Source organism: Lithobates pipiens, unplaced genomic scaffold, assembly GCF_037356315.1.
Source record: "Lithobates pipiens isolate NorthernLeopardFrog02 unplaced genomic scaffold, aLitPip1_a1.2 Scaffold_27, whole genome shotgun sequence".
Classification (NCBI taxonomy): domain Eukaryota; kingdom Metazoa; phylum Chordata; class Amphibia; order Anura; family Ranidae; genus Lithobates; species Lithobates pipiens.
Window position 1 is genome coordinate 56,547,189 of NW_027507788.1, and position 72,089 is coordinate 56,619,277.

Sequence of the window (72,089 nt, forward strand, 5' to 3'; positions counted from 1 at the left end):
TAGACTTAGATGCAGGATGACAAATGTGCTTGTCAGAGGGTTATAGCAACAAACATAGACTAGAGTTCAGATACAAGGCAAAATAATCTTTATTTGTATGAAACAATAGGAAAGCAATGCACCCTGAACCTGCAGATACGGACCTGAGGCTACTGGACTAACTTGGGTTCCACCTGACTATTCTTTGCAGCTGGAGCTTCAATAAGACATATGTGCTGATCAAATATTCCTTCTTTACATTTAAATAAACAGTTCACATTATTAACAGTTGCAACAGAACAAAATCAATGTAATATTTTTTTTTTTTATAAAACACTTACTGCTGAACACAGCCTTACAGAAAGGAAATTCTAAAATGAGCGTGCATTTTTGCAATCCGTGGATCTTAAGCTATTTTGAAAATTGAATTGATCTGCGAAGTGGTGTTCTGATCTTTGTTGGGGGCACATTTCAATCTTGGTCTAGTGTTGTTGTATTGTAATTCTACTGCCTGCCCTTATGTTGTAAAGCACTGCGTAGACTGTTGGCACTATATTAATCCTGTATAAAAATAAAAATAAATAAAATTGAGGTAAAAAACGTTCTGGGTGCAGCTCCGCCTCACTCCCCCCCCTTTATACTTACCTAAGCCCCATCTCGATCCAGCGATGTGCATGAGAGCAGCGACTCTCCCAGGTTTCTCTCTCCTTATTGGCTCACACAGCAGTGGTAGCCATTGGCTCACTGGCTATAACTGGCAGAGGCAGGAGCCAATGGCGGGGCTAATCCACACTCTGTGTGTGAATGTACACACAGAGCGTGGCTCAGAAGCCCCCAAAGCAAGAGGCTTGCTATGAGGGCACTCAGCTGGGGGGGGGGGAGTTGCAGGACCATCGGCGGGGGACCGAAAAGTACGTGGATCGAGGCTGTTCTGTACAAAATTATTGCTCAAAGCGGGTAACTATAGCTAGTTTGTTTATTCGGGGTTTATTTTGTAATTATTTCCTTTAGAAACACTTTAAACATAGCCTAGCACCTGAGGATCTTACTTACTGTAAAGATATAGTAGCTAGCTGCACCTACCTACCCATAGCTTGGGTCAGTTATTATTTATTATAAGTACTTGCAGTATATAGGGCCACCAATATATCCAGGGCTGTACATATATTATACATCACATCAGTCCATTCCTTCAAGGAGCTTTTAATCTAAGGTCCCTAACTTACATTCATACATACACATATTAGGGCCAATTTAGACAGGAGCCAATTAACCTACCAGCATGTCTTTGGAGTGCGAGAGGAAACTGGAGTACCCGAAGGAAACCCATGCAGGCACAGAGAGAACATGCAAATTCCAGGCAGGTAGTGCCATGGTTGAGATTTGAACTGACGACGCTAGTGCTGCTAGGTGGAAATGTCAACCACTTAGCCACTGTGTTGCCCAGTTGAAATTGTTTCCCCGTTCAGGAAGATCCAAACTGGCAGTTAGTACAGAGACCTATATTTCCACAATAGCTACCAGTTTCCCCAAAAATGTGTTAAACCATTAACCATTTTGGAGTAGTAAAGCTACTGATGGCAGACAGCTTAATTGAAAGGTTAAAGGGGTTGTAAAGGTTTGTTTTTTATTTTCTTAATAGGTTCCTTTATGCTAGTGCATTGTTGGTTCACTTACATTTTCCTTTGATTTCCCTTCTAAATGTTTTTTCTTTGTCTGAATTTCTCACTTCCTGTTCCTCCTCAGTAAGCTGTTCAGTAAGCTGTTCTGGCTGACTAAACACCGCACAGATGATGGTGTGAAGTTTGCTGGGGAGAAACAGGAAGTAAGAAATTCAGACAAAGAAAACAAAGAAAAAAAACATTTAGAAGGGAAATTGAAGGAAAAGGTAAGCGAGTAAGTGAACCAACAATGCACTAGCTTAAAAGAACCTATTTAGAAAATAAAAAAACAAAGCTTTACAACCCCTTTAAGACTCTTGAAAAATGTAGGATTGCTCTAAAAAAGCAAAGGATGCCTTGCTTGGGAGTGTGCAATGGGCAAGTGGACTAGTAACCCCCCAAACAATAATGGCAGCCTCTGTAATTTAGAATTGTTAGCATGGACCATTCTTATTTTGGGTAAATAAAGTAATTAGAAGGAAGTTCAGACCCACCATGTAAAGACTGTATAATATAAATTCTCTCTAAAAAAGAACTTACGGGATCACTAATTTTTTTGGAGGTGAATGTACCCAGTTAAGGCCTAAGTGTAGCCAAAATAAAAAACATAAAATTCATCACAAGGGACATAACATACAGTTAGTAGGATGCATCTCTTGTGCTGAAGGCTCTTCTGTAAGGAAAATAAACTCCTTGGTCCATGCTCCCCCTCACCCCACAGCTGTAAACGAATGAATCAAGGATTAGACCTTTCAATCATCTGGTCATCGCTCATTCATAGATCCTGTTTAATTTATAGAAGCTGTAGTGCAGTTTCTATGAATGGAGTAGCTGAGTAGAAAAGACAGACACCTTTGATGTTAGCCTGTGACAGCCCCTTAGTTCTATATTAACCCTCACAATCAAACTTATGGCGAAGGGGTGGGAGAAGGATATCAAATAGGAGAAGAGGCATCAGCACAAGAGACCCATCCTAGTGACTGCAGGCTATGTTCCTTGTGCTGATTTTTTTTTCTGTTTTATATTTTGGTTGAAAATAGGCTTTAAGTGTGATGATAAAAGAGAAGTTACACACAAAAGGTAAGCACTTTCAGCTGCTGGTTTAATCACTTATAGAGTATGCATCTTCTTTTAATCCTTACAGTATCTATGTTCCAGTATGAGTAGGTGCTATGACCACTGCCCTAGGTTTCCTGTTTTAAAGTGGCTCCTTTCTCCTGCAGTATCCTACAGAGTCACATTTGCATGCAGGGACTACAGTTGTGTCTCCCCCACTTTGTTCCTCCATAAAAACACACAGTCCCGTAGCCTAGAATGGCAAGGCACTCCAATGCTATTCCTTCCTTCCCCTCCCCTCCCTTCTATAAGCTAACAGAGTGGCTGGAGACTGAACTGTCCACTGTTAGCTCTTTCCTGTCAAGACCAGAAGTTCTGAGAAGCAGCAATGAGAGAACCGTAGCCAACAAAATTTTAAGTTTTAAGCTGCAAGTGTCAGGCTAAGAATTTTACCAAATACCGTACTTTTTTGGGAAAGGTTTATTTAAAAAAATTTAAATAAAACAGAGGGTTTATTTCTAATTTAAATTCAAAGAGAATTTAGATTTAAGCAATGCAATCCACTTTATTGTCATTTTTTTGCATTGCTCCCTGACACAAACCACCCTATACTACACTCATACTATATACAGGTAAATATTTTTTCTCTTTGCAATGGAATTACCTTTCAAGTTAAGGTTCAGGAAACTAAGATTAGTGTGGGCAGTTTTATCTTCCTCAAGCTGGAAAAATGAGTTGATCTGTCTACAAAGCAATCACCAACATTCACCTAGTAACGCAGAAGGACTCAAGAATTATACCCTTTAGCTGTTCCTCATTTTAGATTTATATAAAGTTACTAAACGCTGTAATCAGCAACCTTCTTTTATGTGCAAAGGGAACAAATGTACTTCTTTCAAATGTTTCTAATCAGCCTGATCTTAGATTTCTAGCATTTCTGAGCTAGAACAGCTTAAGTATTTATCCTTAACCATTCTATCTTTGACCTGGCAACACAAGTCAATGCAGGAGAGAAGATTACATATATTTTAGGACACCAACAAACACCCGAGAGCAGTCAGATTGCTTATGTGTCACTTTTCCCCATAAGGAGGGCGCACAGACATAATGGCTCGGCTTGGTTAAAGAATGTCTATATCCACAGAAATGGGTAAGAGAGGAGATAATCAGCCCTAGGCTCACAGAAAGCTGGCTCCTCCTTTCAGTGCATCCTATCCCTAGCCTGGCACAGCAGTGAGCACTGGAAGAGCAGGGCAGAGAGCAGTGACTGAGAGTCACTGCTCTCCACTTTGAGTAGAATGAGAGCTGAGTGATCAGCAGTCATTTGATTGCTCAGTATGCCGTCTTAGGGCCAATGTGGGACAGCTGCAGCATAGAAATAAGTATGTAGGCGTATTATTATTATTATTGTTATTATTATTATTTTTTTTAAACCCATACTTCTTGATTAATTGCCCTGTAATCTATTTTTCATTAAATTGTTTCTTACTGTGATTTTTGCCTCCTTGTAATGTCATTCATGAGCTCCAGAACATCCCCCCCACTTAATTTGCTTGGAATAAACAGTGCAGGTTAGTTACTATAATGTGCACTACTCTATGCACACTACATCGCCTGTAGTCCATAGTTCATGTCAGGAGCGAGTAAGAGATGGTAGTTACATTCCTATATATTGTGGGATCATGTAGAATGAACACAGCCGCCCTCTAACAGGAAGTCAGATCATAGTAGCAAAAACTGAGCCACGTTTTACCACCCCCAACCCATGCTGCAGCTGTGATGCTTTGCTTCATCCTCCCTGTTGCGTATGTATTATATACAACACCTAATACTAAATTAAAGCATTTTTATCATGTGAGCAGATGTAAAGTAAAGTTATGACGAGGAGTTAGGCTGGATTCACACCTATGCACTACGTCCATTTAACATGGTTTCCTATGGAACACGTTCTGAAGTACGAAGCAGATTTGCACTACGGAACGTGTTCCTTAGGAAACAATGTTAAATGGACTGTAGTGCAAATCTGCAAAATGCAAAAAGCACTAAAACTGAATAGGTGTGAATCCAGCCTGAGATTTGATCTTGAATTGAACAGTCAGAGTGACTTGCTTTAGGCTCCATTCACACCAATGTGTTTTTTTCATGCTTTTTGCAGAAACACAGGGCACAATTCTTAACTTGGGTTCCTATGGAACTCGTTCACATCAATGCATTTTTATGCCTCCACATTTTTAGAAAGGGTCAGGGACTTTTTTAAATGCAGAAAAATGCTTTTTTTGGTTTAATAGACTTCAAAGGAGAAGCTGCAGAAAAAACACAAATTTTGATACGATTTGCTTTTTTTAACCACTTACAAAATACAAATTTTGCCCCTTAACCACTTGCCGACCAGCCGCCATCATTATACGGCAGCAGGTCGACACGATCTTGTGAGCTGTCGTAGCTGTATGTATGTGCTGCCAGCGGTCGCAATGACCGCCGGCCAGGCGTGATTGCGGGCATGAGAGCCAGAACAGGGATGTGTGTGTGTAAACAAATAAATCCCTGTTCTATGAGGAGAGGAGAGACAGATTGTGAGTTCCTACTAGCTAGGAACAGCGATCTGTCATCTCCTATACTCAGTACCATCCCCCCCCCCCAGTTAGAACACACACTAGGGGACACAGTTAACCCCTTGATCGCTCCCTTTTGTTAACCCCTTCCCTACCAGTGACATTGACACAGTAATCAGTGCAATTTTATAGCACTGATCGCTGTATAATTGTCAATGGCTCCAAAAATATGTCAAAAGTGTCCGCCATAATGTCGCAGTCACAATAAAAATTGCATTGCCGCCATTACTAGTAAAAAAATAATAACAATAAAAATACAATAAATCTATCCCTTATTTTGTAGATGCTATAACTTTTGCGAAAAACAGTCAATATACGCTTATTGCCATTTTTATTACCAAAAAATATGTAGAAGAATACATATCGGCCCAAACTGAGGAACAAATGCGCTTTTAAAAAAAAAATGGGGATATTTATTATAGCAAAATATTGTGATTTTTTTCTAAATTGTCACTCTTTTTTTGTTTATGGCGCAAAAAATAAAAACCGCAGAGATGATAAAATACCACCAAAAGAAAGCTATATTTGTGGGGAAAAAAGGATGTCAATTCTGTTTGGGTAAAGTGTCTCATGCCCACGCAATTGTCAGTTAAAGCAACGCAGTGCCGTATCACAAAAAATGGCCTGGTCATTGAGCAGTCAAATCTTCAGGGGCTGAAGTGGTTAATGACCAGGCCATTTTTTGCTATACGGCACTGTGTCACTTTATGAAGGAGGAGGGATCTCACCGCTCCAGGAGCACATATGCAGGCTGTAAACTGTCTCTTCGGCTGGGAAGCCATAGGTGCTGGCTATTACCACTAGCAACAGTCAAAAAACAAGCTCTGGACTGCCGCACTCTTCAGAAGACCACTTTCTTTTATTGGAAAATGACATCACAGCTCAACAAACAGAGCGAACAAGGAAAAATTGCTGACGTTTTGCACTTGCTATAGTGCGAAATGTCAGCAATTTTTCCTTGTTCGCTGTGTTTGTTGAGCTGTGATGTCATTTTCCAATAAAAGAAAGTGGTCTTCTGAAGAGTGCGGCAGTCCAGAGCTTGTTTTTTGACTGTGTTGCTTTAACTGTTTAACTGATAATTGCACGTCATTCTGATGTCTTCCCCCCCCCCCCCCCACCCCCCACACAAATAGAGCTTTCTTTTGGTGGTATTTGATCGTTATTTTTTGAGCTTTGAAAAACTATATTTTTTACTTTTTCCTATAATAAATATCCCCAAAAAAATAAATAAATAAAACATTTCTTCATCAGTATAGGGCAATATGTATTCTTCTACATATTTTTGGTATAAAGAATCACAATAAGCATATATTGACTGGTTTTTGCAAAAGTTATAGCCTCTACAAAATAGGTGGGTGGCCGGCGGACATCGCAGCCTCCGGCTACACACATCGGGTCCTCCACCGTGCAGCATCTGTTATGGCTCTTAAAGGAGCCGATGTGCACCTACGGCGATTTGCGGGAACGAGACGACCTGTATAGTACAATGATGGCAGCTGGTCAGCAAGTGGTTACTCTGCCCAACAACAAATTTTTCCGAAAAAAAAAAATACATAAAAAAGCAAACCGTAAATCATGGCAAAACACAACAAAATTGTAGTAAATACGCAAAAAACACTGCAGAATTCCTCAAAAGCAAACATAGATGTGAATGGAAACTTAAAGTTGTTTGCTTGACTTGCTCCCCCTCTTCAACTATGACTCTGCCGACGTTGCATCTCATTCTGTTTGTAATCATGTGTAATCTTCATGACAGGCTTTGGAAATGTTATTATTATTATTTTCCTTTTAGCACTCATGTTCTTATTTTTGTTCAACGCTCATGTTACATAGTAGGTGAAGTTGAAAAAAGACAAAGAAGTTCATCAAGTCCAACCTATGTTCTCTTTTTTATGTAATTATTTTGACACTCTCAATACTATTGACTGTTTGGTTGATATAAGCTTCTTATGATCTTTCTAGCCCTGATGAAGAGGGCACGTAGACCCCCGAAACGCACTGGTTATTTATTGATCTGTACTCCTGACCTTTAGTGAAACAATGTTGTATTTGGACCTCTTATCAGTGGTGTGGTGCTTAAATTTCAAACCTTCTTATATTTCCTTGGAAAGCACTTGGCTCTTTATAAATTCTACACTTTGAACAGATGTAGAAAAGAGAAGACTGCTGATTGACAGATATAACTTACTTAGGGGGATTTGTTTCCCCTCTGTGTATTACCTGAGGATAGTCCCCTCACTGGGTATATGAAAGGGTTAAAGTGATTGGAAGTTTAAAAAAATTAATAAATAAAAAAATAACAAACATGTCATACTTACCTCCATTGTGCAGCTTGTTTTACACAGAGTGGCCCCGAACCTGCTCTTCTGGGGTCCATCGGCAGCTCTCACGGCTCCTCTTCACATCAGATAACCCCCTAGGAGAAGCTCTCTCCCAGGGGGCCATCTTGCGGGCGCACGCCCAAGTCCAGCACTCAGCGTCCATAGAGGCCGAATGCAGGACTCGGCCATGCCCCCCCCCCCCCCCCCCCCGGCGCCCGTTATTGGATTTGACTGACAGCAGCGGGAGCCAATGGCTGCGCTGCTATCAATCTATCCAATCAAAATCCGAGAACCCTGGGCAGAGAGACAGCATCAAGTTCTAGGGCTCAGATAAGTAAAACGGTGGGGCTGGGGGGCTGGGATGCCAATCACTGCCAGGTGTTTTTTTCACCTTAATGCATAGGATGCATTAAGGTGAAAAAACACATAGGTTTACAACCCCTTTAATTATGCATTTCTTCCTCTCCCAGAATGATCCAAAATGGAGGTGTACACAGCACCTGTGCAGAATACTAGACTAAACACAAATACAAGACTTTGAGTACAGTTTATGTACAATCATTACCACTAGAGCAGAGATTAATGTTTCTGTGGTCTTCTAGACATTAATTTGCTTTAAAGTCAATTAGGTTTAACGCTGAATATTGAAATACAAAGGTGTAACGCCTTGCAAGTCTCAGAATGTATATTTTTTGCTATCTATAGACGAATGGACATCTAAAGCAAAATATACTTAATTTCTTTGTTTATTTCCTAATGTTTAACAACAGAATCCCCCATGGCGTTCTCTCTCATACAAGTAGTAAATCAGTTTTACTGTTCCATGACTTACTTTTATTGCTTTAGAACATCTCATGCTGATGGGCTGAGGACTTCATAAGATAATAATAATAATAGACTGCCACTTTATGTGCCGTTCATCTTTTTTTTTTCTCCCCACAGCAATTTATTTAAGATCATATATAAAACATATAGTATATTACATTTCGGTAGTATGATACTGTTGTGTTGTTTAAAAATAGGATTTGTAAAGATGAATACACTAGTCTTATTTCTAAAGCACTTGTGCTGATACAACCCCAGAGAAGCAAACCTTTTAAATAACTTAGGAATTTATCTTGTTACTGAATGCAGTTTTTACGTGTCAAATTTTTTGCCTGTCTGAAGGTTGGCAGGCATTTACATGGCAGCAGGTCCAGTGACTTATAGTGATGTCAGATCGGTGTTTCATGAGGTCCATGAGAACCTCTCTACTTAGTAAACTTGGCAGACTGAAACGTATTAAGTTATTTTCAGCACAGAGTGAGAACCGTATATAGCTTTCAATGTATAAATACCTGTCTGGTATTTGCCTGTTATTTAGTACCCTCTGCTGGTAAAACCAGGTATCACAGCATTTACAATATGACGTAATGATGTCCTTTAAATACATAATTTAAGATGATGACAGTTTTAAACCGCCTATATAATTGCAGATTAATAATGACAGCCCCTGGTGATTTTAAATCCTTAGTGATTTTATGTACTTAACTGTTATTCACAGAGCCTCTCCAGAAGCAGCTATTCACTGATATGTTGCTTTGTAATCTAACAGATGTCCTTTGCATGATCTCTCTAGAGTTAAGAGATACCCAATCCGATAATGCAAACTACAGGCCCCTACACCTTGTATACATCAGTGTTTTTTCTTCTCAGCTACCCAGATGAGAAATACAAAAAGTTGATAACTACGTATTTAAAGAAACCCCTTTTGCAAGACTATTCATTTCAAAAACATCTTTCCCATAACCTTATATGGTCATTTAACAAATGTTATGTTTCCTGTAAAAGCCTCTCCAGACTGCAGCTGGGCACCTCCATCCTGGGTGTAATATCAAAAGCCCCAGTAGCCTCATAGCTGTCATTTAATTGATAAACTGTAGCATTCCCATTTGCTATTCCCCCAGAAGAAAATGTATGTAGGAAGACGGGGGGAGGGGTAGAGTAGCTTAGCCAGCCAGTATTTAGATACTTTAAAAAGAGGATAGTCAAATTTTCTAGCAAATTCAAAGGCAAATTGCAAGTGCTTATTAGAAATAAAAAACGCTGCAAGTGAGCATTTAAAATACTTAGAATTTTTGAAATATCGAAAAAAGTGAATATTGCTTAAACAGTACACTATAATATATACTTTTGATCTGGAATTCCTTTGGAAAAGTAGTGATGTACTTCCTGGCATGTGTGCCATAGCATTATAGCAGTGTTAGTTCTAGGGCACTGCCACCCCTGAAGGCTAGTCTCAGGATATTTGGAGTGGAATTTGGTAATGTCACTATTGTGCTGCTCACTGTTTTCTTTGCTGGAATCTCTGACACAAGGAAGCAAAACCCTGCCTTTACTGAGATGACCACCTACACACAGAGACACAGTGCAGAACAAGATATGGTCTGTAGAGTCTGTAATAGGGGAAAGATCAGCTACAGGAGACCACAGTCACTACTGTTAACTAATTCTTTGCCATCTGCTTGACTTTTTGGGCTCAGATTTTATTGTTCATTTTTTTTTTTTAAGGAAATTCAAAGATGTGCTTTATAAACATATTATATATTTTTGTTTTACATGTTTGATGGTTAACTCCCAGACAAAGCTCTTGACTCCTTTTCATATGTTTACCTGTCTATCCTTTTCTGCTTTGCTGAAGAGGCTTGTAGTTTATAGAGCTCAAAAGCTCAAGCTGAAGTTTGCACTTGGATACACTCCCCTTCTCTTCAGACCACTTATAATGGGATTTTAGGCAGATACACAGTGCCTGAAAGAGAAAAATTTTCACCTTAATGCATTCTAAGCATTAAGCAAAAAAACCTTCTGTAGTGCAGCTGCCCCCAAGAGCCCCCCTCTTACTTACCTGAACACGGTCTTTACTGCAACGAGAACAAGCACAGCAGCTCCAGCCACTGTCTTGGGTTATCATTGGATAGATTGATAGCAGCGGGAGCAATTTGTGCTCGCTGCTGTCAATCAAATCCAGTGACACGGGAGCTGGGGGGCAGGGCCGAGTCCTGCTGTCTGTGTCAATGGACGCAGCAACAGGACTTGGCAGCACACCCGCACTAGTGCCCCCATGGAATGTGGCTCTCCGTGGGGGCACTCTGGAAGAAGAGGATCCAGGAACGCTGCTGGGGTAACCCAGAAAAGGAGGATCAGGGCCACTCTATGCAAAACCCTTGCACAGAGGAGGTAAGTATGACATGTTTGTTATTTAAAAAAAAAAAAAAAACCTTTACAACCCCTTTAAATCTCTTTTCCTCCAGAGGTAAAGAGTGCCCCCTTGTCCTCTGTCACAACTTTAAGGTGAATAACTCTACACAGAGTTCACTATATGGACCCCTTATGTATTTACACATGTTGATCATATCCCCCTTAATCTCCTCTTCTCAACAGAGAATACATTACGTTCCTCTAATATTTCCTCATAGCTGAGTTCCTCCATGCCTCTTATCAGCTTGGTGGCTCTTCTCTGCACTTTCTCCAGTTCTCTGATAATCTTTTTGTTAAGTGGACTCTCTGCAGTCCATACCTCTCTTAATATAAGAGAGGATTTTGCTTGGTCTGGAAAGCAGCTTGGCATTACATGCTATTATTAAATTTGTATACATTATATAAGTTCAACAAAACATTGTTTAACTGGATAGACTTTTAGCGTATTCTGAAGCTTATAGTGATTTTTTCTATGTTATATACTTACTTTTCTTCCAATAGTCCTGCAGGTAACCATTCTGGGACCCCATGTAAACATTTAGTTGTCAATATTTCGACACTCCTAAATCAACAGTATACATATAAAGGAAAGAGACATCTATGTACAGCAGGGGTGTCCAAATTGTTTTCAAAGAGGGCAAAATTTGACGAAGTGAACATGCGCGATGGCTGACCATTTTGCCTGACATTCTTTGAATCATTAAAATGTAGTCAGTTCGAGCACTAATACACTGCCCAACAAGAATTCTCTTGCCTTTGTGGCTGTGTGTGGTGAAGAGATGAATTTAGGTGTATTATATGGATATACCGTATTTATTGGCTTATAGCACGCCGCTTCACTTTAAGAGGGAAGTTTCAGGAAAAAAAAACTTAAAATGTCTGCATCTGCGGACCCACAATTGCCAGGAATGCAGCGCCCACCATTGCTAGGAATGCAGCGCCCACCATTGCCAGGAATGCACTCACCATTGCCAGGAATGCAGCCCCACCATTGCCAGGAATGCAGCCCCACCATTGCCAGAAATGCACACACCATTGCCAGGAATGCACCCACCATTGCCAGGAATGCACCCACCAGTGCCAGGAATACACCCACCAGTGCCAGGAATACACCCACCATTGTCAGGAATGCACTCACCATTGCCAGGAATGCAGCCCCACCATTGCCAGGAATGCAGCCCCACCATTGGCAGGAATGCACCCACCATTGCCAGAAATGCACACACCATTGCCAGGAATGCACACACCATTGCCAGGAATGCACCCACCATTGCCAGGAATGCACCCACCAGTGCCAGGAATACACCCACCAGTGCCAGGAATACACCCACCAGTGCCAGGAATACACCCACCATTGTCAGGAATGCACTCACCATTGCCAGGAATACACCCACCATTGCCAGGAATGCACCCACCATTGCCAGGAATACACCCACCATTGCCAGGAATGCACCCACCATTGCTAGGAATAAGCTCACCATTGCCAGGAATGCAGCCCCACGATTGCCAGGAATAAGCTCACCATTTGCCATCAGTGCAGCCATGGAGGGGCAGGACGAGCACCAAAGAGATCCTACAGGAGAATCTTCTGTTTACACAGCGGCCTCTTTAAGAGAAAGTCCCACCTCGTTTGATGGACAGAACAGTCGTCCAATGGCAGCGCCAGAGACGGGACTTCCTATTACAGAGACTGCCGAGTGAACATGAAATACTAATCCTGTGTGCATGGCACTCATCCCGCCTCCTCGCTCTGAGGCAGCCAGCATATATATCTTCTGTGGCCCCGTTGCTGGGAGATCGTCGGGGGTCACAAAAGATGTATACGTTTAAATAACCAGGCGGGGCGTTCAAAACCGGACCGTGGGCTGCGATTGGCCCGCAGGCCGGACTTTGGACATGCCTGATGTACAGGGTATGATTTAAAAATATTTTCCATTGTTTATGGTGGGTCGCTCTTTAGATCAAGAAGTAACATATACATTACTTGTAAACAAGTAATGTACATGCAATGTAAGCATAAAAGCAAAGTATGCCAATCAATAGAGATTTGTTTTTCATAATGTTGATACGTAATATAATCAAACATTAGTACATGCAACACCATTCAAACATCCTGACCAGTCCAACCATTTCCACCATGGAACCATGCACATTTAGGGCTATAAGAGCAGCCTCTAGGTTGGAGGGGTAGGGTTATTGCATCTTTTAGATATTAAAATATAATACTGTATGCAGACTATGCATGGACTATCTATATTTTGGCATTAGGAATTAAATAATTGATTCCAATATGGATCAGAGATAATCATTTGATGGAGATACTGTTGTCTCAGGAAATTTTTGAGATTACCATGAAGATTTGGTTCCAAAGGGAACAGTGCCACAGTATGTGAATATTCAGCCTGTAATTGGTCTCTAATATGGCAAAGAATTAGTAGGAGAAAATTTAGAAATTTTGAATGGTGTAGTATATGATATTGTAGAAAAGTAAAAGCCCCTTGATTCCAGACTCAGATAAGGGTGGATTTATAAGGACTCAGTCAAGGGGAAGTTGCACTCAGTGAGGAGGAAGTTAATAGGTTTCAGGGAAGAATTACCTTGTGATTGTAGCAATATGCCAGATTTCATGTAAGGATTTCGATTAAGGGTCTTTTCACAAGGGCTTCTCCACTTGGTGGACTCCACTTGCTCAGCGGGGGGATTAATCCTCTGATCCCCGCTAAGCAGGCACATGACAGGTCCGTCTCCACTCACTGTGCTGAGACAGACCTGTCAGAGTCCCGCACTCCTCTATAGGCAGATCGGATGAAAAGGACCACCTGACCATTTTCCTCTGATCCGCCAGAAGGATGAAAAACAGGGTCACCATCCATCTGGATTAAACAAACAGGATCATATCAGATAGCAGAGGTTGTTAGCAGACATTTCACCGCTGACATCCGCCGCTCCATAGGAGTGAATAGAGGCACTAATCAGGTGCGCCTTAAAAACTGACAGGCGGACCTGATCAAAAAGCCCACGTGAAAGGGGCTTAAGGTTGGGAACGAGACTTTTGAGGGTTATTTGTGAGGCACTAAAGTATGAGGAATAGTATAAGTTGATGCAAAGCTGTGAGGGTGACCTGTTAAGTAGGATCATTTGAGGGGGGATAGAGGAAGGTAGTTTAGCAGCTAAAAGAAAAACTTGTGGATGTTTGGTTTGTACTCGGAATTTCCCATCTATGCCCACAATTTGTCTGGATCTGATCTCACTAATTTTTCAATTTAATCAAGGAAAGTGGCTTGATAATAATGGCATAGATTATGAAGTGTCATTCAACCTCAAGAGATGGATTTGGTAAGAATTATACATTCGCATATTGTTTTCATTTGCTTTTTGTTTTGCTCAAACTAATTATTTATCACTAGACACCACACTATCCACTGTAGACATCTCAAGTTAGCTAAGTTTTAGGCTCCATCAGGAGGTTTGTGGAGCATTCAGCTCAAAAAAGGGGATGTAAGCAGGTGAGGTAATTCCCAAGGTATTTTTTTGGTGTTGGTGGTCCATGCATATAAAAATCATGATTTAAGAGATTTCTTTAGCCTAGGTGTGGAGGCAATATTTGAGACTTTGTCCCATTAACTTTATAAAAATATACTTCTCCAAACAGGTTTAGAGAGTATTATATTGTAGGGAGGGAAATAGAAGGGAGGAAAAGTGAAAATTAACATAACATCATTAGCGTATAGATTGCTTTTATGTTGTGTGTTGTCTATAGTCAGGCCTGAAATGTAGGACATGTATCCGATCAACTGAGCAAACAGTTCCAAGAAAAAGACAACTATGATGATGGACAGGAAGAAACCTTGATGAGTGATTAGGAATTAAGTGGCGAGCATACACAAAGCATAATGCCTTGCAGATTGGTTTGAATGCAGAGTTAAAAGAAACTTTAATATGTCATCCATGAAACCAAAAACACAAGAACCTTGTTCCAGGAACCCCCCCCAATTTAGCCAATCGAACATGTTCTCTGCATTCAAGGCAAGCAGCAAAGAAGGTATTCTGTGCAAGTTTATAGTATTAAATAATGTGCACTTGCCATCTTTTAATGATGTGGTCCAGAAATATTTAGACAGAATAAAGGTGGATAAAGATGTCATACACCCACAGATCCTAAAAGAATTCAGCTCTGTCATTCCAAAGCCATTGTTTCTAATTTGTTTCTAATTTTTACTCTTTAATGACTTGAATATAACCACTGGATTGGTGTAAGGTAAAATTATTGCCTATATTTAAAAAGGAATCAAAGTCTTTATCAAGTAATTAGAGACTTGTTAGTTTAACTTCTATAGTTGCAAAGATACTGGAGAGTTTAATAAAAGACCACATACCGTATATACTCGAGTATAGGCCGACCCGAATATAAGCCGAGGCCCCCAATTTACCCCCCAAAAAACTGGCAAACTTATTGACTCGTGTATAAGCCGAGGGTGAGACATGCCTGTCCATCCCTGTGTGTGTGTCCGTCCATCCCTGTGTGTCCGTCCATCCCTGTGTGTCCGTCCATCCCTGTGTGTCCGTCCATCCATCCCTGTGTGTGTGTGTGTCCATCCATCCATCCATCCCTGTGTGTGTGTGTCTCCATCCATCCATCCATCCATCCCTGTGTGTGTGTGTCTCCATCCATCCATCCCTGTGTGTGTGTGTCTCCATCCATCCATCCATCCCTGTGTGTGTGTGTATCCATCCATCCCTGTGTGTGTGTGTGTCTCCATCCATCCGTGTGTGTGTGTGTGTGTGTGTGTGTGTGTGTGTGTGTGTGTGTGTGTGTGTGTGTGTCCAGCCTACCTGTGTCCCGAGCCTTTGTCCCGAGCCTCCGTCCCGTGCCTTGCCTCCTTGCCTCCGTCCCGTCCCGTGCCGTGCCTTGCCTCCGTCCCGTGTCGTGCCTTGCCTTGCCTCCGTCCCGTCCCGTCCCGTCCCGTGCCGTGCCTTGCCTTGCCTCCGTCCCGTGCCCTCTTCGTCGGCGCCTCGGCGGCCATTGTAAAATTCAAAAGCCGCGCCTCCGCCTTCGCCTGTGATAGGCGGAACACTGAATTTCCCAGCAGCCTGTGTTCCGCCTATCACGGACATCGTATCATCCTCGTCCGTAGTACGAGGATGATACGATGTCCGTGATAGGCGGAACACAGGCTGCTGGGAAATTCAGTGTTCCGCCTATCACAGGCGAAGGCGGAGCCGGAGGCGCGGCTTTTGAATTATAGAATGGCCGCTGTCTGTCTGCTCGACACGCTGATCGAGCGGGCAGACAGCGATGACTCGAGTATAAGCCGAGGGGGGCACTTTCAGCCTCAAAAAAGAGGCTGAAAATCTCGGCTTATACTCGAGTATATACGGTAGATGAGTTCTTGCTGGAATAAAACATTTTAAGCAACAGACACCATGGATTCATGAAAGACAGAAGTTAAGTCAGATAAAGTAGACAACCTTAGACTTAGACTAAACCTTAGACAAAGGAATGGCTGTGGACATAGTATACATGGATTTTGCAAAAGCATTTGACACAGTTCCCCACACACAGACAATGTTTAAGGTAAAGTCTATAGGCCTGGAAAAATAAGTTTGTAAATGGATAGAAATCATAGTTAATAATTCATACTCTGAATGGTCTAAGGTTATCAGTGGTGTTATCAGTGGTGTACCCCAAGGTTTAGTGTTGGAACCCTTACTTTTTAATATATTTATAAATGATATAGGGTCTGGGATTATAAGTATCACTTCAGTCTTTGCAGATGACACCAGGCTATGCAGTAGAATAACATCCTTAGGCTTCAAGTACACTACAGCTCCTACACTTGAGTTTATTAGCTCTTGGCATTTTTTTTTACTTTTACCAGAGTCTAGGAACTGCTGCAGTTAGGGAAGCTTCAACCTCCCTCTCCTGAGTGCGAAAGAATCACATTCAGGACAGGAACGTTTTTACTACCAGAAAACGCGAACCATGGTGCATTTTCCCATGGCGACGGTCAAAGAAGCCTACCAGGATGTCTCCTACTTACAAGCCGACCTCAATGCACTGTTTAACCACTTGCCGACCGCCGCACGACGATGTACGTCGACAGAATGGCACGGGCAGGCATATGGGCGTACCTGTACGTCCCTGCCTTTCCGCGGGTGGGGGGCCCGATCGGGCCCACCCCCGGTGCCTGCGGCGGTCGGTATTCGTTCGGGAGCGATCCGGGATGAGGGGGCGGCCATTCATTCATGGCCACCCCCTCGCGATCGCTCCCGACGAATGAAAATGCTCCGTGACATCACTTCCTCTCCTGTAATGTAAACACAGGAGAGGAAGTGATGTAATCTCTCCTCCGTGTTGGTATTTTTCGTTCCGACACCGAGGAGAGAGGATCGGTGAGTTGCACCAACACGACACTACACAGTAGAACATGCCAGGCACACTCACACCCCCCCGATCACCGCCCCAATTACCCCTGCCCCCCAGTCACAGTGACACCGATGTAATTTTTTTTTTTTTTTTTGCATTGGTGTCATTTGTGACTGTAATAACTGTTAGGGCAGTTAGGGTTAGCCCCCTTTAGTTCTAATGTACCCCCCTAACCCGCAATAAAGGTTTAACCCCGTGATCACCCCCCGTCGCCAGTGTCACTAAGGCTGGGTTCACATTGCAGCGGTTTATGAGAACGAATGTGATTCGCACCACACTGCAGTGCAAATCACATCCGATCTCTGTGCGATTCGAGTTCAGCCATACAGATAGTATGGCTGAATTCGCTCCGCACTCGCCGCAAATTCGCACGGGACCCTTTTTTTTGTCCGCAGCAGAATCGGATCGCATGGGTGTTCACACCATGCGATCCGAGTTTGCAGATCGCACTGCGATATGCGAACTGATCTGGGGGTGTCATTAACATTTCACTGACACTCCCAGCAGTTCGCATAGGGCAGTGTGAACTGCCGCCGGGAGGCATGCGATGCGGGAACCCGCCGCGGATTCGTGGCGTTCCCGCATAGCTCCAGTGTGAACCCAGCCTAATAAGCGATCGTTTTTCTGATCGCTGTATTAGTGTCACAGGTGACGCTAGTTAGGCAGGTAGGTATTTAGGTTCGCCGCAGCTTTTTGTAGCGCCAGGGACCCCCATATACTACCGCATAAAGCCCCCTGATTGCCCCCTAGTTAACCCTTTCACCAGTGATCACCATATAACTGTTACAGGTGACGCTGGTTGGTTAGTTATTTTTTTATAGTTTCAGGGCACCCGCCATTTATTACCTAATAAAGGTTTAACCCCCTGATCACCCGGCGGGTGTCATTTGTGACTGTAATAACTGTTAGGGCAGTTAGGGTTAGCCCCCTTTAGTTCTAAGGTACCCCCTAACCCCCCCAATAAAGGTTTAACCCCGTGATCACCCCCCGTCGCCAGTGTCACTAAGGCTGGGTTCACATTGCAGCGGTTTATGAGAACGGATGTGATTCGCACCGCACTGCAGTGCAAATCACATCCGATCTCTGTGCGATTCGAGTTCAGCCATACAGATAGTATGGCTGAATTTGCGCCGCACTCGCCGCAAATTCGCACGGGACCCTTTTTTTTGTCCGCAGCAGAATCGGATCGCATGGGTGTTCACACCATGCGATCCGAGTTTGCAGATCGCACTGCGATATGCGAACTGATCTGGGGGTGTCATTAACATTTCACTGACACTCCCAGCAGTTCGCATAGGGGAGTGTGAACTGCCGCCGGGAGGCATGCGATGCGGGAACCCGCTGCGGATTCGTGGCGTTCCCGCATAGCTCCAGTGTGAACCCAGCCTAATAAGCGATCGTTTTTCTGATCGCTGTATTAGTGTCACAGGTGACGCTAGTTAGGCAGGTAGGTATTTAGGTTCGCCGCAGCTTTTTATAGCGCCAGAGACCCCCATATACTACCGCATAAAGCCCCCTGATTGCCCCCTAGTTAACCCTTTCACCAGTGATCACCATATAACTGTTACAGGTGACGCTGGTTGGTTAGTTATTTTTTTATAGTTTCAGGGCACCCGCCATTTATTACCTAGTCTCACTAGTGTACCCCTAAATTTAGGGGTGTCTACTTTCCAAAATGGGGTCATTTGGGGGGGGTTTGTGCCATCTTGGCATTTTATGGCCTTCAAAACTGTAACTCCCTTAGAAAGCCTGAAGGCGGTGCTTGGTTTTCGGGGCCCCGTACGTGGCTAGGCTCCCAAAAAGTCCCACATATGTGGTATCCCCATACTCAGGAGAAGCAGCAGAATTTATTTTGGGGTGTCATTTCACATATGCCCATGGCATGCGTGAGCAATATATCATTTAGTGACAACATTGTGAAAAAAAAAAAAGTTTGTAATTTTCCCGCAACTTGTGGCAAAATATAAAATATTCCATGGACTCAACATGCCTCTCAGCAAATAGCTTGGGGTGTCTACTTTCTAAAATGGGGTCATTTGTGGGGGTTTTGGGCCATCTTGGCATTTTATGGCCTTCAAAACTGTAATAGGTAGTGAGGAGTGAAGTCAAATATTTACGCCCTTAGAAAACCTGAAGGCGGTTCTTGGCTTTCGGGGCCCCGTACGCGGCTAGGCTCCCAAAAAATCCCACACGTGGTATCCCCGTACTCAAGAGAAGCAGCAGAATTTATTTTGGGGTGTCATTTCACATATGCCCATGGCATGTGTGAGCAATATATCATTTAGTGACAACTTGTGAAAAAAAAAAAAAATAATTAAAGTTTGTAATTTTCCCGCAACTTGTGGCAAAATATAAAATATTCCATGGACTCAACATGCCTCTCAGCAAATAGCTTGGGGTGTCTACTTTCTAAAATGGGGTCATTTGTGGGGGTTTTGTGCCATCTTGGCATTTTATGGCCTTCAAAACTGTAATAGGTAGTGAGAAGTGAAATCAAAAATTTACGCCCTTAGAAAGCCTGAAGGCGGTGCTTGGGTTTCGGGGCCCGTACGCAGCTAGGCTCCCAAAAGGTCCCACATATGTGGTATCCCCGTACTCAGGAGAAGCAGCAGAATTTATTTTGGGGTGTCATTTCACATATGCCCATAGCATGTGTGAGCAATATATCATTTAGTGACAACTTTGTGTAAAAAAAAAAAAAAAAATTTTTGTCATTCAATCGCTTGAGGCAAAAAAATAAAATATTCAATGGGCTCAACATGCCACTTATCAATTTCCTTAGGGGGTCTACTTTCCAAAATGGGGTCATTTGGGGGGGTTTTGTACTGCCCTGCCATTTTAGCACCTCAAGAAATGAGATAGGCAGTCGTAAACTAAAAGCTGCGTAAATTCTAGAAAACGTACCTTAGTTTGTAGATGTGACAACTTTTGCGCAAACCAATAAATATACAGTTATTGACTTTTTTTTTACCAAAGACATGTGGCTGAATACATTTTGGCCTAAATGTATGATTAAAATTGAGTTTATTGGATTTTTCTAATAACAAAAAGTAGAAAATATCATTTTTTTTCAAAATTTGCGGTCTTTTTACGTTTATATCGCAAAAAAAAAAAATCGCAGAGGCAATCAAATACCATCAAAAGAAAGCTCTATTTGTGGGAAGAAAAGGACGCAAATTTTGTTTGGGTACAACATTGCATGACCGCGCATTACCAGTTAAAGCAGCGCAGTGCCAAATTGTAAAAAGACCTCTGGTCATTTACCAGCAAAATGGTCCGGTCTGAAAGTGGTTAATTGGGCAACTATGTGGCAGATGAGGTTTAATGTTGAGTGTAAATTTATGCACTTGGGGGCTAAGAATATGCATGCATCATACATACTAGGGGAGTACAACTGGGGGAGTTAATGGTGGAGAAGGATCTGGGTGTTCTGGTAGATCATAAGCTTAATAATGGCATGCAATGTCAAGCTGAAGTTTCAAAAGCGAGCAAAATCATTTTGTTGTATTAAGAGAGGTATGTACAGCAGAGAGAAATATCATTATGCCCCTGTACAAATCATTAGTAAAGCCCCATACACACGAGCGGACTTTTCAACATCCAAAGTCCGACGGAATGATTCCGTCAGACTTTTCGATCGTGTGTGGGCTGCAACGGACTTTTGATTCGCAAAAGTCTGACAGACTTTAGAAAATGGAACATGCTTCAAATTTTTCAGACGGAACTCCGCCGGACCCAGTTCCTACCGAAAAATTTGTTCGTGTGTATGCTATTCCGACGGACTAAAACCGACGCTAGGGCAGCTATTGGCTACTGGCTATGAACTTCCTTATTCGAGTCCAGTCGTACGTCATCACGTTCGAATCCGTCGGAGTTTGGTGTGATTATGTGTGGCCAAGTCCGCTCATTCGAAAAGTCCGTCAGAACTCTGTCGGAACTCCGGCAGAACTCCTTCGGAAGTCTGTCGGACATAAGTCCGCTCGTGTGTATGGGGCTTAAGACCTCATAAGGAAAATGCAGTTCAGTTTCGGGCATCAATTCACAAAAAGGATATTGGCGAATTCGAGAAAGTGCAGAAAAGGGCAACCAAACTGATAAGAGGCATGGAGAAGCTCAGCTATGAAGAAAGATTAGCTGAACTGAATTTCTCTCTTGAGGAGAGGAGATTAAGGGGTATATGATCAACAAGTATAAATACAAAAGTGGTCCACATAATGAACTTGGTGTTGAGTTATTCACTTTAAGGTCCTCACTGAGCACAAGCGGGAACTCTCTCCACATCTGGAGGAAAAGAGATTTAACATTCAAATAAGGAAAAGTTTCTTCATAGTAAGAGCTGTGAAAATGGACTCCCTCAAAAACTGGTTCTGGCTAGCTCAGCAGATTGCTTTAAATGTACATATACCTGGATACTAACATTTATACGTAAAGTTGATCCAGGAGAGCGGCATTGGGAGGGGGCCTGACCGGGACTATAGCCCCAAATGGACCCCCAAAAAGCCCCTGGTCTCGTATTACCCATTCAGAATTATTAGCCCCAAGTCCCAAGGCCTGGGGTTAGCTGGAAACTCGAGACTACATACCTCAGAGCACATTATACAAAATACTTATACATTTGTTTACAACAAAATCTTACTCGAAATAGATAAAAATCCCTCTTCCCCCACCCTCCCTGCCTCTAATCTCTCACCTCTTTCAATCTTATGTAACCTATTTCTTCTTTCCCTCCATCCCACTACATCCCCCATCCTATTTTTTACTTTTATTAATTAGGTCAGAATATATTCTTGTGCTCTTAATTTCTATCCAACATTTCCATATTTTGTACACATTTCTATTTTGTCCCCCCCCCCCCCCCCCCATATGATACAACTCTTCCATATTATATACAGGGCCTTGAAAAAGTATTCATGCCCCTAGAAATGTTCCACATTTTGTCATGTTTCAACCAAAAACGTAAATGTATTTTATTGGGATTTTATGTGATAGACCAACACAAAGTGGCATATAATTGTGAAGTGGAATGAAAATGATAAATGGTTTTCAATACTTTTTACAAACAAATATCTGAAAAGTGTGACATGCATTTGTATTCAGCCAACTTTACTCTGATAGCCTAACTAAATTCTAGTGGAAATAATTGCCTTCTAAAATCTAGTGGAACCAAGTCACATAATTAGAAAAAGGAGTCCACCTGTGTGTAATTTATTCTCGGTATAAATAGAGCTGTTCTGTGAAGTCCTCAGAGGTTTGTTAGAGAGACTTTGTGAACAAACAGCATCATAAAGGCCAAGGAACACATCAGACAGGTCAGGGATAAAGTTAGTTATATAGTTACATAGTTATTCAGGTTGAAAAAAGACACAAGTCCATCTAGTTCAACCATAAAAAGAAATAAATAAATGCAAAATAATATTAAACAGTCCCATCATATACCCAATCCTATACCCACAGTTGATCCAGGGGAAGGCAAAAACCCCAGCAAAGCATGATCCAATTTTCCACAGCAGAGGAAAAAATTCCTTAGTGGTTCCCAAGAGGCAATCAGATTTTCCCTGGATCAACTTTACCTATAAATGTTAGTACCCAGTTATATTGTGTGCATTTAGGAAAGAATCCAGGTCTTTCTTAAAACAATCTACTGAGGTGGCCAGAACCACCTCTGGAGGGAGTCTATTCCACATTTTCAAAGCTCTTACTGTGAAGAAACCTTTCTGTATTTGGAGATGAAATCTCTTTTCCTCTAGGCATAAAGAGTGCTTCCTTGTCCTCTGTGTTGACTGTAAAGCGAATAACTCAATACTAAGGTCACTATATGCACCCCTTATATATTTGTACATGTTGATCATACCTCCCCCCCCCCCCCTTAATCTCCTCTTCTCAAAAGAAAATAAATTCAGTTCCTCTAATCTTTCCTCATAGCTGAGCTCCTGCATGCATGTTATCAGTTTGGTTGCCCTTCTCTGCACTTTCTCCAGTTCCCCAATATCCTTTTTTGAGAACTGGTGCCCAAAACTGAACTGCATATTCCAGATGAGGTCTTACTAATGATTTGTACAGTGGCAAAATGGTAGCTCTCTCTCTCAATTACATACCTCTCTTAATGCAAAAAAGGACTTTGCTTATTATTGAGCTTATGATCTACCAAAACACCCAGATCCTTCTCCACTATGGACCCCACCCCCCCCCCCAGTATGTATGATGCATGCATATTCTTAGCCCCCAAGTGCATAACTTTACATTTATCAACATTAACATTCATCTGCCACATATTCACCCAATTAGACAGAGCATTGAGGTTGGCTTGTAAATTGGAGACATCCTGTAAGGACGTTATTCCACTGCATAGTTTGGTGTCATCTGCAAAGACTGAAATGGTACTTTTAATCCCAGACCCTATATCATTTATAAAGATATTAAAAAGTAAGGGTCCCAGCACTGAACCTTGGGGTACACCACTGATAACCTTAGACCATTCAGAGTAAGAATCATTAACCACTACTCTTTTAGCCAGTTTTCTATCCAATTGCAATCTTATATTTCCAAGCCTGTAGACTTTACCTTACCCATTAGCCCTGTGTGGAGAACTGTGTTATGGAGAAGTTTAAAGCAGGGTTAGGTTATAAAAAAATATCCCAAGCTTTGAACATCTCACAGAGCACTGTTCAATATATCATTTAAAAATGGAAAGAGCATGGCACAACTGCAAACCTACCAAGACATGGCCGTCCACCTAAACTGACAGGCCAGGCAAGGAGAGCATTAATCAGGGAAGCAGCCAAGAGGCCCATGGTAACTCTGGAGGAGCTGCAGTGATCCCCAACTCAGATGGGATAATCTGTCAACTTGACAACTATTAGTGCACTCCACAAATCTGACCTTTAAGTAAAAGTGGCAAGAAGAAAGCCATTGTTGAAAGAAAGCTGTAAGAATTCCCATGTGCAGTTTGCGAGAAGTCATGTGGGGGACACAGCAAACATGTGGAAAAAGGTGTTCTGGTCAGATGAGACTAAAATTAAACTTTTTGGCCTAAAAGCAAAACGCTATGTGTATTGGAAAACTAACACTGCACATCACCTTGAACACACCATCCCCACTGTGAAACAAGGTGGTGGCAGCATCATGTTGTGGGGATGCTTTTCTTCAGCAGGTACACGGAAGCTGGTCAGAGTTGATGGGGAGATGGATGGAGCCAAATACAGGGCAATCTTAGAAGAAAACCTGTCAAGCCCCATACACACTATCAGTTTTTCTGCTGAGTTTTTCCTTCAGGTTTACCAAAGCCACGTAGTGCAAGGGCCTGCCTGATTGCATAAAAATTGAAACTCCTAAGGTTTGACCTCATATTATATGGTTTTGGTAAATCTGAAGGAAAAACTCAGCAGAAAAACTGATAGTGTGTATGGGGCATTAGAGTCTGCAAAAGACTTGAGAATGGGGCAGAGGTTCACCTTCCAGCAGGACAACAACCCTAAACATACAGCCAGAGCTACAATGGAATGGTTTACAATTTAAATCAAAGCATATTTATGTGTTAGAATGGCCCAGTCAAAGTCCAGACCTAAATCCAAGTGAGAATCTGTGGCAAGACATGAAAATTGCTGTTCTCAGATGCTCTCCATCTAATCTGACAGAGCTTGAGCTATTTTGGAAAGAAAAATGGGCAAAAATATCATTCTCTAGATGTACAAAGCTGGTAGAGACATCCCCAAAAAGACTTGCAGCTGGAATTGCAGCAAAAAGGTGGTTCTACAAAGTATTGACTCGGGGGGTGAATACAAATGCATGCCACACTTTTCACATATTTAGTTGTAAAAAAATTTGAAAACCATTTATCCTTTTCCTTCCACTACACAATTATGTGGCACTTTGTGTTGGTCTATCACATAAAATCCCAATAAAATACATTTACGTTTTTCGTTGTGACATGACAAAATGTGCAAAATTTAAAGGGGTATGAATACTTTTTCAAGGCACTGTATTAATCCATTTTCTTGATGTTAGGCATTCTGGTATTTGTCAATATCTTGGGATTAAATTTTTTGCCACATTTATTAAATGGGGTATCACAGTTTTTTTATATTCTTTATTTGTAAGTTTGGTGTTGTGGAATAAATAGGTTTCAGGGTTTTTAGGTTTATTCATTCCCGAAATTTCTTGAATCAGTTGAATAATATTCTGCCAGAATTCTTGTATTTTTGGACATTCCGACCATATATGTATCATTGTTCCTCTTAACTCACATCTCCTCCAGCATAACGGTGATTTTTCTGGTTAAAATGTATGTATTTTAGTGGGAGTTAAATAGCATCTTGAGAAGCACTTACAGTTCATCTCTCCCATATTTATGTCTATCGCTGTCCCATCCACTAATTTCTATATCTTTTATTTTTCTTGTTCGCTCCATTGTACGCCAAGCTCCACCTCCCATCTTCCCAAAAAAGGCGGAGTTACAGGCTCAGCCATTCTGTTGATAATTTTATAAATATGGGAGGTACCATGCCTCGGCACAATCTGTGCACTAAGCATTTTTTCTAGTGGCAATGCATTTTTTCTAGTGGCAATATATTTTTACTTGATCTTATTGGATGAGATAGTGACTCTATAAAGTGTGTTAATTCTCTGTATCTTAGCTCATATATCAATAAAATATCCCTTTATGTTTTAATCCCTGTATTGTGCATATCACCCCTTCTTTCATAATATTTTTTAATTGGCCCATTTTTCTTCCTAATCCATGCCCTGGTGGGATATAATTTGTTCATGCCCACTTCTGATTTCGGAAGGGGACGTTGTGGGATCAAATTTACCTTCAGGCTGAAGCCCTTGGTCTTTTTCCCACCTAGAAACACCTCTGTGCAGGGGATATCCAATTGCTTTTTGTTTCCCTGCTGTAGCAAATTGGATCATGCTTTGCTGGGGTTTTTGCCTTCCAACAGTGGGTATAGGATTGTGTATATAGGACTGTATATTTTTTCCCACTTTTATTGGTTGAACTAGATGGACTTGTGTCTTTTTTTAACCATATTGACTATGTAATGAACCTGACCTGATCTGGGGCAAATAGGGGTAGGAGGACATTTATGACATTGTCTTGATACATTTATTTTAGCATAAATTGTGGTGCCAGAGTCTAACAAAAATATTGGCCTGTAACTGCTTTGCTCTGAGGGGTTCTTGTCTGATTTTGGAATTGTGACTATTACTGAGTGTAGTATTATTTTTTTTTTAGAGAGAAAACTACTTTTAGATGCATGGTTAAAGACCTGTGTCAGATAGGGAGTTAATTTTAAATTGTTATCAGTACTCATTAGGAAAGAAGACAGTCCCATGTGTCTTATTGGATGGGGGATAGTCTATGATTTTAGTAATTTCCAATTAGGTAAATGGCAGTCTGTGTTTGAGATAGAGTGGGAAGCTTTAAAGATCAAAGGAAGTAATCAATCTTAGATGTAGAATATTGGGTTGTATTTGGGTACGTTTTTAAATTGTAAAGAGTGCTATTGAATTCCCTAGAATCTTGTGCAATTTCTGCAATTTTGTGTTTGGTTATAGGGACAATTAGGCAATCTATCTTAGAGCTATTATATTAGGAGTGAAGTTTTTTGCTAGGTAGGCAGCTGTTTTTTTTTTTGTTCGAGGCATAGTGCTCAGCTTTGAAATGTTTTACAGATTTTTCATAGTTAGAGGAGGAGAGATTGTTTGTCCATAAAACAGTTGTAAACCCAAAAGCAACATTTATTATATTGCAGATTACCAATTCGCAGATGTGATGGCTGTATCCGTTTCCTTCTTTAGGCATTCTTTCTTTTATTTTCATCTGGTATTCCAGCCTTGCTGGCATCTTTCACAGCTCAAACACTCCAGCAGAATTTACCAGTTTACATGGATGAGACAAACCACTTAACACTGACAGGGTGGTTAAAATGATCAGCTTTTATTTGTTCATGCAAAACCAATTTTTTGGGAATTGATCAACTAGTGTGGGAATCTACAGAGAGGCTTAATATCTTTCTACATGAGGTGAACCAGTGTGGGAATCTACAGAGAGGCTTAATATCTTGCTACAGGAGGTGAAAGGCGCATTGAATGGTGAGAGGTGATGCACATTGAATGGTAGAAACTACCTGGATATTGGCACTTACACTTTATTATTGATGATCCGAACTACACAGTGTGGATTTACTATTCATGTGTATTTTATTTGCACGTTTATGGGACTCGTTTACTTCACTATTTAAAGACATCATTTGATGATTATCTGTATTTTTTTGCTTTTTGCACATTGATTTTGTACATTATTTGCACATTGCATTTTTTGAGACTTTCGCAGCCATTTATATTTTATTTTTTATTTTTTAAATATATAAACTGTGCAAGTTTTTTGTTTTTTGCAACAATTCACATGATATTTTTCATCACAGATATACATTTTTTACCAGGATTTTTTTGCACCGTTGTAGGATATATGTTAATCGAATTAATATTATCAATAGCACTTTTTGAATGTTATTTTGCACATAAATAATATTATTGTATATATTTCCTGCCACTTTAGCACATGCACTGGGAGAATTAAGCATTTAATTGATTTTTAATAGTAAGAGCCACGTTATTTGCCATTATTAGCATTCATGTTTAGTGTGAGAAAACCTTTATGTTGGCAGCTACTTTGATAGGCTTATATTATTATTATATACCCTTGTGGTTTGCACATTAGCATTTCCTTTTTACGATCCTCATCAGATAGCTTGAACTCACCAAATACCAATTCCATCCACAGAGGTGCTTTTATTCTGAACACCAGGTTACAGCAGATGACAGGATACAAACAGATGAATAGGTTGTGGTATTTATGCGGTCAAGATGATATTGTCTGCAGCTTACTATGCAGAATACATGTGTCCTGCTACATGTGGCTTGTTAGCTGCATCCATGACACAGGAAGTACAATCACAGGAAGAAGGGTGGAGCATTATATACAAAGGAAGTGTGTCATAACATAAGGGAAAAAGAACATAAGAAACAAGTGCATTACCACAAAAGGTGACTAGATGGCAGCATGTGAACTAAATATATACATCTATAGAAAATAGTTAGAAAAACAGTCTATATAAATTCTATGCCCCGTTGGAGCAGCACACTCCCCTGTCTGGCATGTAAATATCACTATATACATCAGAATGGTAGTTATGCAACTGCAAATAACAAACAGTGTAATTTGCTGGATCTCTTAAAGACCTTAAAGACATAAAAATAACTTGCATATGATGTCTTAATTTGCAATAACTCTTAATTTAAGGCTTCAAGTTATGTCAACTAAAGTTCAAGACACTTTCTTCTTGAAGTCACAGGTAGGACCCAGCAGCATAGGCAAACAAGTTCATTCTCCAAAGGGTAATAGCAGAATAAGTTCTGTGATAGGTCTGATGAAAGTCTTTACAGTCCCTTGTCTTGAAACCTTCACCTCCACCTTACGTACCTTACCATCATCACTAGGAACACTCTTTACAATAAGTCCCATGGGCTTGCTGATCCTTAAGCAGAACAAGATCTCCAGCTTGTATGTTAGGGTTCAGCCATTGCCATTTCCTGCATCCTTGCAGAGTAGAAAGATACTCCATGTTCCAACAATTCCAGAAGCAATTGGCATGGTGTTGTACTCGCTTCCACTAGTCATAGCACAGATTTCCTGTTTTAAAGTTTCCAGGTGGAACAGGAACAGACCCAAGCTTCTGGGTAAGAAGAGTAGCTGGGGTAAGGATAGTTGGGGTCTCAGGATCTTTGGACACTGGAACAAGTGGTCTTGATTTGATTATGGCAGATGCCTCTGCCAGGTAGGTGGTTAGAATCTCGTGAGTAAGCCTTGTGGAATTAAAGTCCATAAGCATAGAGTCCAAAATTTTATGTGTGATGCCTATCATTCTCTCCCATGAGCCACCCATGTGGGAAGAATGAGGAGGATTGAAAATCCATGTACAGCCTTTTTCAGCTAAAAACTCTTGGATTGGCCTAAAGTTGAGCTGTAACTCTCGACAGGCTCCAGCAAAATTAGTTCCACAGTCAGATCTTAGTGTCTTGACTGGTCCTCTGATGGCCAAGAATCATCTTAAAGCATTGATGAAACTTGAGGCATCCATAGATTCTATTACTTTAATGTGTACTGCACGCACACTCATTCAAGTGAACAGCAATGCCCTTCATTTGCTATTTGCTTGGCCACCTCGAGTTCTGTGGGCTGTTACCACCCATGGCCCAAAGACATCCAAACCAACATGAGTGAAAGGTGGGTCAGTACTTAACCTGTCAACTGGCAAATCTGACATTTGCTGTTGCTGATGTTTCCCTCTCAGTTTTGCGGCACTGAATACAGCTGTGCGGTGTAGATGTGATCTTTTTGCAGCTCTTATGGCACCACCTGTGAAGTGTCTACCTTGGTGCTTAACCCCTTCATGGTAGTGCCGTGTGAGCAAAGTGGTGATGTGATGCCGAGCAGGTATAATGAGAGGATTCTGTTCTTGCTTGCTCAACTCAGCCTTGTTTAACCACCTGCCAACCGCCGCACGCCGATGTACGTCGGCAGAATGGCACAGGCAGGCATATTGGCGTACAGGTACGTCCATGTCCTCCCGCGGGTGGGGCCCCCCCCGGTGCCAGCGGCGGTCGGATTCCATACAGGAGCGATCTGGTATGAGGGGGTGGCCATTCATTCATGGCCACCCCCTCGCGATCGCTCCTGACGAATGAAATGCTTCCCCTACATCACTTCCTCTCCTGTATTGTAAACACAGGCAGAGGAAGTGATGTAATCTCTCCTTGTGTCGGTCTTTTTCGTTCCAGCACCGATGAGAGATGATCAGTGAGTTGCACCAACACACCACACTAACAGTAGAACACACCAGGCACACTTTCACCCCCCCCTTCACCCCCGGTCACCCCCCAATCACCCCTGCACCCCCAGTCACAGTGACACCAATTGCATTTTTTTTATTTTTTATTATTGCATTGGTGTCATTTGTGACTGCAATAACTGTTAGGGCAGTTAGGGTTAGCCCCCTTTAGGTCTAGGGTACCCCCCTAACCCCCCCAATAAAGGTTTAACCCCGTGATCACCCCCGTCGCCAGTGTCACTAATAAGCGATCGTTTTTCTGATCGCTGTATTAGTGTCACATGTGACGCTAGTTAGGCAGGTAGGTATTTAGGTTCGCCGCAGCTTTTTATAGCGTCAGGGACTCCCATATACTACCGCATAAAGCCCCCTGATTGCCCCCTAGTTAACCCTTTCACCAGTGATCACCATACTGTTACAGGTGACGTTGGTTGGTTGTTTAGTTTTTTATAGTTTCAGGGCACCCGCCATTGATTACCTAATAAAGGTTTAACCCCCTGATCACCCGGCGGGTGATATAAGTCTAGGGTCAGATAGGGTCTGCGTCGCCCCAGGCAGCGTCAGGTTAGTGCCAGTACCGCTAACACCCACGTGCAAAGCATACACCTCCCTTAGTAATATAGTATCTGAACAGATCAATATCTGATCTGATCAAATCTATTTTAGCGTCGCCAGCAGTTTAGGTTTCCCAAAAATGCATTGTTAGTGGGATCAGCCCAGATACCTGCTAGCACCTGCGTTTAGCCCCTCCGCCAAGCCCAGCCCAGCCCACCCAAGTGCAGTATCGATCGATCACTGTCACTTACAAAACACAACACACATACCTGCAGCATTCACAGAGTCAGGCTTGATCCCTGCGATCGCTAACAGTTTTTTTTTGTAGCGTTTTGATACAGTCGCTGACAGCCTAGGTGCTTTTTTACCTGTGAGTCTCACTAGTGTACCCCTAAATTTAGAGCCCAAAATGGCAAAGCGAAGGTACACTAGTGAAGAGGCCTACACGTTTCTGAGCATGACAGATAGTGAAAAGAAAGTCACTCATCTGTCACATTCAGGCTCAGAATACGATCCTGTAGAGGACAGCGGCTCCATGACAGATAGCTCTGACGACGGAGATGAGGTCCCTGTTAAGGGCAGGCGTACCCGATCCCGAACTTCTTTTGTTGTTGAGGTGCAAGAATCGCAGGTCCCTCATATGGAGCAGAGATGTACTAGAGCCGCTCATCCTTCTGGTGAATTGGAAAGCACCAGCGGCCTAGTACACCTTGGACGTACATCCAGCACTGCAGTAGCACGTGGTGACGTGGCGAGTCCCATAAGTGCAGTTCAAGCTGGCGAGGTGGTAAGCACAAGTAGTGTCTCGCTGCCACCAAGACGAAGACAAAGACAGGCCCGTCGTACCCATAGTGCCCTTCCTGCAGAATTTGCCAATCCTGATTAAGTGCCCACCACTTCTGCAGAACCCGTACTTTCCCCACTCACTGGCCAACCTGGCATTAACGTGATTTTTACTCACTGTTTTTCACCGAAGATCTCTATAGATCTATTGTGGACCAAAGCAATTTGTACGCTGGTCAACACATCGCCACTATTTCCCGGTCCGCCCTTGCCAGACATTAGAAACCAATTACGGTTTCCTAATTTAAGATCTTTCTGGGTCTCTCCCTCAACATGGGCACAACCAAAAAGAGTGAGTTGCGGTCATATTGGTCCACTGACCCAATTCACCATATGCACATGTTCTCTGCTTCCATGTCCAGGGCACGATACAAGCAGATTTTGCGGTTCATGCACTTCAGCGACAATGAACTCTGTCGTCCTTGTGGAGACCCTGCATACGACCTTAGAAAGCCTGAAGGCGGTGCTTGGCTTTCGGGGGCCCCGTACGCAGCTAGGCTCCCAAAAAATCCCACACATGTGGTATCCCCATACTCAGGAGAAGCAGCTGAATTTATTTTGGGGTGTCATTTCACATATGCCCATGGCATGTGTGAGCAATATATCATTTAGTGACAACTTTGTGAAAAAAAAAAAAAAGTTTGTAATTTTCCCGCAACTTGTGGCAAAATATAAAATATTCCATGGACTCTCAGCAAATAGCTTGGGGTGTCTAATTTCTAAAATGGGGTCATTTGTGGGTGTTTTGTGCCATCTTGGCATTTTATGGCCTTCAAAACTGTGATAGGTAGTGAGGAGTGAAATTACAAATGTATGCCCTTAGAAATCCTGAAGGCAGTGCTTGGCTTTCGGGGCCCCGTACGCGGCTAGGCTTCCAAAAAGTCGACCACATGTGGTATCCCCGTACTCAGGAGAAGCATCAGAATGTATTTTGGGGTACAATTCCACATATAACCATGGCATGTGTGAGCAATATATCATTTAGTGACAACTTTGTGTAAAAAAAAATAAAAAAATTTTTTTTGTCATTATTCAATCGCTTGAGGCAGTCAAATACCTTTAAAAGAAAGCTCTATTTGTGGGAAAAAAAGGACGCAAATTTTGTTTGGGTACAACATTGCATGACCACGCAATTACCAGTTAAAGCAGCGCAGTGCCAAATTGTAAAAAGACCTCTGGTCATTGACCAGCAAAATGGTCCGGTCTGAAAGTGGTTAAATGTCCACCAACCCTTAACATACCATCATTGTCAATGAATGGATTCAGGTTGGCAATTGGACTGTTTTTTGCAATGCCCCTCTTGTCACGGATACATTTAATTTCTGAGCCAAAGACACTCTGTTGTACACTGCGTATTATGATCAATTAACCTTCAGCAATGTCTTTTGCAGAAAGAAGCTTTTGGCACATGTGCCAACCTTGACAGTGAGCATCTGTGGGCTTTATGTGGAAGCAATCTGCAATATGAACTAACCTTGCAGTGGTGCGAACAAGCCTTTTCCACTTGGAGAAATGTTCAAAGCAATGGCAGCCCAAGATGAGTCTTTGTCCAGATCTGGTGACAAGGGTTTTGAATTCAGGAGGCATCTCTGGATCCTTGTCAGGTTCTAGAAGACTGAAGACTTCAGCCGTGGTTTCTTCTAGATGATCCAGCAGGAATTCAGGCACTGTTAACCACAAAGAATTTGCAAAACACTTCCAGACACTGGCCTGATGGTATGATCTGCAGTGTTAATTTCAGATGGAACATAATGCTATTGTTCAGATGATTTCCTGATTCTCTCTACACGGTTACTGACATAGACATGTCAGCTATCTGAATGTCTAGCTCATGCAGTATGAAATCTGCTATTTCTACAGCTAGCTTAGTCACACAAAGTTCAAGCCTGGGAATCATGTGTTCAGGCTTAGGTGTTCACCAAGCTTTCCCAAACAGAAACCCTATGTAGGCTTGATTAGGAGAATCTCTTACCTTGAGGTAAGCAACAGCTGCTATGGCCTCAGTAGATGCATCTGAGAAGATGTGAAGCTCCTTCCTCTAACTTGTGGCAAGGGAGGCAGACATGTAGTAGTGTGGTATACGGATTCCATCTAAGGCATGTAGAGATTGTTTCTGGGACTCCCACTTTGAAAGCTGGTCTATTGGTAGTGTTCGTTGAAGTGAGTTGAATCTGGATAGAGCCTGTTCATGATTGGTTGGGAGTTTAACCCCTGTAGCACGAAGAGGTAATGGCGCAACCCAGCTGTTAGACTCATCCTGGAAGCATTCCTTGTTCATTTATTTTGTCATCGCTTGTAGTACAAAACACTGTGGTACCTAGGTTGTCATCACAAAGGTTAGGAGTGACATCAGGTACTTGGATGATGTCAAGAGGTTTTTCTTTTACTTCGTAATGGCGAGGGCACTGTTTGAAGTGGGATGCACGTCCGTTTCCTAACATGTAAGTTTTGAAGGAGTGGATCTCGGATGACGTACGCATTCTGACTAATGCCGCGTACACACAGTCAGAGAATCCATCAGAATGCGTCTTATCAGACCGTGTCATCAGATAATCCGACTGTGTGTGGTATGCATCGGACTGATTCCGTCCGAATCTCCGTTGGACCCAATTTTCCAACATGTTGGAAATATTTCCCAAACAACTGGGCCAGTCGGACCTAATCTGATCATGTGTAGCGAATTTTGATTGGACCAAGTGCCACGCATGCTCATATCAAATTCCTACATCAAAGCTATTGGCTACTAGCCTGAATGTAGTCCCATCGTAAGGAAATTACGTCACCGCGTTCTTGGCAACCGCTAAATCAGACAACTTGGCCCGACCGTGTGTATGCAACAGTTTCGGACACAATCCGTCGGACTAAATCCGACTGAGAAAATCCGACGGATTTGGTTGGCAAAATCTCCGACCGTGTGTACGTGGGCTAAGAATACGTTGCCCACGATTAACCAGCCTAGATCAAGTTTATGTACGTAAGGGGCATTATCGGGGTCCATTGAACTGCTTGCATACTTTGTGTACTCTGAGAATGTCTCTTCCTAGCAAGATCAAGATTTCAGCATTCATGTCCGCAGCCTCTGGAGTAGGAATTTATTCCCTTTCATCTGGTATCTGGTCACACTCAATGCCCTCTCTCTTATTGATATGAGAGACCATGTACCCATCAGCCCTTCTACCGAAGGTTTCTTCACGACCAGAATAGGTTCTGAGAGTATACGGTAATGCGTGTCCCTCTATACCAAAGCTCTCAAAGAATTTAGGCTTAACCAGGGATCTGTTGCTCTGTTCATCTATTATGGCATACATCCTAAAAGCTTCCTCCGGTTGTCCCGTTGGGTATGTCTTGACTAGGCATATCTTAGTGCAGCATTTGGGATCTAAGCCTTCTCCACAGGCTTCTGTGCATGAAGAAGAAAAGTTAGTTGTGGCTGGAGCATGACATTGTTGCTCCCTGCCATGACTTGAGACAGGGATGGAGGTAGGAGGCTGCTCTGAATTGTTTGAAGGTGGGCCCGGATGCATAGCTGTAACAAGTCTAACGCTACTGCATTCTGTGAACTTAATGATAACTTTATAATCTTTAGCAAAATGTCCATAACAAGCACAGCACCTGTAGCATATTCCAAGTTTCTGAAGAATCTCCCTGCGCTCTTGTAACATCTTTGCCCTAAGCCCACAACATTTCTTTAGGGGGTGAGGCTTCTTGTGCATATGGGCACTGATGATTAGGGTCTTTATCTCTGTCACCCGAAACGCTCTGGTGAGCAGGAGAGGATACGGGCGGTAAGATGTCCACATTTTAACAGATATTGCTCTATTAAAATCTCTATGTTTAGCTGCTATGTTATCATACCTTGATGAAGATGATGATGATGAAGCAGGCAAGTTGGGTTCAGTGAAGCTGAAGCTGGAATTGTTTCTCATCCAGGCTTGATCACTGATGAACCTGCAAAAATATGCGAATGGAGAAAAAGATACTTTATAGTCTCTTTTGTAACTTGAGCCTTGTTGTGCCCATTTCTCTTGCAGGCCGTATGGCAGTTTAGACACCACTGGATTGACACCATGTGCAGTGTCCAGAAAGCTTAGTCCAAGTAGATGTGGGTCTGTCTTTGCCAACTCCAGATCCATGAGTATATCACTCAGATCTTGGAGCTTGCGATAGTCTTTGTTCCCTATTTTTGGGAAGGTTTGCAGTCTCTTGAATAGAGCACTTTCTATGGCTTCAGAGCTACCATAGGCTTACTCAAGTCTTTTCCATGCAGCAACAAGACCTGCATCTGGGTGGTCAACATGCACTGTTCTCAGTCTTTTAACATGATCTGGAGATTCTGGCCCTAAACACTTTATGAGCAAATCAAGCTCCTCCTTAGTAGTAAGGTTGAGATCAGCAATGACAGCTTTGAAGGTTGATCTCCAGGCCCCGTAGCTCTCCGGACAGTCGTCAAACCCTGAGAGGATAGTGTTAATGAACTCACGGCATACCATATATCTGGCAGAGTCATTCAAGTCTGATCTCTCACTCTTCAGTGCCAAAGTAACCTGTGGAACCCCTGAAGTGTGAAAGTTCTCTAGTGAAGTAGGGTGAGGTTTGCCAGGATAAAATGATGTTGCAAGAGCGTTTAACTGTGGTGTAGTCCCTAAGGCTTGTGCTGGTTGTGCCTTGAGCTGCGACTTGTCATTGGAGGTCACCTTGTTGTCAGCAAGAGGTGATGCGGTTTGCTGCATAGATGCACTTGTGTTGTAGACTTGAAGACGCTCAGGCATTTGGAGCTGGGAGGTCTCTGTGTTGAGAGTCAGAACAGTGATGTTGTTAAGATCTACAGGAGATAACTCTGTATCATTGCAAACATTATGCTTTAGTACATATTCACCGGTGCATTCAACTGGGTCTTGTAGTTCCGTTGGGATGGACCAGTTTGAGTTAGCACTTTCTCCCATCGCTTGTTCAACTACTGTCAGCCTTGCTAGGGCAGATGCTTCCTACCTTTCCATTTTCAGAATCTTTATTTGGGGATCTGCCTCTGCTTGTTGAGCTGCCATCTCTGCTTCAAGAGTTTTGCTTTGAGCATTCAGCTCTGCTTGGTAAGCTTTGCTCTGAGCTTCCATCTCTGCTTGGCGATTTACCATCTTTGCATGTCGAGCTGCCTTTTATGTTTCTACTTGTGCTTCCTTTCTGGTAAAGAGCTTTGCACTTTTTTTGATTTTGCATCACTGCGGGCCTCTATTACCTTGTTGCTTAATGTTGAGCTTCTGGAGCGAGAGCATCTAGAAGAACGTGCAGTGTGCTTGGTTGATGCGGATCTGTGAGATTTGGTCTCCTGCAGTTGAGCAATGAGGAATTCTGCCTTATACTGAGCATTTTGCACTAAGAGATCTCTTTGTTGGTTTAGTGCATCAGTCCTGGTCAGTTCTGCTGAAGAGTCCTCTATATTACAGTCCTGCAAGAAGGCTGTGTATTTTGTAAACAGCCTCTGGTAGCGTTCATACACAGCAGATTTGTGATCTATAGAGTTTCTTACTTCACCTGGTTGATCATTAAAGTTTAACAAAACTGACATGCAGTGTAAAGTTCTGTCCCATAAGTCTGACAGATTGCTGGAGAACTCATCTCTAATAGTTTCATCGTTTTCTCTGAGTTTCTGTGTCTGTTTTATTGTATGTTTGGGTCTTACACTCTGTTTGGCAATAGCTGCAGAATCTGCCCCCTGTATGTCTGTGGGTTCTGAGACATGATGAATCTGCATTGATTCAGCCACAAAAGCGTGCTCAGAGCCTTGTCTAGACATTTTTCACATTTTTGCAAGAAATTGTACTGTCTCTTTAAGAAGACAAGTACCAGCTTAGACAGGTGGGGTAACACAGTTCAAAGTAGAGAAACAGTTTTTAACATTCACATGAGGTGCAGTAAACTTGTGCAACCATGATGGTGTGACTCTGATTGTTGTGAAGCGACAATTCCTTGTGAGACCTCTATGCCTGACCTGTAAAAGATATAATCACAGAGGACAATCCTCATCAGATAGCTTGAACTCACCAAATACCGATTCTATCCACAGAGGTGCTTTTATTCTGAACATCAGGTTACAGCAGATGACAGGATACAAACAGATGAATAGGTTGTGGTATTTATGCGGTCAAAAGAGGATATTGTCTGTAGCTTACTATGCAGAATACATGTGCCCTACTACATGTGGCTTGTTAGCTGCATCCATGACACATGAAGTACAATCACAGGAAGAAGGGTGGAGCATTACACACAAAGCAAGTGTGTCAGGTCACCTAGAGCCCAGGTGACAGATGCACACCGTAGGGCTTAGGAGTGCACCGCAAGGTTGTGGACCCTACGGTTGACTGCTGCGGACAGGGGTCAAGGTGATAGGAAGGGCCGCCAGAACACCAAGATGGAACCCACCGGGGTTAGAGCGTAAGATTCCCTGGGGCGCGGAGTCTAAAGCCCCATACACACTATCAGTTTTTCTGATGAGTTTTCCCTTCAGATTTACCAAAACCATGTAGTGCAAGGGCCTGCCTGATTGCATACACATTGAAACTTTTAAGGTTTGACCTCATATTATATGGTTTTGATAAATCTGAAGGAAAAACTCAGCAGAAAAACTGATAGTGTGTATGGGGCATTAGAGCCAGCAGGTGTTCACCAGAGCCTCGAGTGGTGAGGTGGACTTGGCTGCAACTGGCTCCAGGTCGCGACCCCCAGGGTCCCCCAGCTCACACCCACAGTAGGCAACAGGAGGATAGGGATGGTGAGGGACAAAGCCAAGGTCGGGGCCACAAGCAGACAAGAATAGTCAGGGACACGGCAAAAGGTCAGGATCACAGGCAAACAGGGATAGTCAGGACACGCCAAAGTCGCTAACGGAAAACATTAGAAGAGCACACGGCAGGTAACAGGAAGCTAACACACAAAGGTTGATCAGCAGGATTGGCTAGCAGTGCACAGGTTAATATAGAGTTGTCTGATAGGAGCTTGGGTGGAGCCATGCCAGAGGATGGATTATAAAAGCAGTCAGGTGAGGCTCGGCTGGTCTCTAGAAATGAACACATGGAGACAGGTAAGCAGACAAACTCTATTGCATAACCATGACAGTACCCCCCCTCTTACGAGGCCTCCCCCTTCCCCGCCTGGGACCAGGTTTAGAGGGGAATTTCAAATGAAACTTCCTCAACAGACGAGGTGCAAAGACCTCGGAAGCCGAAATCCATGACCTCTCCTCAGGACCAAAACCTTTCCAGTGCACGAGGTACTGGAGAATGCCTCTACAGAGTCGGGAATCCAGAATTTGGCTAACCTCGTACTCCTGATCATCCTCAGAGACCGGTGCTAGGGTAGAGAGTGGACGAGAGAACTTATTGAGGACTAAAGGCTTCAGAAGGGCAACATGGAAGGTGTTAGAGATTTTGAGGCTTTTGGGAATCTGGAGCTTGAAACAAACCGGATCCAGTTTATAAAGGTGTATGGACCAATGAATCTTGGGGCAAATTTGAGAGAAGGAACCCGCAGTTTGATGTTCCTGGTGGAGAGCCAGACTTTGTCTCCTGGCTGAAGAGAAGAAGGTGGCTTACGCCTGCGACGGTCAGCAAAACTCTTGAATTTGTTGGCAGCTTTCTGGAGGGAATCATGAACGTCAGCCCACATGGAATTGAATGATTCCTGAACAGTAGCCAAAGCTGGAATGTCCGAAGAACAAGTCATAGGAAGAGGAAGCTGAGGATGTCTTCCATAAACAGTGACAAAGGGTGTTTTCTGAGAACTGACGTTAACATGATTATTGTGGGAGAACTCAGCCCACGGTAATAGTGATGCCCAATCATCATGATGGGCAGAGACCAAGGTACGGAGAAAGACCTCCAACTCCTGATTAACTCTCTCAGTCTGGCCATTGGATTGGGGATGATAAGAAGAGGTAAAATCCAAGGTAATGTCGAGGGATTTGCAAAAGACTCTCCAAAAACGAGAAGTAAACTGCACACCCCTGTCCGAAACGACATGAGAAGGAACACCATGAAGGCGGAAAATCTCTCGTACAAAAATGGGAACCAAGGCAGGGGCAGAAGGGAGACCAGGAAGAGGAACAAAATGAGTCATCTTGGAGAACCGATCGATTACTACCCAAATGGCCATATTATTCTCCGACAGTGGAAGATCAGTGATAAAATCCATGGCGATATGAGACCAGGGCTCCTTAGGAATGGGCAAGGGCATGAGAAGACCAGCAGGGGCTTGAGTGGAAGATTTAGATTGAGCAGAGACGTGACAAGCCTTAACATAGTCTTTAAAATCCGAGCGGAGATTAGGCCACCAGTAGTGACGACTGATGAGCAGGAAGGATCGGAGGAACCCAGCATGACTTGCCACCTTGGAATCATGTCCCCAACGAAGGATCTTAGCTCTTAGTTCCGTGGAAACAAAGGTCTTACCAGGAGGAATTTTTGATTCCAGGGTGGTAGAATGGGCAACAATGCATGAGGTAGGAATGATTGGCTTAGGACCAGGGTTGGACTCCTCGTCCAAAGTGTCAAATGACCTAGAGAGCGCATCAGCTCGACCGTTGCAGGAACCAGGTTTGTATGTAATCGTGAATTTAAAACGAGAAAAGAAGAGACTCCACCTGGCCTGTCTGGGGTTCAGACGTTTAGCATTCTGTAGGTACTGTAGATTCTTATGATCAGTAAAGATCGTTATGGAGTGAGGGGAACCTTCCAAGAGATGACGCCACTCCTCCAACACCAATTTAATTGCGAGAAGTTCCCGATCACCAATGGTATAATTTCTCTCTGCCTGAGAATTTTTTTTGGAGAAGAACGCACATGGTTGACGTTTCTTCTCAAAGTCCTGAAGAAGCACAGCTCCCACCCCCATCGAAGAAGCGTCTACTTCAATAAAAAATGGGTCCTCAGGATTTGGTCTCCTCAAGATGGGTCCAGAGACAAAGGCCTGTTTCAGATCGTGAAACACAGAGACAGCCTCGGGAGGCCAGTCTTTGGCATTCGCACCCTTCTTGGTCAAAGCGATAATAGGCGCAGCAATGGAAGAGTAATTCCTTATGAACTGCCTATAATAATTTGTGAAGCCAAGAAAGCGCTGTGTGGCCTTGAGGCTAGCGGGAAGGGGCCAGTTGGTAATGGCTGAGACCTTTCCGGGATCCATGCGAAGACCCGCACTAGAAACAAAACATCCCAGAAACAGGATCTCGGAACATTAAAAGGAACATTTCTCCATCTTGGCATAGAGATTGTTCTCTCTAAGGCGCTGAAGTACGGTGCGTACATGGTTTCTGTGAGCAGGCAGATTTTCGGAATATCATCCAAATAGATGACAACAAACTGGTACAGTAGATCCCTGAATATTTAATTAACAAAGTTCTGGTACACAGCTGGAGCATTACACAAACCAAAAGGCATAACCAGGTATTCGTAATGCCCGTCCCTAGTGTTAAACGCGGTCTTCCATTCGTCACCTTCCCGTATTCGAATGAGATTGTATGCACCTCTGAGATCCAACTTAGTGAAAATGGAAGCCCCCTTCAACCTGTCAAATAGCTCAGATATTCGAGGTAAGGTGTATCGGTTTTTAAAAGTCACAGCGTTTAAACCTCTATAGTCGATGCAGGGTCTGAGGGTACCATCCTTTTTGGCAACAAAAAAGAACCCTGCTCCTGCAGGCGATGAGGATTTCCGGATGAAACCTCTCTCCAGATTCTCGGCGACATACTCAGACATGGCCTGGGTCTCTGGAATGGACAAAGGGTAGGTACGACCCCTGGGCAGGGTTGCTCCAGGGACAAGGTCAATAGCACAGTCAAAAGATCTGTGGGGAGGAAGCACCTCAGCAGACTTCTTGCAGAACACATCTTGGAAATCGCTGTATGCCGCGGGAAGATCGGACGATACAGATGTGGTAGCAATGGGAAGTTTCCTCTTGGGGGTCACCTTGGGAAGACAGGATGAGAAAAACGAAGGACCCAAAGCCAGGATCTGCCCAGAGACCCAGTCCACATGTGGCGAGTGGAGCTGTAGCCAAGGAAGGCCCAATACAATGGGGGTAGAGGCCTCGGGTAGGATGAGGAAGGAGATCCACTCCTGGTGGAGTATCCCTACCAACATCCTAATAGGTAGCGTCTGGAAACGGATAGGGGCCCCTGGGAGCACAGTGCCATCAATTGCCGAGACTACCAGTGGATTAGCGAGGGGAGAAATGGTAAGCTTCATAGAAGAAGCAGTTCTCCAGTCCATAAAATTGCCGGCAGCCCCGGAGTCCAGATATGCTAGGACCGATTGGGGAGAAGTGCCTACATGGAGGAACACCGAAAGAAGGGAGACGAGACGGTGAAGTTTCTGGGTCCAATACTCCACCTTCCAAATGTATTAGACCCTGAGCGTTTCCCGGACGGAGCGAGCAGGAGTCACGAAAATGACCCTTGCCCCCACAATCAAGACACAAGCCCAGAGTTCTGCGGCTAGCACCTTCTTCGGGGGTTAGTCTGGTCTGGCCCAGCTGCATGGATTCCTCAGCAGACAGAGGATGCTCCACAGGGCGATGGGGAAAAAGCTCAGGCTGACTAGGACCTAGGGGGTGCTGGCGTCTTTTTTGTAAGGACCTCTCCTGGAAACGAATGTCAATCTGATTGCATAAGGAAATTACATCGTCCAGACCGGCGGGGATAACTCTTCCTGCTAATTCGTCCTTCATTCGGTCAGAGAGGCCATGTAAAAAGGTTGCGACCAGGGCCTCATTGTTCCAGCTCAATTCCCCTGTAAGGATACGGAACTGAAGTGCATATTGTCCCACTGAACAAGATTCTTGGCGAAGGCGTAAAAGGGCACTAGCCGCAGAAGAAACCCGAGCTGGCTCCTCTAAGATGTTACGAAAGAGCTTCAAGAAGTTGGACAGGCTGGAAACCACTGGATCATTTTTCTCCCACATGGGAGCAGCCCAGGCTAAAGCTTCACCGGAGAGGAGGGAAATTTTATAGGCTGCCTTTGCCTGATCAGACAGAAAGTTTTGAGGCTGGAGTTTAAAATGAATGGTGCATTGGCTGAGGAAGCCCCTGCAGGCCTTGGAGTCACCAGAGAAACGGGACAGAGCTGGCATTACTAATGAATGCGTGGATGCGACTGGTGCGATAGGTGCAGTCGCAGACTGTACTTGAGGCTGCAGGTTCGGGGTCCCCAAGGAAGCCTGTAGCTGCTCGAAGCAGGAAGCCAGATCTTGAAGGAGTCGCATCACCTGAGTCTGATTAGATTCCTGGGTTTCAAGTCTCTGAACTATGCCCTGCAAAGGATCGACTGCAGGAAGCGGCACGTCAGCCGGGTCCATGGCTGATCAAACTGTCAGGTCACCTAGAGCCCAGGTGACAGATGCACACCGTAGGGCTTAGGAGTGCACCGAAAGGTTGTGGACCCTACGGCTGACTGCTGCGGACAGGGGTCAAGGTGATAGGAAGGCAGGGCCGCCAGAACACCAAGATGGAACCCACCGGGGTTAGAGCGTAAGATTTCCTGGGGCGCGGAGTCTAAGATCCAGCACGTGTTCACCAGAGCCTCGAGTGGTGAGGATGGACTTGGCTGCAACTGGCTCCAGGTCGCGACCCCCAGGGTCCCCCAGCTCACACCCACAGTAGGCAACAGGAGGATAGGGATGGTGAGGACAAAGCCAAGGTCGGGGCCACAAGCAGACAAGAATAGTCGGGTACACGCCAAAAGGTCAGGATCACAGGCAAACAGGGATAGTCAGGACACGCCAAAGTCGCTAACGAAAACATTAGAAGAGCACACGGCAGGTAACAGGAAGCTAACACACAAAGGTTGATCAGCAGGATTGGCTAGCAGTGCACAGGTTAATATAGAGTTGTCTGATAGGAGCTAGGGTGGAGCCATGCCAGAGGATGGATTATAAAAGCAGTCAGGTGAGGCTCGGCTGGTCTCTAGAAATGAACACATGGAGACAGGTAAGCAGACGAACTCTATTGCATAACCATGACAAAGTGTGTCAAAACATATGGGAAAAAGAACATAAGAAACAAGTGCATTACCACAAAAGGTCACTAGATGGCAGCATGTGAACTAAATATACACGTCCATAGAAAATGGTTAGGAAAACATGTAGCAGAGGGTTTAACTCTTCACCTAGTGATATATTTTAAAAAGTGGACCTTCTTAATTTACATAAACATAACTCTAATGTGTGCAGAGGATAACCATGCAAAGACAGGCTTGAGTGCACAGTTAACTCTGCTTGACACTTGGCACATGTATAACCAGTTAATATTGAACTTAATAATTATAATAGATGTATTAATCTGAAAACAGGTGTTTAGACTTTTATTAGAGGAATTGTAGATGTGTTTAATAAGGCATGTTCAGCAGATGCCACCTTTCGCATAAACATATCCCACTCTCTTGCAGTATCAATGACTCATATGAAGTTTAAAATATGCTTATGATAAAAATTGCTAAAATGAGGCACATATATTAACCTTTTACCAGTATCACACACCTTTAGGATTTTTTATTTATGTGCAAAAAAAAATAAAAAATACCAGGAAATATCCAGCTTTAAGTATTTGTCAGTGAAATATGTAAGTTTGTTATCACTGTGTGAGCCTGTCCTGATAATAGTATTTGTTCACGGTAATATGATATTTATACTTGGTAATTAAACGCCTACAGTAGATGAGCAGATCAGCGATATAGGAACCTAAGTTAATTGGATAATTATGTTAATTACCATGTGCTGAATACCTGTCCTGATCTTTCTCTCTTGGGTACGCTATTAGAAAGAGGGTGTTACCTGTGTTCATTTACTAAATGTGTTTTTGTTGATGTGACTAACGCTAGAAAAACCACTAATATGCTGGTTGAGGCTCTATAAAGGGTTACAGTTTGCATCAAGCAAGGTATTTTCTCGGCTGAATGTTTGTCTCACTGCAGGAAAAGAAAATACGCATAGAGCGGCTGTAGTGCAGGGACACGTCCACTTCCAATGGCTTGCTTTGATTGACACATATTTCCATAGAAAAGGTTATTGCTGGCTCTCCCCCCAGCCTGCTTCCCCAGCGGGATCCCTCTTATTAACCTCGCCGATTGTACCTTTGAAAGGCTTTCTCCCTTCAGCTTTCTCTTTCCACGAAAGGGCTGGTGGAGAAGAAGGGAAGGGGGCCCTGTTGATGAAGCTTCATGCTGAGAATAACAAAGGTCACAGCCTATCCAGAGTTTGGCAGGTGCCAGAAAATCCATCTCCTGGGGAGGTTTCAGGCTCAGGCGAGGAGGTAGGAGTGGAGGACAAATCAGTGAGTGCATACTGCTGGCTCTCTGCAGAGAAGAAGACAAGTGTCCAGGTGTAGGACGGTGCAGAGACATGAAAGGGGAGTTCACCATCTGCACTGAAAAAGCTCAGTACTATTATGTAAACAGTACATAGCTGTCACACGGCATACACCGACCACCTGTACGCCGATCGATGAAACATACAGAAAAATGAGAGCCCCCATGGGTCCATCATGGCAGCTTGCTCCTTCATTACAATGGAGAACATATTTCTTCTTTTTTGCTCAGGAATGCATATTCATATTTATAGATCTATTATACAGATTTATACATTTATTGGTTATATGCTAAAAGAAAGGCCCGGTTGTTAAAGCTGTTGTGTGATGATAGAAAGCTGTTTTCATTGTGAAATTGTGTATGCTTTTTCACCTTCGGTAACATGACACACCTGTATCTAGGGTGTAACATGTTACCAAAGCGCACCTGCCTGCACCCCTCCAATTCCCCGCTGTGACAGTGGGCAGGGGATCTTCTCCCTGCACCCGCTGTTACAATTTAAAAAGAGCATAGGTAAAGTTGATCCAGGGAAAATCCGATTGCCTCTTGGGGGATCAGGAAGGATTTTTTTTCCCCTGCTGTAGCAAATTGGAACATACTCTGCTGGGGGGTTTTTTCGCCTTCCTCTGGATCAATTGTGGGCATAGAATTGGGTATTTGGATTGTACGATTATTTTTTATTTTATTTATTTGTTTTTAAGGTTGAACTGGATGGACTTGTGTCTTTTTTCAACCTGTCTAACTATGTAACTATGTAGCATGGCCCACACCGCCACATTATTCATCCACAGTGATCTGTGAATGAATGAACTACAACTACACCAAGCCAGACAGCTTTAAAGTGGTTGTATAGTCATTTTTATAACTTTTACGTACAGGAAAGCCTATAATAAGGCTTACCTGTAGGTAAAAAAAAAATCCCCTCGCAATGCGCTGTTGACTGCAGCGGTGCATGCGCACAGGGGATTCTCAGCTGAAAGTCCGGGAGACGCCAGACCCTGCCGGTGCATACTAGCTCATTATGCCTTTTCCTTTGCAGGTCAAAAAAAAAATAAACTTCAGCGGGTTTACTACCGCTTTAAGTTCTCAATGAACTGTGAGGGCGCTAGTGAGCACTCTTGTAGTTCATTGATCTTCCTGCTCTCCAGTAACTGTCTGCCCATATGGGAGGTACAGGAAGACAGCTTTATTGAGATTCTGCAGTAGCCTGACATTGCACCCGCAATCTGCTGATCGCAAGTACAATGCTCTGCAGGCTCCGGATTTTTTTTTTCCCTCTAAAATTTATTTAAAGATGAACTTAACCTTTAAGATACTCCACATCATTTTTTCAGGGTTTCTGACACAATAGACAGGATTCAGTCACTATTGAAAGTGTGCCTGTGCTTAGACTATGAACATTAAAGCGGTACTAAACTCTCCTAAGCAACAATAACTATTATTAACTCTTGTGCTGCCAGCATTGGTAAACAGATAAAGTGTATTATATTTTCTTGTTTTAACCATATTTTTGCATTTTTTAATTGCTTCCTGGTTTCTGGCCTAAGCCAAAATTATGTCATACATCCCAGGAGTCTTCATTTTTCTTTCATCTGGAAGAGGGGAGGGGGGGTTATTTCAGCTAAGCAAAGCACACCCTTCTGCTTGGATGCCTGAGCTGAAGGTAGATGGATTCCAGGAAGTAAATGCTACATGAATCATCTGCCCTTACTCAGGATGGCTGCAGCTAGAAATGCTGGGTGTCCAAGTGATTTCTGAACAAAATAAAGAATGGAGACATGGATGGATGGCTAAGTTTGCTTTATATAATAAAATTAATAATACATATAATTTTCAGTTTGTGGTGCTTAGATACAGTTAGGTTCTGCTTTAAGCTGAACTGCGGGAAAACTGATCTTGAAGAAACCCTTTTTGGTAAGCACAGAGGTAAGAGGTTTCTTGTAGTTGGTGACCAGGTTTTCACACATCTCAGGAGGGATTTTGGTCCACTCTTCTTTACAGATCTTCTCTAAATCCTTAAGGTTTCTTGTCTGTCTCTTGACAACTCGAAGTTTTAGCTCCCTTCATACGGTTATTATAGGATTAAGGTCTGGAGACTGACTAGGCCACTCCATGACCTTAATGTGCTTTTTCTTGAGCCACTCCTTTGTTGCCTTTAATTCCAAAGAGCTACATTTTCATCTTAGAAACAGCACTTTCTCATAATCTTTCTCTAAATCATTTAGATGTTCATTGGCATGTTCTTTCTTGAGGAAGGGGATTCACTGTGTTTGGAGGAAGAAAAATGCAGACTATGATCCTAAGAACACCATCCCTACAGTCAAGCATGGAGGTGGAAACGTTATGCTTCGGGGCTGTTTCTCTGCTAAAGGTACAGACTGACTTTGCTGCATTGAGGGGCCAATGGATGTGGCCTTGAATGAGAAACTTCTTCTCAGAACACTGAAGATGGGTCGTGGATGAGTCTTTCAGCATGACAATGACCCGAAGCATACCACCAAGGCAACAAAGGAGTGGCTCAAGAAGAAGCACATGTTAGGTTGCTCGTCTTCTGTAAGTAACCCCTGGTAGCCTAGGCTAGGATGGAGGAGCGGAGGTCCCGATCACCGGTGGACATTCATCACACATACACAATTGTACGTGAACAATGACTGTGGGTTTATTGGAGCACACACAGTAGTTTTATGCAGTTTGAGCTAAAGTACAGCCCTGTGGTTGGGCCAATCAGGGACTGCCACATAAAATATGCAAGATAGTATATTTTACTACGTCATCATGGTTCTTTGCACAAGCAATATTTCTAGCAGCAAAAAGCTAAATATATATATTCACAGTTTAGAATGTTTCTTAGGTGTAATGCAAGATAGGCCTGTGGTCTAATGCCATGAAGTTACTTCTGCTCTTAGGAAAGGAAGTAGCTTAACCACATCCAACTGTTCTGACCTCGTGACCATTCTAAATACCTTGTAACACATATGACCTTAAGCAATAATCGTTGTTTAGAAATATAGACCAAGAGTTAGTAAATTTGTCAGTAGTTTGTCACGTAGACATGGCTCAGGCTTTGTTACTTATAAAATTAAAGTAAAGCATAAATGTAAAAGTTACCCTATACCTTATAATCCTCCCTTTGACCATTCTGTACTATACAGAATGGTCAAAACCTAATCAGGGTTCATGTTCCTGATTCTCATACCAAATATTTGAACTATTGGGAATGGCGGTTAACTTTAGGGTCTCCTGATTTGATACAACCCCCTTAGCAGAACAAAGACATCTTACAATTCTATAGCAAGCGTATAAAAATAAAATAAAAAGCAATATGATTACAATAGTCATGGCTGTGTTTTTTTAACCAAGAGGTTATATTTCCAAGACTAAAATTGGCTAGAGGGTCCCATGTTCTTGCTATATTCCTAGCCTCATCTTGGAGTTTATTTACTTCTTTTCTGTGTTGTGCAATTATATCATAGTAATCGGGTATTTCAATACTAGTATTATGAATCCAGGTACAGCACTCATAGTCTTCCGTAATTTCACAAAGCCCTGTGAGTGCTGCACCCATACTTTCTATGGCCAGTTCATGCAGTTCTAGCTGTTTCCTTATTGCCCTAGTTTCTATGTTTAATTTAGTGATATCGTCGGAATTCTTTTCCAAGATCTCATCAATAATTCCAGTATAATTATTCAATCTCTTCATTAAATCTATCCCCCATCCTGTCCAGGATGGGAACCAGGCCCATGCCATATCTTTTTCTAGGAATATCTTTCTCTTATTACGATGTTTAAGGGGATATCTGGGATGAATACTGGCTTCAAGAAGGTGACTCCCTTCCTTATCTCCCAGCACACCCATGATGGGAGCTAGTGCTGCGAGATAACACCATCTCTGGGGTTTTGTGGGGATCCAAGGGTGACAAAGCTTCCCACAGCAGATATAAGTATTATTCCCCAAGGCTATGGGGCGCTTGAGGAACACTTTATACAAGTTGTCGGAATAGCCAGAAAATGTAAGAGTTGATAAAAGTTGAGCCATAGGGGAAGTGGTGCTGGTATTTAAGAATTGGTACAATGTGGTGTTTAAGGTAGAGTCCTGAGTTCTATAAAAGGTCTCGTTTAATGTTGTCATTGAAATATTAAGCTTTGATTGCTTACAAATTTCGGCTCCCTTGGTAGTATTTCCCAACCTAAAACACCAATCTGGATAATGGCTTCTACCTATGATCTGAAAAGTGAGGGTTTTGTTAGAAGCTTTTCTTGTAACATTGGTAAGAACTATTGGGGGTGTGCCATTAAGGAGAAGGGTGAAATTTAAAGGTATGGCCATCAAAGGAATCCTAGCAGTACTAGGGTGAAGCTTACTACATATCCAGCATTTATCAAAACCTGATTTTTTGGGCATAGCTGTATTTAAATTTTAATAACAACATTTTATCAGTAAACTCTTGGGAAGGTTCACTTCTTTTGTGTCTAACAGCGGGTGTGTTATTTGTCTTGGGGGAGGGAGTCCCACAAATCCCTTTTAATGGTCCCAAATCTTCTGGGTGGTATATACAGTTAGCTATCAACCAGGTTGGTAGGAACACTACTAGGGTAATACAGCATAAGAGGCACAAGGCCTTCCCTGACACTGATGGAGAAAGCATCTTTGTTTTTTAAAGTTCTGATTATTTGTTATCTAAGAGTTCTGTTCTTCTTCTTCGTTTCTCATCCCGGCAGTTGTTGGCTCTGTTTTGTCCTTTTGAGGAGGTGTGGGATCTTCTAGGGAAATTTGTTCTATGCCTCTCTGAACTTCTTGTAGATCTTGTTCTTGGGAGTTGCTGCTCTCTGTCACTGCCAGGGGCTCTGGAGTCGAGGGAAGCTGGGGACACTTTTTAAGACGGCTGGCGTGGATCCAGGTGTTTCCTAGGTCTGTTAACACTGCGGTCCTGGATACCTTTTCCACCTTCCATGGTCCTGAGAAAGCCGGTCCGATACTCTTTCTTTGTGCTAATTGTTTGATCAGCACTTTATCCCCAGGGATGAAGGGATGCGTTGGTTCTGTGGGAAGAGGGAAAAAGGTGACAGAAACTTGTTCATTTATTTCGTGGAGCATACTTACCAGATTTTTCACGTACACTTCCTGTTGGGAATAAATGTTAATGTCAGAGTTAGGGTCTAATGGGGGTAATAGTCAGAAGTTGGATTTGTTTATTCAAATTATTTGTACAAAAAGATTTATTATACAGGTTGGTTAAAGGGGCAGCTCCTCTGTGTCCTGGGCCATGGAGGTATGAGAGTATGAGAATGCAACTTGCTTCAGGTATTCCCAGTTTTTGCCCTGCAACTGCTCAAAGGATTCCTTGTGGGCCTTTTCCATGCCATTCATCTTTGTCCTCAAGTTATTCTCTTGGAACCTGAAGTCTGCTTTCAGTTCTATCGGCTAGGGCGTTACCCTTGGATATTTTACTGTTATCCGAGGAATGGGCTTTTACCTTGATAATAGCCACTTCCTTTGGGAGAAGGATGGCCTGGAGAAGAGCCATAATATGTGTTGAATTGGCAATTAGTCTATTGTCTGCGGTTTTGAAACCTCTATTAGCCCATATCACACCAAAGTCATGCACCAATCCGAAAGCATATCTACTGTCAGTGTAAATGTTCACCTTTTTATCAGTGAATAGAATGCAGGCTCTGGTGAGAGCTTCCAATTCTGCTACTTGGGCTGAAGAGGGAGGTAGCGGCTTGGCTTCTAGCACCTTGTCTGGTAATTGGACTATCGCATAACCTGTTAGGAAAGTGGAATCAGAGGGGCGGGAGCAACTACCGTCAACGAAAACATCTTCCGCATCTATAATAGGTGTATCCGTGAGATCAGGTCTAGGGGATGTGATGGATTCCACTTTTTCCACACAGTCATGAAGCTGGTCTGGGTCTTGTGGTAGACGCAGCATGGAGTGCAGGAGGCGGACAGCAGGGTTGCTAGCGGGAACATATTTGAGAGACAGATTGTCTGTGTTCATGAGGGAAATCTCATATCCACTGAGTCTTTGTGAGGTCATGTGTTGGGTGTTCATGTTCTGTATGAGGTGGGTGACAGAATGTGTGGTGTAAAGCGTCATCGGGTGTCCCAAGACCATCTTGTTGGCATCTTGTACGGCCATAGCACAGGCGGCTAAATTCTGAAGGCATGATGGCATGCCTTGAACCTGAAGGGGGAGTTTTTTAGATAGGTAGGAGACAGGGCGGTAGCCTGTTCCATGCTGTTGTGTCAAAACCGCGGCAAAAGAGGTCCCCGAGACTACACAGTATAGTTGAAAAGCTTTACCATAGTCTACCAACCCTAGGGCGGGAGCATTTGACAGGCTGTGTAGTAAGGCTTTAAAAGCTTTTAGTCTGTCCTCTGTCCAGTCTATCAATTTAGGGGCGGTTGACCCAGTAGCCTCTCGTAGGATACCATCATAGTGAGAACAGTCAGGGATCCATTGGCGGCAATATACAATTGCACCCAAAAATGAGAGTAGGGCGGCCTTGTCTTTTGGCGGACTGAGAGCTTGTAGGGCTGCGGCACGTTTAGGTGACACCAGCCTTGTTCCTTCTCTAAGGATACAACCTAAGTATTCAACCTGGGACTGGCACCATTGCACCTTCTTCCTGGAGGCGAGGTGTCCAGCTCGGGCTAGGTGTCCCAACAGTGATGTTGAATCGACCGCACAATCTTCAGCAGTTCGACTGCACAGGAGCAAGTCGTCCACATACTGTATCAGTACCGACCCTCGCTCAGATGTCCAAGACTTGACAGTCTCATTGAGCACCATTGAGAAGGCGGCTGGGCTGTCTACATACCCTTGCGCTAAACGCGTCCAGGTTAACTGGCCCCCGGCCCAGGAGAAGGCAAACATGGGTTGGGCTTCCTCAGCAATGGGAATACTGAAAAAGGCATTCGCCAAGTCAATTACTGTATAGCAGAGGGATTCTGCCGGTATACAAGAGAAAATGAAGGTGATATCCGAAACCAATGGTGGTAAGGGTATAACTTGTTTGTTTACGGCCCTAAGATCTTGGACAAGTCTCCACTCGCCGCTAGCCTTCTTCACGGGGTAAATAGGCGTGTTCCATGGACTGATGACTGGTCTTAAAATGCCTAAGGATATATATTCTTGGATTTGGGGGGCAATACCTTGAGTTTTTTCGGGAGGCAGGGGATACTGTTTGTGATATTGAGCTTCTGCGTCTGGACGCATTTGGGGGGAGTAGGGTGTGCAGTTAACAAATCCCACGCTCCCTTTATTTTCTGCCCAGATAGCATGTGTTTCGAGAGAGGCGGGGAGTAGCATAAAGAAGCCTCTGTGTGCATGTCGCTTAGGGCCATGTAAGTCACATAATGGTGAACTAGCGGTAAGGGAACCTTCTCTATTAAACTTAATGGTAATACACAGTTGTGCCAAGAGGTCCCGTCCCATAAGGGGCACAGGGCATGAGGACAAGACGGCAAAAGTTTGGGTACATAATTTCTGTCCTTCTGGAGTGGCTACAGTCAGTGGTGGAGTGATGGGATGGGTGACAGGTGTCCCATTAATACCAACAGAGTTTCCCTCGGTGCATTATTTGTGGCTGTGTAGGATATTGGGGTAGTGGTTGACGAGGGTTCTGGTATGGCAGATAACGGGGATACTGTGGGCGGGTCTGGGGGTTAAATCCCCTGCCTCTGCCTCTTGCTCTAATCTGTCCAGTCCTATAAGGGCACTGGGATTTCCAATGTCCTTGCTGTCCACAATTGCCTATATTTTCCAAGGCATTTGTTCCATGCACAGAAACAATCCTTCATGTATTGTGGGTCAGCCCCTTTGCAGGGAGGATAAGAATGCTTATGTACCTGACAAGTTTTACTGACTTCTTGCCAGTCTTCCTCTGAACAAGGACCTTGGGGTCCTGGGTCATGGATTCCCAATTGGTGACACCTTTCCCGGACTTGTGTCCAAAATGGTTCTACCTGGGGGCCAGGGATCATATTACTGACAAATTCATAGGGTGATGGGGTGGCCATGGCTTGGGTTGCTGCAGAATTCCCCATCTAGTAGTCTGGGCAGTGTGTGTCTAGTGGCAGGACACAGGTGATAACACCTGGTTTGTCCAACAATCCGGTCTCTGGTCTGGGAGTAGGATCCCTGATCTTTTTTGGGGCAGATGGACTTATATAAAACTATGAAGATTTACCCTTAATATACGATGAAGGGTAAATCTTTCCTGGTGGCGGGATATACCCCTCTTACACCAAGTCTGCAAGAGAACCCCCCTGGTCTGGTGGTCAGTAAAATCCACTTGTCATCTATTCTTAGGAAGAGTAGACCTAACGTGCAATGGGGGCAGGCGGATGCTATGTCACTACAAGAGGGCTCCTCATACTCTGCACTCATTTAAACAACAACAATTATTTTCCTTATACTCTATATTAAAACTTATACTCTATATACTTACACACGTACCTAGAGAGAAACAGACATATTCTTAATATACTTTAAGACATGAAATAACCGTATTGCAATACATTTATCAATTTATAGTGCACTTTTAAAAAAAAAAATTTTTTTCAAATGGGCGTCCACTCCACCAATCCCTTTGTCACGGGCGTAATCTACTACTTCCCATGTTAAAAATACTATCACCAATAGTTTTAAGTCAGACCAACCTAGTCGGACTCCCCTAAACCTATAAATTCCTTGCGAGCCCTTTTAACCTCCCGAGGGACCAACCTAGTCCGTCGCGAAGGCACAGTTATTTCTTTTAAATTAAACTAAGTTCATGGCGACCATCTGGACAGAGTAAGTATTCACACCATTCACCTTTTAGGCAAAAAGGAGTAAAGTGACTTACCTGCCGCAAGATGACCCCACTTTCTGGTACCAAAACTGTTAGGTTGCTCGTCTTCTGTAAGTAACCCCTGGTAGCCTAGGCTAGGATGGAGGAGCGGAGGTCCCGATCACCGGTGGACATTCATCACACATACACAATTGTACGTGAACAATGACTGTGGGTTTATTGGAGCACACACAGTAGTTTTATGCAGTTTGAGCTAAAGTACAGCCCTGTGGTTGGGCCAATCAGGGACTGCCACATAAAATATGCAAGATAGTATATTTTACTACGTCATCATGGTTCTTTGCACAAGCAATATTTCTAGCAGCAAAAAGCTAAATATATATATTCACAGTTTAGAATGTTTCTTAGGTGTAATGCAAGATAGGCCTGTGGTCTAACGCCATGAAGTTACTTCTGCTCTTAGAAAAGGAAGTAGCTTAACCACATCCAACTGTTCTGACCTCGTGACCATTCTAAATACCTTGTAACACATATGACCTTAAGCAATAATCGTTGTTTAGAAATATAGACCAAGAGTTAGTAAATTTGTCAGTAGTTTGTCACGTAGACATGGCTCAGGCTTTGTTACTTATAAAATTAAAGTAAAGCATAAATGTAAAAGTTACCCTATACCTTATAGCACATAAAGGTCATAGAGTGGCCTAGCCCATCTCCAGACCTTAATCCTATAGGAAATGTATAGCGGGAGCTGAAACTTTGAGTTGCCAAGTGACAACCAAGAAACCTTAAGGATTTATAGAAGATCTGTAAAAAGGAGTGGACCTCTGGCTCCCCAGGAATCTGCGCCCTCCCTCCCTGAGCCCCATGCTGCTACATGGTCTGCAGGTGTGGGACTCAGTTCGCTTTTCCAGCAATCTGATGTCCCCCTTTCTACCCCTACTCCCCATCACCCATAACCCTCTTTTCCCCCCGGGACTGGAGGAGCCCCAGGCATTCTCCTGGTGGCCTCCACATGGCTACCCACGAGTCCAAAATTTCCTCGCGCTTATTCCGCTCCTGGGAGAGTATCCGGGAAACACAAGGGGTGCCGGCTAACGAGCATTATCACTTTATCCAATTAAAGCACTGGATTGCAACATTGCGCCGCATGTCCACCTATCCCTTCCAAAAAACTTTTTTTGAACATACATGCCAACACGCCCCAGGGTCCCCAGGCCTTATTTTGGCCATTTATGCCTCCCTGAATGGTCGCCCGCCATCAGCTCCCCTCTCTTATATGACTCAATGGGAAAAGGACCTTCAGGCCCCAGTAGACCCAGAGGACTGGAGCAGGGCCTGGAAAACGGTTGCCAAATGCTTGTTCAACACAAATACCCTGGAGGCCGCATATAAAGTAATGTTCCAATGGTATTGGGTACCTGCCCGCACAGCTCGGGCTTTCCCTGGGAGTACTGACAGATGCTTCCGCAACTGTGGACAGCGAGGTGATGTTATGCACACATGGTGGGCTTGCCCAAGGCTGGTGGGGTTCTGGTCTAGGGTTTTTGGTTTGCTGCAGACACTCTTCCACCTAACGATCCGAAGGGACGCTAAGCTAGCTCTCTTACATTGCCCGGTACCTGGCTTGCGAGGCCCTCAACAGAGGCTGGCTACCTATCTATTTATAGCGGCCAAGCAGACCATTGCCAAAGCCGATAAGTCCCAACGGGTAGATTTTCAAGGGGTTAAAACCTGCATGACTGCTATGTTACTTCAGGAACGTATGTCCAGTATTGTCCATGATTCTCATGCTAAATTTCTAAAAATCTGGGAGCCGTGGATCTCCTATGAGTTCCCCGCGCTCCAAGCTGCATGCCTGGGCTTGGTCTAACTTCTCTCGGCGAGGCATCCACGCCCGAGCTCCCCCCCTCCTCCTTTCTTCCCCCTCTCTTCTCTTTACCCTTCCTTCTTTTGTTCCCTATCTCTCTTTACTCTTCTTTGTAATCTCTCCCATTGCTAACAAATACTGCTGCCCCCTGTGGACGGGGGTAGTGGGAGAAGGGCTCACCCTCCAGAAACAACAAGGGAACAAGTTTTTTGGTACTGGAGCCAGTCTCGATACCATCCCCTACTCATTTTCCTTCCTTTTCTTGTGTTTATTAGAAGTATAATGTGATGGTTTGCCCTTTGGTTTCGTATTTATGCTTTGTAGTCCCTGTGAGGGCACTCAAAGAGCAGATTGTAGTCTCTTGTTTATTTCTGTTTATTCAAATTTTCAATAAACATATTGAAACAGAAAAAGGAGTGGACTAAAATCCCTCCTGAGATGTGTGCAATCCTGGTCACCAACTACAAAAAACGTCTTACCTCTGTGCTTGCTAACAAGGGTTTCTCCACCAAGTACTAAGTCATGTTTTGCTTGTGGATCAAATACTTATTTGACTCACTGACCTGCAACCTAATTTATAACATTTATATCATGTGTTTCTTTCTGGATTTTTGGTTGATATTCTGTATCTATCGTTTAAAATATTATAGACCCTTAATTTCTTTGTAAGTGGGCAAACTTACAAAATCTGTAGGGGATCAAATAATTATTTCCCCCTCCGGATTGAAAAAAAAACAGCGTAGGGCCCCCCCCCCCCATCCATATAAGACCCCCACACCAAAATTTTAAGGAAAAATGGTGTGGAGTCCCCCCAAAATCCATACCAGACCCTTATCTGAACATGCAACCTGGCAGGCCAGGAAAGGAGTGATGCGAGCAAGTGCCCCCCCAAACCATACTAGGCCACATGTCATAAACATAGGGGGGGGCAAGGGTCTCTTCTTTAAGGTGCCCCAAGATTCCATCCCCTCCATGTGAATGAGTATGGGGTATATAATACATTCGTTGAAGGAGCATTTTTTTTTCCAGTGGGTCGACAGCAGCAGCGGAGGAAGACGTCGTGATTGACAGAGTAACCATGGGAAACATTGTGTTTTTATTACTACACTGTTTTTTAGGTGAATGGGTAGGGGTACTATGTACCCCATACTCATTCACATGGATGGGTGGGATCTGAGGGCCCCCTTGTTAAAGGGGGCTTCCAGATTGCGTTAAGCCCCCAGATTCCTTCGGTTGTGGGGTTTGGGGACAAATTTCCCCACATTGCCTATAACTAGATAGATAAATAAGGGTTTTCCTAAAGGGCTTTAAGAGCTTGTTTAGAATATGTGTTTATATGCATTGTCTAGGCACAGGTTCAAATTAAAGCTGTAGTAAACTTTAGAAGAAAAGTATAACTCCTACTGCAAGGTAATGGTATAATATGCCGTTCTGATAGGGGAGTTAGAGAGATCTACTGTTCCTAGTGATTAGGAACAGCGATCTTTCTCCTCCTCCAGTCAGCCCAGCCCCCATACAGTTAGAAATACTCCCAGGGAACACACTTAACCCCTTGATTGTCCTCTAGTGTTAACCTCTTCCCTGCCAGTGGCATTTATACAGTAATCAGTGGCTATTTTTAGCATTGATCGCTGTATAAATGTCAACGGTCCCAAAAAAGTGTCAGAAGTGTCCAATCTGTCAGCCGCAATGTTGCAGTCCCATTAAAAATCGCAGATCACTGCCATTACTAGTAACAAAAAATAATAATAAAAATTCCATAAATCTATCCCCTATTTTGTGGACGCTATAACTTTTGCGCAAACCAATCAATATATGCTTATTGCGATTTTTTTTACCAAAAATATGTAGAAGAATACGTATTAGCCTAAACTGATGAAGAGATTTTTTTTTAAGGTTTTTTTGGTATATTTATTATAGCAAAAAGTAAAAAATATTGTTTTTCTTTTCAAAATCGTTGCTCTTTTTTGTTTATAGCGCAAAAAAATAAAACCACAGAGCTGATCAAATACCACCAAAAGAAAGCTCTATTTGTGGGAAAAAAAGGACGTCACAATTGTCAGCTAAAGCAACACAGTGCCATATCGCAAAAAATGTTTGAATCTTAAGCAGATAGGATCTGGGGGATTTAACCAAGGATGTCATTGTAGCCATGGTACTATTCTTAAATATACCTGCTTAGGTTCAGTTGTGGGTCCTGTTTACCATCCTTAATGTGTGGTAAGCACACTCATGTTTAATGTGCAGTGCTGTAAATTGAACACGTATTGCAGTAAGCAGGCCATTCATTTGATTTAAAATGATTTGCCAAAGCTCTGCAGCATACTTAAAGTAAACCTGCAGCATTGTATATGCAATGCAGCACACAGCTTTGCATAGGTCCTATAGGGTACCCAACTATGAAAATATCATCCTCATAAAACCCAATTTTGAAGAAATCAGCCGTTTGCATTGTATTTTGGCCATCATTTACTCTTCTCTAGCATACCCCAAAGTGGGAGCAAGCTAAAAATAAATGTATGTGTATTATTCAGTGCCAAGTGCCTATCCCCGGTGTTTAGATTCCTTCTGTGTCTTTATCTTTTTAGATTCTGCAGATCAGCAATGATGCTTACATTTTACTGCAAGTCATGGCAGTGCTGTAACATATATTCTCACTTACAGTAATATTTTCTGATCTTCCTCGGGCTATTAAAAAAAAGCCAGGATCCATCACAGTGAAATCTTATGCAACACAGAGATCTCCTGACCTTCAGTTCATTACATCGTGATCTCTGTGTGATGCCAAATTGCCATTGGGCGAATCTCCCGCAAGATGTTGGTGCTGTTGCTGAACAGTAATTGAGACTCTGAGTCACTCTGTTTAATTTGATGTACAGAAACAGTGCCTGTCAGCCTGGATCTGACCTTTCAAGATGTCCTTGTTTTCTAACCTGCTACAAGATGTTTAATAAGGTGTCTGTCTTAATCCTTTGTCACAAAACCTGTCCAGGTTTAAAGAATTCAGTGTCATTTTAACTGAGATACAAGGATTCCCAGGTTAAAGAAGCATGCTTAATAGTCTGTTCACACTAAATACCTCCATGGTAGGTGACTAGATAGAGATAGATAGATAGATAGATAGATAGATAGATAGATAGATAGATAGATAGATACAGGTAGATACAGGTAGATACTATATACAACATATATTAAACCATTAAATGCTCTTTACAGCTCCTTAAAGGGGTTCATGTTTTTTCACCCTAATGCATCCTATGTGAAAAAACACCTGGCAGTCACCGCTCCCCCCCCCCTGTTTTACTTACCCAAGCCCCTTCATCTCCTCGGCGGGGATGCGCTTTCCCTCTCTCCACGGGGTCCCGGCTCTTGATTGGATAATTTGATAGCAGCACAGCTGTTGGCTACCACTGCTGTCAATCAAATCCAATTATGGGTTGGGGCGGGGCCGTGTCCAGCATTCGTGTCTGTGGCGAATGCTGCACTCGGGAGCGTGCCCGCAAGGTAACCCCTTTTGGGAGAGCGCTTCTTCTAGGGGGTTATCTGATGCAGGGAGGAGCCGTGAGAGCCACCAGGGGACCCCAGAAGAGGATGTTTAGACTCTGTGCAAAATGATCCTTTACAATCCCTTTAAGCTGTTAGCTGCTGCAGTCTTCTTTTTTTACTGGCATTACATCCAGGGGCAGACTGACAACTCATGGGGCCCTCAGGCAATAGGAGATTATAGGGCCCCCAGGCAATCAGGGATTATGGGGCTACACAGTATACACAAACACACACACACAGTATACAATCACACAGGTTACACATACATGTATACACAGATAGACCAAAAGGATGTCAGTAAGGGACATTTTAGAGGCAGATATAAATAAAACACAGATTTTTACATACTGTCCCTGGTTTTACTGAGGCTGGCAACCCTGATGGGGCCCTCTAGAGGCCCGGGGCCCTCGGGCAGTGCCCAAGTGGCTGAATGGTCAGTCCGCCCCACATTACATCTCATTTAAAAGATATAATGATACAAACAAAAGTGGAGAGACAGATGGGAAAGAAAAGGATAGATACTAGAGCAGGGGCGGACTGACAACTCATGGGGCCCTCAGGCAATAGGAGATTATGGGGCCCCCAGGCAATCAGACATTATGGGGCCACACAGTATTCACAAACACACAGTATACAATCACACAGTATACACAGACATGTTTCTATTGGCTGAGAAGGTACTGGAGAGGTGGGGCAGCTATAATCTCTGGATTTTTAGCCCAAATGGATGTCAGTAAGGGACAATTCAGAGACAGATGTAAAAAAAACCACAGATTTTGACATACTTTCCCTGGTTTTACTGAGGCTGGCAACCCTGATGGGGCCCCCTAGTGGCATGGGGCCCTCAGGCAGTGCCCGAGTGGCCCAAAGGTCAGTCCACCCCTGTACTAGAGGGAAAGGGTAGGATAGACAGATGAATAAATAGCTAGGAAAAGGAGGAAGACAGAGAAGTTAAGAGTAAGAAGATAGATAGATAGATAGATAGATAGATAGATAGATAGATAGATAGATAGATAGATAGATAGATAGATAGATAGATAGATAGATAGATAGATAGATAGATAGATAGATAGATAGATACTGTAGATACTGTATATTACATCCATTAAACCATTAAATACTCTTTGCAGCTCTTTACACTATTAGCTATTGCAGACTTTTATTACTGGCATTACATCTTATTTAAAAGATGCAATGATACAAACTTATTTAAAAGATGATTCATCTCTGCTTTTCGTAGATGCACTAATGGCATGAAAATGCTGGGAAATTAGTATTAAAAGGTAAGGTGGTGAGTGATGACACAAGACGCTACCAGGAATTTTTTGTGACTTTACTAAGATTATCTGAAATATTAGAGCTACTTGAAGGTACAGAGGCTTCAAGGTTACAGATGACTACACAACCTAAAACAGAGAACAGCAGAACAGGGAAATAGAACAGACAAGTGGTTTTTTTTTTCTGGATGCTGACAATACCATGCAAAAGGGCAGTTTTAGTACAAGATAAAGGGTGAACAGTGCCTAAAAATGCACAACAAGTTCCAGCAATATGCTTGCAGATTTAAGCCTTGCATCTCACCACTCTGCTTAAGGGTTGGTTCACACTGCAGAGCAGCGGTTGGAGTGCAGTGCGATCTAAATGAGATCAGCGCACTGATCATGCACAGCTCAGCGGTTCACTGTTTCCTTTTTTTTTTAAAGAATATTATGGAGATGTCACACAGACATCTCATGAAGTTCAATTGCCAGTGACGTGGTGCGAGGCATTATGCCTGCGAACCAAGCATATAGGAGACTAGGCATTTGTCCTTGCAGTGGAACTATGCAGGTATAGCCACCCAACACAGTCCCACTGCATCTGGTGTGAACCTGCCCTAATACTTGCTTGTAAAGGAGAGCCCCAATCCTGGTTTAAGCCTACACACTACTTGGGGGGCCATTCAAACATCCACCTGGTGTCTTAGGTCTAGGTGCCTACATAGGCAACAAGCAAATCTCCATCAACTTTAGTTTCATGCACACAATGTTTAGTCTGTGACAAAGTGCCTATTTACTCACCAAGCGCAAATCCAGTTGCAGGCCTCTTTACCTCCCTTTTCCCCAACTTTGCTGTCTTAGTGGGGTGGTCCTTTGTTTTTGGGCCTTGGATCCTTCCGGGTTGTTTGCCTGTGCTACCAGAGCTATCCTGAACTTCACTGAAATGGACTGGTTTATGAAGATATACACAAGTAAATGTTTATGTTATGAACTATGAGACTATTCTAGGGACTATGTTTTGCAGGCATACATTAACCTGGGGGAGTCACAGAGACATTGCTATGAAATGTCTATGTTTGTTCAGCTTTTATAATCTGTTTTATGTTATTCTGCAATGTGTACATGCTCATTGCCATTGTGCCCTATTATGCATTAATAATTCTGCTTTTCACCTGTTTAGCAAACTGCAAATTACATTAACTCTAGGTATGTCTGATCATTCAGACAATTACGCATTCTGCTACAAACCCACCAATCAGGCCAGCACTGGTGATAAGCAAATCTATTTGCAAATAAGACGAATTGGCATTTTGGGACGGTTTTGATTTGCATAAACACATGTATGCAGATTTGTCCTGTCTATATAAAACCATATTACCGTATATATTAATCACGGTTGCCTGAATTGCTATGTGCTTTTCAGACAGATCTGTGGAAATTGCAATTCCTCCTGATGCTATCATTACTAGACAGCACTGTGGCTCTTACAGGATAGGCAACACTGATCCTCTATCTGTCACCACACTGCTTCTAGCTTATGTGTTTAGCAAGCAGACGTGCCATATTCTACACTTAGAAACAGGAGGGGCTGCCTGTTTCTGCTCAGTTGTGCAGTAATACAAGTCAAGGCAAGTATCTCTTTCAAAATTGTTATACACCGTTAATAAATGATAATGAAATGACTTGTATCTCCAGTCCAAGCACTCCTGAAGTTAGAACGGACAGCGCCAAGGAACAGGAGGCACACAAGTGTCGGAAGGTGTTACTTGCAGAACCTTGAACTGTAGGACTGTTGGACAGGAAAATCCAACAGATTGCATGACCAGGAGCATAAGCCGAGTGATCAGAACCAGGAAGAAAACCAGCAGAAGTTGAAGGGGGACTCCTGTTAAGATGCAAGTTCAAGATGGCAGAGTCCACCAGTGATCCCATTAGGCAGGTGGCAGAAATACACATACAGTAGAGGGTGATTTACTAAAGGCAGATTGTTTGTGCACTGTAAGTGCAGTTGCTCTAGACCTAAGGTGAACATGCAAGGAAAAGAAAAAATATTTTTTACATGCACATGATTGAATTACAGAAATCAGAGAGGTTTTCCCTCATTTCAGAGCTTCACCTCAGATCTAGCACAACTGCACTTGCAGTATACTTACAATTACACTTGCAAGTGCCCTTGCAGTGCACAGCCATTTGCCTTTAGTAAATCAACCCTATAGACAACTGCAGCTGATTATTAGATTAGAACAAGCAATAAGTAATAGCGTGGAACAGAGTTCAGCAACGAGCAGGCAGTACAGTACTAAATCACAAGCCACATCAAGTTTGTGGATGAAGGAAAGAGCTGGGTCAGTAACAGGAAACATATGCAGAAACACTGGTGATAACACAAAGAACAAGCTGAAAGTGGAAGTAAACCCACTTTTTTAACTTTTACCTACAGGAAAGCCTATAATAAGGCTTACCTGTAGGTAAAACAAAATATCTCCTAAACCTGTACGGTTTAGGAGATATTCCCCTCGGTATGCGCCGCTGACTGCAGCGGCGCATGCGCACAAGGGGGTTCTCTCCGCGAAAATCCGGCAGCGCTCGTCCGGCCGGATTTAAATCTCCCGCGCGCATGCGCGGGAGTGACGATATCGCGGCTCCGGCCACTCACAGCGCCGGAGCCGCGATACCCGGAAGAGACGCCGAGGGAGCATGTCGGCTTCCTCGGCGTGGATCGGGCGAGATGTCGGGGCCTCGTTCTAAGGTAAGTATTTCATAATGAGCTAGTATGCGGTGCATACTAGCTCATTATGCCTTTTGCTTTGCAGGTTTTAAAAAAAAAAAAATGCGGGTTTACTACCGCTTGAAGCTATGTCAGTAGTAGCGGCACCTACTGGGATGTGAGGGCAGACTGCCCTTCTTCCTGTTTACCCTTGGCATGTGGCATATCATGTGACTAGAGACAGGAAGGACGAGGAGCTCCTTCATTCCCCAGCAGGCATTGCACTGAGACGTACGTCTGTCAGAATTGTACATGCACATAGGGTGTGGGGGAGAAAATCCGCTCCAGGGCTCCCCTCGAACCCTGAAAGTTCCCAAAACCATTTTAACTCCTCTAGAGCTGTTCAGCTCCCCTACAGACATACAGAGTCCCTTAGTAAAATACACCCCAAAGAGCCTCCCAGGTCCCCTCCCACTGAGACAGATGTCAAAGCAGTCCTCTCCAAAATGACAGCACCAATGCAGCAGCATTTTTTTCCTTCCATGGACACAGTTGTAGTGACATTTTATACCAACACAGCAGAATTTTCTCCTACCAACACAGACAGAGCAGCATTATTTTACTCAATCAGCACTAAGCTTTTTTTTGCTTCCAGTGACACCACTGACACAGGGATAATTTTTATATCTGTAGCGCCGGCTCCTGAAGAGCATGCGCTATGTTTTTATAAATTTATGGTTACACCTGAACTGCAGTTTGTTTTGGCTACAATTGTCTAAATTTGGACCTCAGCATCAGTCTGACTGGACTACAGGATGTTTAGCCTGGCCACAAGGGGCATTGTCTCTTCTGGCAGGCATGGAACTACAGTCTGGTTGGGTGCTTTAAGATTACTCTCTCTCTCTGAGCCTGCCCAGTGGGAGTGGTGCTCTTGCTGTGCTTTCTGGGAGAGGGTACTTAAGATGCGGACGTCACGTGGTTCGGGGTTCCGGTCCAAAAGGATGTGCTGAATTCATGGTCCTGGTCCTCCTGACCAGCCCCCAGGAAGGGAAAACTAAACTAAAGGAGGATTCTGAGGTGTTTGGGTGCCGTCTCAGGTTTGGGAGAGACCCATTAGCTTCATAGCATTCCAGGGGAGGACTCCAGAAGAAGACCATGTACGGGTTGGTTTCTTAGCAAGAGCCTGGAAGTACTGAAGTACCAAAGTGAATCTGGTCTCGTGGATTTCACCAAGTTCGCTGAAAGATCCAGATATCACACGAGTGTTCTACAAGTTTAGTTTTCCTATGTGTTCTACAACAACATCTGTGGCAGAGACTTATTCTTGTATGTTCTACAACAACGTCTGTGGCAGAGACTTGTTCTTGTATGTTCTACAACAACGTCTGTGGCAGAGACTTGTTCTTGTATGTTCTACAACAACGTCTGTGGCAGAGACTTATTCTTGTATGTTCTACAACAACGTCTGTGGCAGAGACTTATTCTTGTATGTTCTACAACAACGTCTGTGGCAGAGACTTGTTCTTGTATGTTCTACAACAACGTCTGTGGCAGAGACTTGTTCTTGTATGTTCTACAACAACGTCTGTGGCAGAGACTTGTTCCTGAAGTTAAGCACCTTGTTGGCTGCTAGGCCTTGTGAGAGAGGGACTATCCAACTTGAGTGAATCCAGTTGTGAATGGCTATTCTCTGGATTGAGTCAAAGTAAGCAAGTTCTTTATTATTGACTTTGACACTAATGCCGCGTACACACGAGCGGACTTTTCAACATCCAAAGTCCGAAGGACCGAGTCCGTCAGACTATCCGATCGTGTGTGGGCTGCAACGGACTTTTGATTCACCAAAGTCTGACGGACTTTAGAATATGGAACATGCTTCAAATTTTCCCGAAGGAACTCCGCCGGACCCGGTCCCCTTCGAAAACTCCGCTCGTGTGTATGCTACTCCGACGGACTAAAACCGACGCTAGGGCAGCTATTGGCTACTGGCTATGAACTTCCTTATTCGAGTCGGGTCGTACGTCATCACGTTCGAATCCGTCGGAGTTTAGTGTGATTGTGTGTGGCCAAGTCCGTTCGGCCGAAAAGTCTGTCAGAACTCCGTCGGAATTCCAGCAGAACTCCGACGGAACTCCTTTGGAAGTCTGTCGGACTTAAGTCCGCTCGTGTGTACGGGGCAGAAGAGTACCTGAACTTTCTTCCTAACCCTCTGATCCCAATTTAAGAGACTGTTCATTGTTTACGTTTTTGCAAATAAAATCCATTTATACGGATCTATCGTCAGTATCTCAAGTTACTGGGTCATCTACCACGGGACACCCCTAGATGTGAATTAAGGAAAAGAAGGTAACGGTAAGCCCAATCAAACCAGCAGCTCCTTCGGGGGTTTGAACTACATATCCAATAACACCACTGATTCAGAAGCATTTTACTTCCAGTGACACCACTGATGCAGGGGCATTTTGTCCTCATAGTGATGTTGAGGAATGTTTTCCTTCACCACTATTAAGCCCCATGTTTTACTGTAGGACAGTATGAGCATGGCTTTTAAACTTTCCAACTCACTGTGGCACTGTTTTAGCGCATGCTACAACATAAGTTTTGTAGCGGAACATTGCAAACTACTATTGACGCTGTCTCCTTACTCCTCCTGGTTTGTCATCTATGCCCTGGACACTGGATGACCCAGTCCTAATATTGCTCCTCACCACACAACCTTATCTATTTTTTTTCCAAGAGAAGAACTATTACAGACACTCAGTATTACCAGACAGAATTTGACTAATGCTGCATACACATGATTGGAATTTCGGCCAGCAAAAGACCGATGAGAGCTTTTCATTGTAAAATGCGACCGTGTATATGCTCCATCGGAATTTAGCTGGCGAATTCCCACCAGAAAAAAAATTGATATCATGTTCTCAATTTTCCAGATGGAAAAACATTCCAATCGTGTGTATGCAATTCCGACACGCAAAAACTCACGCATGTTCAGATTCAACTACGAGATGGAAGCTATTGGCTACTAGGTATTGAACTTCCTTTTTCTAGTCCTGTCGTACTTGTCACTGCGTTCGTGGTGGTCGGAATTTGGTGTGACTGTGTGTAGGCAAGACAGTTTCCATTGGAATTCTGACGGGAAAACCATCAGAGATTTTTCCGAGGATAATTCCAATCGTGTGTACGTGGCATAACTGTAATTTCCCAGCTGCCATTTTCCAGTGCAGATTTTAATCAGATAAGATAATATTTCTGACTGTTTGCTTAGACCTATGTATTTGGCTCAGCTGGATTTAGATGATCCTTCAGGGCTACCTAATTTACAGTTTTCTTGGTAAAAAGAAAACGCTTAAAGCCAAACACTGCTAGTTAGGAGTGCAAACATTGGATTCAAGGGAAAAATATGCATGGCAGAGATAAACAGGGAGATGATGACTTCTTCGCAAATGGAAAGCGTTTCCAAAATATACCTATATATCATTCATTCATTTTTTACATGGTTAGGACTTCTTCCCATTGAAGACTCAATACCCTTTGCTTGTTCAGTGTCTAGAGTCAGTTTTCTTCTGGTCTTGCCTTTCAAATGTGTTTTTTCCATCTGGCTCATAACCTGGCTTTTGCTCCTAGATGTGTCACACAGTCCAGTCAGGCATTTCTTTGATAAATTCTGTCAGCATCTATTTTTTTTTTTTCTTGGTGATTTGTATTTAACTCCATCCTGCATCTTTTAACAAGAGGAGATGCCATGTGAGAGCGCGGCTGTGTGCTCGTTAGGAGGAGGGGAGCGCTTTGCGTTTATTCAGCCATATAAGGGATGGAGTTGAGCTGCCGCATCTCTTGTGTCTCAGGGGATTAAGAGGAACAGGAGCCCTCCCTCCCTACCTCTCTATTCTTATTAGCGTAGGACTGGTACTAAGCAGGATGGATAGAGCTGGGTGTGACAGTGTCCTTTTTCAGCTGGAGCTACACAACAAGCTCCTGTCCCCAAGATAACAAATGTGCCACATTATATCATACACCTGACATGTGCAATTTATGCAGCTAATTTCTACTCCACGACGGCCCGACCCCCATTCTGGAGCCAAATCATCTCCAAGTACTTTGGGTCAGGAGTGTTCAACTTGTATTTTGAAGCAAAAATACAAGAAAGGAATCCATGTAGAAAATGGTTTGCTGTACTTGGGCGATAAAAGAATAATGTCATATTTTTATATTTTCTATTAGATTTTCCATCTGTGGCAAGGTAGGAAAAAAAGAAAAGAAAAAAAAATGGGATTTTAGCAAAAGGCTTTATTTTCTGTGAATATCAATAAAAACTCAAAGGACTCTTCGAAAATTCTAGATACACTTGCAAACCTTACATGACATTTTACTGTGCATTTAAAAGAATTCAGTAAAACGAATAATACTAGGAGGTTGAAAAAAGGAATTGCTTTTATGTACTTGATGTTTATGAGTTCCAGATGTCCCCGTTCTGTGTAGAATTAGTTACCAGCAGCTGTATAGAGATCTGAAGTAAACAGAATGTAGAAGTGCCCACTATTGGGCTGAATGATGTTGTCTACGGGGCTCATGCAAATGGTCGCTTTTGTCCCAAAACGAAAAACATGTCCCCAGAGGCACATGTGGCTCATACAGCCTGCAGCCACAAGTCCCGTCAGTATGAATGACAGGCTGAAATATATGGCAGTTACGCTCTGTTCCGACTTGTACTTGCATTCAGGACCCAATGCCTTCAGGGATGTATGCCCTGAGTGCATACATTTTGTGTTTATAGGTCTTTAAACATGATTAACATTTGGAACAGCAGACAACCCCATATTTAAGCCTGTCGTTGACTTTCCAGGCTCTATAGGACACCTGTGCTTCCCAGGCACTGGAATACATTCATCTTTTATGCTATACGGGCAAAAGCATCCAATGCATGAGCTGTAAAGCAACTACAGTGATCAATTAGACATTTTTTTATTACATTTAAATTGTAGTAATCTTTAACCACTTGAAGACACAGTCTTTTCTGGAACTTTTTTGTTTAAAAATGTAATCACTTCAATACTGGGCACTTAAAGTGGAAGTAAACCCATTGATTTAAACAGTTAAAAAAAAAAAGGCATGCCGGGAATGCCAACTGCTCATTGGCTGTGTTCTCAGCCAAACTATCAAACCATCCAATTGCTGGTGTCATACCGAATCACATGTGCAGCACCATAGCAGTTGAAGATTAAACAGAGGCAAAGATGGCAGCTTGCTTGGCTGAAAACGATACAGGAGTTTACTTCCACTTTAAACACCTTCCTGCCCAGACCAATTTTCAGCTTTCAGCGCTGTCGCAATTTAAATGACAATTGCACGGTTATGCTACACTGTACCCAAATGAAATTTTTATCATTTTTTTCTCACAAATAGAGCTTTCTTTTGGTGGTATTTGATCACCTCTACGGTTTTTATTTTTTTGCTAAACAAATAAAAAAATACCGAAAATTTTGAAAAAAAATGTTTTTTTTTGTTTCAGTTTCAAAACTTTGTAAATAAGTAAGTTTTCTCCTTCACTGATGGGCACCGATGGGGCTACACTGATGGGCACTGATAAGGTGGCACTGATGGGCACAGATGAGGTGGCACCAATGAAGTGGCACTGATTAGGTGGCATTGATGGACACTGATATGTGGCACTTAGAGGCGGCACTGGTAGGCGGCACTGATGGGCACTGATAGGCGGCACTGATGGGCGACACGGATGGGCACTGATAGGTAGCACAAATTGGCACTGATAGCTGGCACAGATTGGCATGGATAGGCGGTACGGATGGGCATGGATAGGCGGCACAGATGGGCATGGATAGGCGGCACAGATGGGCATGGATAGGCACTGATAGATGGCACGGATGGGCACTGATAGGTGGCACGCATGGGCACTGATAGGTGGCATTGTATTATATTATACTGTACTAATGGATGCCAATCAGTGCCAAACAATAATGCATGCCAATCAGTGATGCCCATTGTGGGCACTGATTGGCATCCATTATGGGCACTGATTGGCATCCATTGTGGCCCTGACTGGAATCCCTGGTGGTCTAGGGTGGCATACCTTGTCCTGGGCATCCCTGGTGGTCTGGTGGCGTCCCTGGTGGTCCAGTGTGGGCATCCTTGGGGGGCTGCGCTGATAATGGATCAGCACAGACCCCCCCTGTCAGCGGAGCAGCCGCTCGGCTCTCCTCTACTCACGTCTGACAGACGCAAGTGAGGAAAAGCCGATCACCGACTCTTACTATTTACACTGTGATCAGCCGTGATTGGACACGGCTGATCACGTGGTAAAGAGTTTCCATCGGAGACTCTTTACCGACATCGTAGTTGTGGGGTGTCAGACTGACACTGCGGGGGTGTGCAGTGGCTCAAAATCCTGATCACGTCATATGACGTCCGGTCAGGATTTTGAAACCACTTTGCCGCCGTGCTTTTGTTATAGGGCGGGCGGCAAGTGGTTAAATCAGTATTTTTTTTTATAGAAAATAACTTAGAACCCCCAAACATTATATTAAATATTATAAATATTTTTTTTAGCAGAGACCCTAGAGAATAAAATGGAGATTGCTGCAATATTTTATATCGCACAGTATTTGTGCAGCGGTCTTTCAAACACAATTTTTTGAGTAAGATACACTTAAACCACTTTAACCACTTAAATGCCAAGCACTTAGACACCTTTCTGCCCAAGACAATTTTTACCTTTCAGTGCTGTTGCAATTTGAATGACAATTGTGCGGTCATACAACACTGTCCCTAACCAATGTTTTATCATTTTGTTCCCACAAATAGAGCTTTATTTTGGTGGTATTTGATCACCTCTGCTACAAATAAAAAACGACCGGACATTTTGAAAGGAAAAAAGTTTCTTTGTTTCTGTTAATTTTTGGGTAAATATGTTTTCTTCTTCAATGATGGGCACTGATATGACTGCAGTGAGGGGCAATGATGGGCATTGATGAGGTGGTACCAGTGAGGTGGCACTGATGAGGTGGCACTGATGATTGGCACTGATAGGTGGCACTGATAGGTGGCACTGGTATGTGGCACTGATGGACACTCGTAGGCAGCACTGATGGGCACTCGTAGGTGGCACTGATGTGTACTTATGGGTGGCACTATATTGGGTACTTATGGGCGATACTGATAGATGGCACTGATGGGCATGGATGGGAACTGATAGGTGCCAGTGATGACACTGATGAGTGGCATTGCTTGGCATCGCTGAATTTTTTTGTTTTCATAATGTTGCCAGTCAGTGCCCATTTGTGGGATCTGATTGGCATTGATTGGGTATATGTTGGCACATGTGGATGGCCATGGGGGATGTACCTGGCCACCCACATGTTATGTGCTTCCCTGGTGGTCCTGGCAGCTTCCTTGGTGGTCCGAAGTGGGCATCCGAGGGGGGGATGTGCTGATAAATAATCAGCACAGACCCCCCCCCCCCCGTCAGGAGAGCTGCCGATCGGCACTCCTCTACTCGCATCTGTCAGACGAGAGTGAGGAAAAGCCAACGGCTCTTCCTGTTTACATCGTGATTAGCCGTGATTGGACACGGCTGATCACGTGGTAAAGAGCCTCCCCTGGCCATCATTCTGCTATAGGCCAGACGGGAAGTGGTTAAGACTGGGCCTATTTTTCAGATTAAAATCATTTTTTTTTTTTGCTAGAAATTTACTTAGAACCCCAAACATTATATATTTGTTTTCTAACACCCTAGAGAATAAAATAGCGGTTGTTGCAATACTTTTTGTCACATCGTATTTGCGCAGCGGTCTTACAAGCGGACTTTTTTGGGAACATTTTTTTTTAATTAAAAAATAAGACAACAATAAAGTTAGCCCAATTTTATTTATATTGTGAAAGATGATGGTTTCCCCGAGTAAATTGATACCCAACATGTCACACTTCAAAGTTGCGCCCGCTCATGGAATGGCGACAAACTTTTACCCTTAAAAATCTGCATATGCAACGTTTAAAATATTATACAGCTTTCATGTTTTAAGTTACAGAGAAGGTTTAGGGCTAGAATTATTTTGCTCACTCTACCGATCGCGGCGATACATCACATGTGGGGTTTGAACACCGTTTTCATATGTGTCCGCTACTCGCGTACGCGGTCGCTTCTGCACACGAGCTTGGCGGGACGGGGTGCATTTAAAACATCCCGTTAAATAGAAAAAAAGCATGACTGGGCCTCTTAAATATGAGATCTGGAGTCAAAAAGACCTCAGATCTCATATTTACACTAAAATGCAAGAAAAAAAAATGTTGTTTGAAAAAAATAAAAATGTCTCTTTAAGAGCTATGGGCAGAAGTGACATTTTGAAGCCGCTTTCGCACCTGCAATGGTATGGAGATGGGTGGGGCCATCTTCTCCTCACTCAGCACCATACCACAGTCGGGAGCAGATGCGATTGCCTCTGCTGCTCCCGGCGGTTCCAGTAAGTGGCAGAGGGCACTGGAGCGCGATGGGTGCCCCTCTCTTATCGCCGATAAAAATGATCTTGCGGTGAATTCACCGTAAAGACCACTTTTATCTGAAAGTGGACCACCCGCTGAAGAAGAGGATATAGGGGTTATGGCAGTTATCTGCTGCCATAACATTGATATCCCTCTTAAAACAGCTGACATATAATGACGACAGGCGGTCCGTAAGTGGTTAATGAATTTTAAAAAAATCACAATATTTACCCCAATTGTTTGTATAACGTAAAAAGATGATGTTACACCGAGTAAATAGATACCTAACATGTCATGCTATAAAATTGTGCATGCTCATGCAATGGCAACAAACTTACGGTACTTAAAAATCTCCAAAGGCAACATTACCTTAATACATTAACACATTACCTGTTTGGAGTTACAGAGGGGGTCTAGCACTAGAATGTTTGCTCTAATGTTTGTAGCCATACCTCACATGTGTGGTTTGAACACTGTTTAGATATGCT